At 49.6% G+C, this 70,817-nt stretch overlaps 1 protein-coding gene and 3 pseudogenes across 1 annotated transcript; 2 read left to right on the top strand and 2 right to left on the bottom strand.

Moving 5' to 3' along the window:
- Window positions 1-2,316: 2,316 nt before the first annotated feature.
- WTIP (WT1 interacting protein) lies at window positions 2,317-24,436 on the top strand. Its single transcript, XM_049786628.1, has 8 exons — window positions 2,317-2,845; window positions 11,141-11,242; window positions 20,762-20,829; window positions 20,953-21,015; window positions 21,160-21,290; window positions 21,932-21,983; window positions 22,284-22,352; window positions 24,228-24,436. The coding sequence occupies exons 1-8, from the start codon at window positions 2,317-2,319 to the stop codon at window positions 24,366-24,368; spliced, it is 1,155 nt and encodes a 384-aa protein (XP_049642585.1). The 3' UTR covers window positions 24,369-24,436.
- Window positions 24,437-31,014: 6,578 nt separating this feature from the next.
- LOC126028475 (intelectin-1a-like) lies at window positions 31,015-47,564 on the bottom strand (annotated as a pseudogene).
- Window positions 47,565-52,252: 4,688 nt separating this feature from the next.
- On the bottom strand, window positions 52,253-58,731 carry LOC126028476 (intelectin-1-like; annotated as a pseudogene).
- A 2,797-nt stretch (window positions 58,732-61,528) lies between these two features.
- Window positions 61,529-61,930, top strand: LOC126028477 (histone H3.3A-like; annotated as a pseudogene).
- Window positions 61,931-70,817: the final 8,887 nt, after the last annotated feature.

The raw sequence follows: 70,817 nt of genomic DNA on the forward strand, positions 1-70,817 counted from the left end.
CTGTTCCCTTTATATGAAGTGTGACTGCATGTCTACCCGCTCCACTTCCTTTGTAATCCAAGCTCTCCAGCCACACATGCTTGACATCTGAGAGTGTCCTAAGCTTAAAGTAATTCTCTAAATGTGTCCATAACTGGACAGTATAGACAACCACAGACAGTTCAGGAGGTCTCAGTCCCACTCAGTTATTTTATTTTATCATTATTATTAATTTTTTGTTTTTGTTTTTGGGGTCACACCCGGCGGCGCTCAGGGGTTACTCCTGGCTCAACGCTCAGAAAACGCTCCTCGCAGTCTTGGGGGACCATATGGGATGCTGGGATTCGAACCACTGTTCTTCTGCATGCAAGGCAAACGCCTTACCTTCATGTCATCTCTTCGGCCCCTATTTTATTATTTTTTAAATTTTATTTATTGATTGGTTGGTTGTTTTTTTGGCCACACCCAGCAGTGCTCAGGGGCTATTCCTGGCTTCTGCAATCAGAAATCACCCCTGACAGGCTGGGGGACTATCTACTCAGTTATTTTAGAACTGAGTTGACATGGCTCGGGACAGAGTGTTAAGGACTGAATCTATGCTTTCCCTGCTGAGGGCCTGGGTTCCATCCTGGCACTGCATGGTTTCCAAAGCACCCATCCAAGAGCAGCCCTGAGCACCACTGGATGTGGCCTTCATAAAAACCCCAAGAACTAGGTGGCTAGCCATCTATTTAGCTCAGAGGTTCTCAAATTTATTTGGCCTGCTTAGGCTTTCCTGATCCTTTCCCCATATCACCCAATTTTGGGGAACACCTAGGTACATAGTTCTTTACTCATAGGTAATTTGCACTCTGGATTACTTCCCCCTAATAGATTCTTAGAAAGATCATTGCTGTTATGCTGTGTTATCTTCCTCCTCCTGGATTAGAGAAATGGGGTTACTTTTCAGAGACTTGGAAAAAGCAGTGGAAAACAGAATTCAGCCACTTGTTCTGGATCCACCAGGATCCAGGGCCACCAACTGGTTGAAAAGTAGAAGGACTTTGAGACTTGAGCTCAAGGGGTTCAAATGGCCCGACTACTCCCCACTCTCCCACCCTCCGTGGTGGCAAGACTCTTGCTCTGCATCCCCGAAGCAGTGCTGGAAAAGGGGGTCCTATCCTCTCCTCTTGACTCCCAGTGGTGGTGGGGTCTTCCTAGCTCAGTGGTGGCCCAGCCGCAGGCCTGCTTTGGGCGTAGCCCCAACTTGGGAGACCAGCTCCCCAAACCCTAGTCCTAAGCCTCAGTGCTGGGTTCAGATGTGGGTCCCCGAAATTAGAACCCCAAATACCCCTCGGACTCAGGAGAGTCTTGGGAGTCACAGGGTGGGTGTGGGACAAAATAGGGGGGCGCCTCTGGCCGCCCCTTGGGGGTGTCTCTCAGGGTCCTGAGAGCCTTCTGCTTGCCACTGCCTGGGCCCAGAGCCCCAAAACTACAGAGATGAGCAGGAGGAGGAGAAAGTAGAGGAGGTGGGAAGCGCCTCTCAGCTGCTCCCACATCCCAGGCCGGTTGGATTGGGCCAGTGCTTGTCAAATAGTTGAGGCGCGAGGCTCTGTAGTAAAGGGAGGCGCATTCGACCCGGGCAAACACCGTCCTAATAAGCTACACCCCGTGTTGAGGTCTCTGTAGGACTCTGGAGCTGAGAGTCGCTGTGTCCTGCTTCCAACCCCGCTTTGAAAAGCTACGCATTGCAAAACGTGCTTATGGTAGCTATTCATCCGGACATCACCTCTGATTTAAAAAAAATCAGCTCCAATTATTTTATATATTTTTGTTTTGTTAACTTTTTTTTTTTAAGTAAAGATACTATTTGAAGTCGCGCTGGGAGACTCGAAAAATGTTTCCTGCTTCCTAAGGGGGCGAGAGAGAAAATGAGTGAGAAGCGCAGGCTTGGGCGAAGAGACCCGGATGGAAGACTCGCTCGGGCCTCCTGAGGCGCCGCCCCCGCCACCCCTCCCTCGCCGCATTCCAAAGCCGCGCAGCACCGCATATCCTTCCTCGCATTCCTCCCCGCAAAAAAGTCCCTCGGAGGCGGCGGCGGCGGCGCGCGACCCCAACCACCACCCGCGCGCAGATCCCTCCGCCGCGCACGCGCCCCGCGCCGCGGCCCCAGTCCGCCCGCCCGCCCGCCCGCCCGTGGCCGGCGCGCGGCGCCCCGCCCCGCCCCGTCGCGTCCCGTCCCGTCGCGTCGCGTCCCGCGCGCCCAAAGGGGTCCCGGGCGGCCGGCCGGACGATGCGACGGCGGCGGCGGCGGCGGCGGAAGCGGAGGCTGAGGTGAACGCGCCGCGCCGCCGGGCCATGCAGCGCTCGCGGGCGGCGGACGAGGCGGCGCTGCTGCTGGCCGGGCTGGGCCTGCGGGAGCCGGAGCCGCAGCCGGAGCCGGAGCCGGGCGGCGGCGCGCGGCGGGGCCCGAGCCTGCGCAGCGAGCGGGGAGGCCCGCGCCGCGCCGTCGCCTCGGAGCTCGCGGCCGGCAGCCCCCGCGCCAGCCTGGCGGGCTCGGACGGCGGCAGCGCGCGCTCCAGCGGCATCAGCCTGGGCTACGACCAGCGCCACGGCAGCCCGCGCGCCGCCCGCCCCGTTCCCAACCCCGTCGCCGTTCCCGGGGGCAGCGCGCGCTCCAGCCTGTCCAGCCTGGGCTCCCGCGGCTCGGCCGGCGCCTACGCCGACCTGCTGCCGCCCGCCCGCTCCCCCGACCCGCCGCCCCCCGCCTTCGCGCTGCCCGGCCCCGGCCCCGGCCCCGGCCCCGGCTCGGCCGAGCGCAGGCTCGACGCGCTCACCCGCGAGCTGGAGCGGGCGCTGGAGGCGCGCTCGGCGCGGGATTACTTCGGTGAGCGCCGTCGGGGGCCGCATGCACGCACCCCTTCCCCGGCCGCACGCACGGCGATCCTCGGCCCCGCAACCCCGCCACGCCGAGTTCGCTCCTCGGCAGAGCCGCTCACTTGGGACTCTGGGCTTTTGCACACTTGATCGACGACGGGTGGAGAGGTTCTTGGGGCCACGCCTGGCTTCCGCACGAAGAAAGCGCTCCTGGGCCCGGGAAGATTGCACAGCGGCGTTTGCCTTGCAAGCAGCCGATCCAGGACCAAAGGTGGTTGGTTCGAATCCCGGTGTCTCATAGGATCCCCCGTGCCTGTCAGGAGCTATTTCTGAGCAGACAGCCAGGAGTAAGCCCTGAGCACCGCCGGGTGTGGCCCCAAAACCAAAAAGAAAAAAAAAAAAAAAAGAAAAAGAAAGCTCTCCTGCCGGGATTCGAACCGCCGTTCTTCTGCCAGCAAGGCAAACGGCCTACCTCCACGCTGTCTATCTGTTGTACGGTGCGGTGCAGAGGGGAGGTGTTTGGGCCTCGCTCAGTCCAGGCTCCGTGTCTCAGGGTTGCAAACTCCCCCCCCCCCTTGTGCTCTCTAAGTGCATTGAGCTGTCAAGAGTCCTGATCTCTTTTTTCTGGGGGGGGGGCACACCCGGCGTTGCTCAGGGGTTCCTCCTGGCTGTCTGCTCAGAAATAGCTCCTGGCAGGCACGGGGGACCCTATGGGACACCGGGATTCGAACCAACCACTTTAGGTCCTGCGTCGGCTGCTTCCAAGGCAAACGCCGCTGTGCTATCTCTCCCTGATTTCTTTAACCCTCGGTGCTGGGCTTTTCTGCCTCTCCTACTAGATCTGCAGAAGCGGTGGCGTCTCTCTGTTGTTCCCCTTCCTCAGCCCTTTGTGGATCCCCCTCCCTTCACCCCCCAAGTCGGGAGGCTTTGAGGATGGTGGTGGCCCGAGGAGAGAGGGAGGGCTGGGTCGGGTGGCAGCTGGTTGCACGAGTCTCCCTGGGCTGACCTTTCTGAGCCGGCTTTGCATGGGGGATGATTCTGCGGGGACTCGCATTTCCCAGCATTTCCTAGGCTGACCTTTGCCCCCTCAGCCTGGTCTTTTGAGCGGACTCTGGTTGAAGATTTTGGTGAAGACCAGGAGAAGAGGGGCCGGAGTCAGTCATAGTACTCCCCGCATGCAGCAGACCGTGGTTGGACCCCTGGCACCACGGGTGATCCCCATCTCTGCCAGGAGTAAACCCTTAGCACCGCAGGGTGTAACTCCCTGCCTCCTCAAAAAAAGACCTGAGGAGAGGGGCTCCATTTCTTCCCTGCATTTGCTGAGCAGAACTGAGCAGTTTGTCTACCTGGGGGAGACTCCGTGGGGGCTTTTCCTTCCTGTCAGCAGCTCAGGCTGCCCTCCCCCCCAAGTAGTATCTTGCAAGAGGAGGCGGCGGGATGGGGGCGTTCAGGGTTGGGGGAAAATGTGGGATAGAGGAGGAAGCCCAGCTGCAAGGTCTCACTAGCTCTCAGGGGTCGCAGACCCCCCCCCCAAATGGGGGACACACACCCCATAGGGTTTCAGCCTGCTGGGTGTTTCAGTGTGCCGGGGCCTTTGTGCTGGACTGGGCTGGTGGCCTCTGCTCGCTGTTTGGAAGCAGGGAGCTGGAATTGGGCAATTTGTATCTTCTGCCCGAGAAAGAAATCAGGCTACCTTCTCTTTTTCCGGCGTGAGCTCTTTCTTCCAAGTGCTGCGAAGAAAGCCTAGTGCCCACTTCAGTTCTGGTCCTGCGGGTTAATGCCAGGGCCTGAGGATGTGGTGCCACGGGGTTCCCCAGACTGCTCTGGTGGTGCTTCTCCAGGGTTGTACTCGGTGATGCTCAGGAGCCCATGTGATGCAGCTGTTGGAACCTGGGCTGAGTGCATGCCTGGCTTGCTGTACTATCTCTGGCCCATGCTGTCTTTTTTTCTTTTTTTTTTTTTTTTTTTTTGGGGGGGGGGTCATACCTGGCAGTGCTCAGGGGTTACTTCTGGTTCTGCGCTCAGAAATCGCTCCTGGCAGGCTCCGGGGACCATATGGGATGTTGGGGATCGAAATGGGGCCTGTCCTGGGTTGACTGTGTGCAAGGCAAATTCCCTACCCCTGTTCTATCGCTCAGGCCCCCCACGCTGTCTTCTGAAGGGAACTTCCAGTGCTCTGAGGGACGCGCATTTTCACACCCCATCCCCCAATAGGGCGGGCTGTGGAGCTGAGGATGTGTGTACCTGTGTGGGAAACAAGGGGAAAGATCCAAAGTGTGTGTGTGGGAACCTTGAAGGATGGGGGGGGGGGAATGTTGGGCCATACCCAGCATTGGTCATGGGCTATTCCTGGCTCTGCTTAGGGGTGACCTCTAGTGGCACAGGGGGCACCATCTTTGGTGCTGGGGATTGGAGTGTGGGGGAGCCAAGTAAGGCCTTAATTCCTGTACTCTCTGGCCCTGGCTGGTGTGTTTTAAGAGAACTTAGATTTGGGTAACATTACCCAGATTTTAAAAAATAAGGACAGCTGTTGGCTTTAGCTGTATAAAATGACATACTGCATCTTTTTATTTTTATGGAATTAAGGGTAAAAGCCAGAGCCTCCCCTCCCCTTTTTGTAGCTATTGTTATGAAATCTGTACTTAATAGTTTTTGAGGTCTGTATTAGGGCCATACCCAGCAGTTTTCAGAGGGCTCTGCAGGACTGTGTATTGAATGCAGGGCCAAGCCCAGGCAAGGCACGTACCCTCTCACTTGAGACACATGACCTGTTCCCAGACTCAGGACTTGGTACGTGCATAACTTCTACTTCCTGGCCCAGAGCTACATCCCTGCCTCTGACTGCTCTTCCTGCCCCTCTGCCTGGTTCTTCCTGCTGCTGCCTGGCCTGCCCTAGGGGCCTTGCTCTTCTCATGTTGGACCTAGTGGTAGGGCTGTTTTGACTTTTTCTTTGTGTTCTCTCTCTTTTTTTTTTTTTTTTGTTTTTGGGTCACACCCGGCAGCGCTCAGGGGTTACTCCTGGCTCTACGCTCAGAAATCACTCCTGGTTGGCTCGGGGGACCCTATGGGATGCTGGCATTCGAATCACCGTCCTTCTGCATGCAAGGCAAATGCCTTGCCTCATGCTATCTCTCCGGCCCCGGCTTTTTTCTTTGTTTTTGGTTTTGGGGCCATACCTGACTGTGCTCAGCACTTATTTCTGGCTATGCCAGGAATTACTCCTAGTGGTACTGAGGGACCATATGGGATGTCAGGGATCTAACCCAGATCAGCCATGTGTAAGGTAAGCACCCTACCTATTATCTCTCCAGCCCCCTATACAACAAATAAGTAAATAAATAATACTGGGGCTAGAGAGATAGCACAGCGGCATTTGCCTTGCAAGCAGCTGATCCAGGACCTAAGGTGGTTGGTTTGAATCCCATGTTATCTCCTGTGCCTGCCAGGAGCTATTTCTGAGCAGATAGCCAGGAGTAACCCCTGAGCGCTGATGGGTGTGGCCCAAAAAACAAAACAAACAAACAAACAAAAAATAATACTGGCTGGGGAATAGCACACCTATAGGTGTGAGGCTCTAGGTTTGATTTCTGGACCTCAAAAAGAACTAAATGTGCCAGAGGAATAGCTCCACAGATCAAGCACTTGCTATGCATGCTAGATGCCTGGGTTGATCCCTGGCATCTTATGATCTTCTGAGACTGCCTGCTGTGGCCCCCAAAATAAAAATCTGTTACTGGGAGAGGTCTTAACCAATAGACACATGTCTAGTAGCATGTATGAGACTCAGAGTTGGCTCCCTGGTGTGTAACGCTCTTTCCCAAGTGCCAGTGGATATAGCTTTCATAAAGCAGAAAGCCTTAATACCCTGCAAGGCCATCAAGTCTGGTCTGGTGTGTCTTTTTACCTCTTGGCCCAAAGTCCTGGTGGGTGTGTACATGTGCTACACCAGCTGTGCCTCTGCTGATGCTGGGCATCTGCCCTGGATCTCGCCCTTGCCGGGCCTGTGTCTGTGGATCAATGCAGTCTGTACATGTTGGCTGTTCTAGCCCTGAATTTATTTTCTTTTTTCAATTTTCTTTTGCTACACCCGACAGCACTCAGGGTTAGTCTCTATGCTCAGAAATGCTCCTGGCAGGCTTGGGGGACCATTTGGGATGCCAGGGGTCAAACCTGGGTCTGTCCTGGGTTGGCAATATGCAAGGCAAACACCCTATAGCTTTGCTATCATCCCAGCATGCTAGCCCTGAATTTCTCTTTTTTGGATTTTTTTGTCACACCCGATGGTGCTTAGGGGTTACTCCTGGCTCTGCTCTCAGAAATAGCTCCTGGAGGCTTGGGGGACCATAAGGGATACCTGGTATTGAACCTGGGTCTGTCCTGGGTCGGCAACATGCAAGGCAAATGCCCTACCACTGTGCTTTATTCCAGCCTGCTAGCTCTGAATTTCTGAGGGGCTTTTCTGCTCCTTCTCAATCTCTTATGTTTGTTCAAGTGACACAAACATGTGGTTAGAGACCAAAAAAAAAAAAAAAAAAAATCAAACAACCAAAATATAGTAGGAGGCTAGAGCCTTCCCTCTGGCCACCTCCTGTCCTAGTCCTTCTGGCAGGCAGGTGTCCTCACCACCATCTGTGGTGAGTCACTGAGGGAGTGACCAAGTGCATAGACGAATGCAAAGGGGCACTGCCCCCTCTTTGGCTCTTCCCGGCAGAGCAAAGTCTGGCTGCAGTTTATGGCTGCTGCTGGGAGCTCAGCCTGTGCCTGGAGGAGGCGTTGAGAACCCTTCAGGCCAGAGTAATCTCAGTGAGTGGGATCCAGAATAGGAAACGGAAACCATGGTTCAGGACAGAGGCTCCCCAGAGCCTGCCTGTCCTCAGTGAACATTGTCCTGAGTAGGAACATGACAACCTGGGCAGAGTTGTGGAGAGCCTGGTGGCCTGTTTTGGATGGATGCAGAAGAGTGATCAGGAGCTGGGCCTGGGTAGGACACTCACCTAGAGCAGGAGGGAGCAGGTGAGGACTGATAGCCCACAGGACAGAGCCACAGGTGGGCCACACAGACAAGGCCAGCTGGGACCTGCATGTTCAGATGAGTCAGTCATTTCAGTGCAAGAAGGTCGTACCCATGGGTTGAAGTTTCTAGCTTTTCTTTTTTTTTTAGCTTTTTTTTTTTTTGAGTCATAGGTGGGGTGCTCAGGGGTAATTCCTGGCTCTGCGCTCAGAAATCGCTCCTGCCAGGCTCGGGGAACCATATGGGATGCTGGGATTCGAACCAGCGTCTGTCCTGGACTGGCTGCATGCAAGGCAAATGCCCTACTGCTGTGCTACTTTTCTGGCCCCTTTTCTAGCTTTTCTTGCAAAGAGGCCTTCCCCATGTTGGCCCTGCCCTCACCCAGTAGCTGTCGTGGAGCCCAGAGATACAGGCTGCTCTGGGGAGCTATCAGGATCCCCTCCTGGCCCCCCCCCCCCCTTTTTGTTTTTGGGTCACACCTGGCAGTGCTCCTGGCTCTATGCTCAGAAATTGCTCCTGGCAGACTCAAGGGACCATATGGGATGCCGGGATTCAAAACACCATTCTTCTGCATGCAAGGCAACCATCCTATATCCATGCTATCTCTCTGGCTCCCCTCTAGCCATTTTCATGTTCTCAAGATGTTGGCTGGCCCTGGGAGATAGGCAGGAAGCAGGTGTGCAGGTGGTGGCCTGGAGGCGACAGGCAAGGGGCCTGTGCTGTCCTCGATCCCCAGAGCAAGTTAGGAGGTGGCGAGGTGGACTCTGCCAGCTGCAGGGAGGGGACACGCTGGAGTGGGGTAGCATCTTCAGGCAGTTGCTTCTGGGCATGGTTAAGGCACAAAGGGGTGTGGCTGGAAGTTGGGAAGCATCGGGTGGCCCGTATGCCCTCGAGCCCCACTCCCACTTCCGTGTGGGATTTTGTCATGGAATAATTGGGCACCAGTAAAGGTGTCTGAAATGGCATTGCCATACATTTACTGGGAATCAACCATGGAATGATTGAGGTGGGGCTGGCAGTGCCTGCCTGTGCTGTTTTTCTGGGGTGGAAAAAAATGTCGCAAGTGGGAAGGGTTTAAGATGCTCTGACTTAGTGGTGTTGGAATGATGTTTTTGGTAAACCATCATTAATATATTGTAAATCACAGAACCTCAGATTAAAAAATGTTAAAAAAAATGAAACTCTTGCCAGGCGGTGGCGCTAAAGGTAAGGTGCCTGCCTTGCCTGCGCTAGCCTTGGACGGACCTCGGTTTGATCCCCCGGTGTCCCATATGGTCCCCCAAGCCAGGAGCAACTTCTGAGCACATAGCCAGGAGTAACCCCTGAGCGTCACCGGGTGTGGCCCAAAAACCAAAAAAAAAAAAAAAAAAAAAAATGAAACTCTTAACTTGGGGTGGAAAGAGTACAGTGGGTAGGGCATTTGCCTTGTTTGTTTCCCAGGAGTACATATGATCCCCTGAGCCTGCCCGTAGTCAGTCCTGAGCACCAATGGATATGAAACACCCTCCCCCCCCAAAAAAAAAAAAAAAAAAAACAGACAAAAATATCTGACCCAGAGAGCTGGCAGAGTGGCTGGAGGGCTCAGCACATGCTTTGTGGGAGACCTGGTTCAATCTGACTCTGGGTGGCCCTCAGCACACTGAGCATTTCTCACAGCAAAGCGCAGGTACAGAACTGCCAGGTGTGCCTCCCAAACTGAACCAGACCAGTTGAACCCTGACCCAGAGAGGCCAACCAGTTCAGAACCTCTAGTGCAGCAGAGACCCCGGGCACCGTGAGGGCCATGCCCTTTGGGCAAGATCTGGTCTTCACCCAGCTGCTGCCCTCCTGGTCTTACCTTCTGGCCGAGGTTCCACATGGACCACCAGTGGTGGCCCCAGTTCCATCTCCCGTATCCCAGATATCTGCTTGGCAGCTCTGTTTCCTCGTGTCCTTTAGCCTTTGCTCAGTCCCACCCAAGGCACTTGTCTCCTGACAGATCTTATTTGGCAGCATGAGGGACTGAACCCAGGACTTCATTCACCGCTGCTGAGCCACATTCGAACCCTATGCATGTTTCTTTTTGTCATTTATTCTTTTATGTAAGATATTTTCAGGGGCTGCTCAATGCTCAGGGAGCACTCCTAATTTTGCCGGGATCCTTATGTGGGGCCAGGGATGAAACCTAGGCCTTCCCCACCGAAGCATGTCTTAAGTCATTGAGTCATTTGATCACAGTCATTTAGTTTAGTCTCTGTGCTGCTCACAAGTTTCTCTTTCACTGTTTGTTTGTTTGTTCATTTATTTATTGGTTTTTGGATCACACCCAGCAGCGTTCAGGGGTTACTCCTGGCTCTATGCTCAGAAATTGCCCCTGGCAGGCTCGGGTGACCATATGGGATGCCAGGATTTGAACCACTGTCCTTCTGCATGCAAGGCAAATGCCCTACCTCCATGCTATCTCTTCGGCCCTGGGATATGGTCTATGTAAATCCGTCAGGAGTGATTCCTGAGCACATAGGAATAAGCCCTAAAGACCATCAGGTTTGGGGCTGGAATGATAGCACAGCGGTTAGGCATTTGCCTTGCACGTGGCTGACCTGGGATGGACCCTGGTTTGATCTCCAGCATCCTATATGGTCGTCTGAGCCTGCCAGGAGTGAATTGAGTGCAGAGCCAGACGTAACCCCTGAGCGCTGCTGGGTGTGGTCCCAAAACAAAACAAAAAAAAGACCCAAGTATGACACCAAAACAAAATAACAATAATAGGGGCTGGAATAGGGGTTAATAATAATAGTAGTAGGGTTGTAGTACCATGCTACAACAGGTGGGGTGCTTGCTTTGCATGTAGCTGACCCAGCTTATCCCCAGCATCTCATATGGTCCCTGGGCCTGCCAGGAGTGACTCCTGAGTGCAGAACTAATCTCAGGGCACTGCTGGGTGTGTCTCAAATACCAAACGAATAATGAGGGGCCGGGCGGTGGCGCTGGAGGTAAGGTGCCTGCCTTGCCTGCGCTAGCCTAGGACGGACCGCGGTTCGATCCCCCGGCGTCCCATATGGTCCCCCAAGAAGCCAGGAGCAACTTCTGAGCGCATAGCCAGGAGTAACCCCTGAGCCTCACAGGGTGTGGCCCAAAAACCAAACGAATAATGATAATAATAAACTCTGAGTTCACAGATCCTGAGTGTGGGCGCACTGGTGGTTCTGTTGTGTTAGACTCCTGAAGCCAGGCTGATGAGCAGCAGTAGGCCTGGATGTGGGAACCTGTCCCCAGATTCGTGTTAACTGCTGGCTCTGCTCTCTCTACCTGCAGGCATTTGCATCAAGTGTGGATTGGGCATCTATGGAGCCAGGCAGGCCTGCCAGGCAATGGGCAGCTTGTATCATACTGACTGCTTCACCTGCGACTCTTGCGGTAGGTGATGCTTCCCTGGGCCATTGTGCACTGGCCCAGCATCATCCCATCCCATAGCTGTCGCTCTTTTCATTGGTGAGGGCTGAACCTCTGAGCACATATATGGGGGCCTATGGGTTGGAGGGGGCTCAGGGAAGAACCTTATCGAATGCTCTGACTCTAGGCTTTGGGTGTTTATGTCTCTTAGCTGCCTGCAGGCAGGGCAGCCAGTGAGGGAACATCTCCCACCTGCATTTGGGGTTAATGTCTCTTTCCCTGCAGTCAATATTTTTTCTTTTGTGGGGCACACCCGGGGGTGCTCAGGGGTTACTCCATACTATGCTCAGCAATTACTCCTGGCAGGCTCAGTAGAACCATATGGGATGCCGGGGATTGAACCCCTGTCGGCTACCTGCAAAGCAAATGCCTATCACTCCAGCCCCCCTGCAATTAATTTTATCTGAGTTATAAGCTGTATTGGAGGTGGTTCCGGGGTCAGGAACTTCTTGTTTTTTATGTAGGGGATCTGAGTTTGATCCCTGACACCAAATGATCCCCTGAGCACTGCCAGGCATGGACCCCTCCCAAGTATTAAAAACAAATCTAGTTAAACTATAAACGGTATTATTTTACCTGGAAAAAGTTACAGGAAAAAAATAATATAGCCATGACTCAGCCATCCTACACAAGTTGCCCTCTTTATTTTCCCACTCTGCACCTAAGATCTGCTCCCTACCCCGAATTCTCCAGTGAGTTTACACTAAACACCGGTATTTACTCCTCTAGAGTGTCATGTATGTACGTATTAACTTCAGAAGTCCTGGGACACTGTTTCTTTTTTTTTTTTTTTTTTTTTTTTTTTGGTTTTTGGGCCACACTCGGTAACGCTCAGGGGTTACTCCTGGCTATGCACTCAGAAGTTGCTCCTGGCTTGGGGGACCATATGGGACACTGGGGGATCGAACCTCGGTCCGTCCAAGGCTAGTGCAGGCAAGGCAGGCACCTTACCTTTAACGCTACCGCCCGGCCCCTGGGACACTGTTTCTACAGCAGCTGGCAATGGACCATGGAGGTTCCTGCCTTAGGGATGTCAAACTCCAGTTTGGTTCCTGCATGTCAGTGCCTCCTTGCCTTTTCCCATCCCTGCCATGTCCCCAGTGTGATCTCTCAGTGCATTGTGACTTAGTGTGTACTCAGAAGGCAAGCATTGCAGCTGAGGGTGTGGTTACCCTAGTCACTATACAGCAACAGCCAGCAAGAGGGAAGGGAGGAGGAGAGAGCTGGGCTTCCATGCCTGCTATGGTTCTGCACCTGACATAGGACATGGACACTTCTTGTTTGGCATCTGGGCCACACCCAGCTGTGCTGAGATGGGACTCACTTGCCCTTCCCTGCTCAATGCTTGGGGGGACCATGTGATTGACCCTTGTGCGTCACATGCAGAGCAGTGCCTCAACCCCTGTCCTCTCTGCCCAGGCCCACTGTTTCTCTCTTTTTGTGGGGAGGCACATACAGCTTTTGCTATTGGGTATAGGACCCAGGTCAGCCACGTGCAAGGCAAGTGCCCTGCTCATTGCATCATCACTGTGGACACTCTTTTTTGTTTGTTTTGTTTTGGGATCACACCTGGCAGGGCTCAAAGGTTACTCCTGGCTCTGTGCTCAGAAATTGCTCCTGGCAGGCTTGGAGGACCATATGAGATGCTGGAGATTGTACCTGGGTCTATCCCAGTTGGCCACATTTTGTGCTCTCTCTGCCCCCCCCCCCCCCTGTCTTATTTATTTTGTTTGTTTCTGAGTCACACCAGGCAGTGATCAGGGTTTCCTCTTACCTCTATGCTCAGAAATCGCTCCTGGCAGGCTCGGGGGACCATATGGGATGCTGGGATTCGAACCACTATCCTCTTGCATGCAAGGCAAACATCCTACCTCCATGCTATCTCTCTGGCACCCTCCTCTTCTTTTTATAAAACATCTACACGTCTTCCTTCCCTTTGTGCTGAGACCATCTGAGGTCATGTGACTGGTGCCTGCTGCTGTGGTCCTTCCACACCTGGCCCTGTACTTGCTGGGGGTCACACTCCTTCTTTTGTTGCTTCTGTATGTTCTGGTTATGGGGTGCTCTTTTTTTTTTTCGGCCACACCCATTTGATGCTCAGGTGTTACTCCTGACTAAGTGCTCAGAAATTGCCCCTGGCTTGGGGGTACCATATGGGACGCTGGGGGATCGAACCGCGATCCTTCCTTGGCTAGCACTTGCAAGGCAGACAACTTACCTCTAGCGCCACCTCGCCAGCCCCTGTGGGGTGCTCTTGGGGTCCACACACTTAAGTGGTGCTGAGCTCCCATACTCATCTGGGTGCCAAGGATGCCACAAAACAGAGCTGCTGGGACCACACTCAACTCAGCTCATGGCAAGGCAAGGGCTTTTCACCACTAGACCATCCTCTGGGCTCCTCATTACTCTCGTAACTATGTTTTCTCATTAGTTCCTAATGAAGGCCTATTTGATCTTCTTTGCTTATAGTTACTGCTTTTTTTTTGTTTGTTTGTTTTTTGTTTTTTGTTTTTTTTTGTTTTGTTTTTGGGCCACACCCGGCAGTGCTCAGGGGTTACTCCTGGCTGTCTGCTCAGAAATAGCTCCTGGCAGGCACGGGGGACCATATGGGACACCGGGAACCAACCACCTGTGGTCCTGTATCGCCTGCTTGTAAGGCAAACGCTGCTGTGCTATCTCTCCGGGCCCTAGTTACTGCTTTTAATGTCCATTCCAAGAAGTCTTCACAGGCTTCTGTTTCAGACATCTGGTTTTATTTTTGTAAGCCTTAATAGCACCTTCTCGGGTATCCTTCAACCAGTATTAGTGAAGCTGCTCATCTCTGCCACACCCGGCAGCGCCCAGGGGTTACTTCTGGCTCTGAGCTCAGAAATCGCTCTTGGAAGGCTCTCGGGACCATATGGAATGTTGGGGATTGAACCCAGGTCTGTCCTGGGTCAGGTGTGTGCAGGGCAAACACCCTACCGCTGGGCTACATGAAGCTTGAGTTTTTTTTTTTTTTTTGGGGGGGGGGCAGGTCAAACCTGGCAATGCTTAGGGTTTATTCCTGGCTTTGCTCAGAAGTCGCTCCTGGCAGGCTCGGGACCATATGGGATGCCGGGATTCAAACCAGGTGCTGTCCTGTGTTGGCTGAGTGCAAGACAGCCTTTGTGCTATTGTTCCAGCCCCTGAACCTTGGATCTTAACAGTGGCAGCTTTGGGGGACTCTGTGTTGAAGGGGGTCCCTCTGGGAATGTTTTTAAACTCCATTAAAGCAGGTCTCAAACTGTAGTAGGGAACTTCTTGTGGGTTTGCAAATGAGCTTTTTTGGCCCACACCCTGTGTTGCTCTGGGTTTCTCCTGCCTCATGCCTTGGGCTGAAGGAACTGAGTCCTGGGCTGAGTCTCAGAGCTTCCCATGCCCAGGCATGTGCTTCTGCCCTCTCAGATGTTTCTGTGGGCTTGTTCTCCATGTGTCTTCATGTCTGAGTATGCAGTTGATATGGGAGAGGGGTGAGGTGGTCAGGGCTGGGGCAAACCATTATTCCTAGTTTCATGCTCCAAAGTGGCCCTGTCAAACAAGGACAATTCTGTCTTTAATTCTGGACCATCTCTCTTATTCTTTGCTCAGTTTTTTTGTTTTGTTTTGTTTTTGGGCCACATCTGGTGATGCTCGGGTTACTCCTGGCTATGTGCTCAGAAATCGCTCCTGGCTTGGGGGACCTTATGGGACATTGGGGAATCAAATCACAGTTCGTCCTAGGCTAGCGTGAGCAAGGCAGACGCCTTACTCCTTGTGCCACCGCTCCAGCCCCAGTATTTTATTTTTGGGGGAGGGGGGAACCTGTCCAGCAATTCTCCATCAGCTAGGGGTCTCCTCCTGGTGATATTTGACCAGCTGGATCTGACTCTAGTGCACTGACCTACAGTAAGGTGCTACTCAGGCCTCAAGTGTTGAGGACCACTTAACCTACTGTAGCAGTGCTCAGGACCACCAGAGGTACAGCCAGCAATGCTCTGGGGTCACTGGTGCCCCCACCTCTGCTTGCCCCCTTGGGTGCATGTCTCGTCTCCCATCTGACCCGAGGAAGTTGACCCCATACCCTCTGCTGGAATCCCTGTAGTCTGAGGCACAAGCTGTACCCAGTTCACTTTGTTTCCTTTGATTTATTTTATTCTTTGGTTGCTGGGAATGGGATTGCTGCCCCTGACCCACATTTCCGCCTCTTTTTCTTGGTGCTGGTACTGGAGGGTTTGGGCTACATCCAGTGGGGCCCAGGGTTCACCCCTGACTCTGCTCAGAGATCACTACTGGCAGAGCCTGAGACCATTTGCAGTAACCGAGGATGTAAGTGGGGTTGGCTGTATTGCAAAGCAAGCCCCTTAACCCTGTGATTTCAGTCTCAGTCTCTGTTTACTTTTTGAACCATACTCGGTGGAACTCGAACTCGAGCTGCTTCTGGTTATGGTGCGTGAGATTTGCTCCTGCTGCTCTGGGGATCAGATTGTGCTGAGAATTGATTTTTGTTTTTGTTTTTGTTTTTGGGCCACACCTGGCGGTACTTGGGTTATTCCTTGTTCTACTCTCAGAAATCACTCCTGACAGGCACCAGGGACCATATGTGAGGCCAGGATTCAAACCACCATTGGTCCTGGGTTGGCTGTTTGCAAGGCAAATGCCCTCCCTACCTCTGTGCTATCTTTCTGGCCCCTGTGCGGAGAATTGAATCTGGTCCTCCTGTATACAAAGATAAGCTATCCTCTGGCCCTCTAAGCAATCTTCTCTGGCTCCTTTGTTTTTGTATGTTCATAAAACATCTTGGGACTCTGGAGGTCAGTTTTTAGGGTAATGTTATATTTATGGAGCTCACATGCCCTAGCAAAGACATAGAATATTTTATTTTTGTTGGGTTTTTGGTATGCATCTGGCAGTAGTTGGACCTACCCTTGGCTCTTATAGGGGGTTATTCCTGACAGAGCTTGGGAGACCATGTGTGGTACTAGGGATCCTGGCTCAGCTGCATGCAAGAAAAAAAACCTTTTAATTAAAAGTCTGTACTACCTCTCTCCTCCCAGACTTCTTTTTCCTTTTTTGGATGGTGAATTTGGCCCTACCCAGTAGTGCTCAGGAGCTACTCTCGGTTATGGTAGGGGGACAGTGTTGTGCTGGAGATTAAATTGGGCCAGCTGTATGTAAGGCAGGTGCCTTCTCTAGCCTGACCCCAAACATTTGACACTTGTCTTTCCCCCTTTCCTTTCTTATTGCTGTCTTGCAGACACGCATGAAATGGAAGTGTTTGTCGCATTCACATACATTGGCACGGTGCTTGCACACTGAGCCTGGTGAGTGCACACACTTCAGTTGTGGTGCTCACACACACTTGATCTTTGCAGCTGAGCACTTAGCCTGTGGGGGCTACTGGGCATGGAACACAGGCCCCCACTGTGCAAGGCAGTTCCCTTACCACCTAACTTTGTCTCATACTTTTATTTTATTTTGTTTTGTTTTGTTTTAGGGCCATTCTGGTGGTGTTTGGGGTGGGGGATCACTCTTGTGGGTCATAGGCCACTCTGGCTCTGAGCTCAAAGCACCTTCCTTCAGGGTCAGGGATCTTCCCAGCCCATCATGCATCTCTTGTCTTGTCCTTTGTTAGATGATCCTTGTATTTCCTTAAGACACACTTGCTCTACCATTATTATTATTATTATTTTGTTTTTTTGGGGCCACACCTGATGGCGGCGCTCAGGGGTTACTCCTGCTCTGCGCTCAGAAATCAATCCTGGCAGGCTTGGGAGACCATACGGGATGATGGGAATCGAATCCAGGTCCATTCTGGGTCGGCTGCGTGCAAGGGCTCTGGCCCCATCTACCATTAATTATTGCTCCTAATTTTCAGCCAGACCTCAAGCTCATGCTCCTGATGCCAGGCCACACCCACAGCTGTGCCACCAGTCTGTTTGTTTTTGTTTTGACTTGATTTTATTTTTGTTTTTGGACCATAGCCAGCAAGCAGTGCCCAGGACTTAACCATGATCCTCTGCTCAAGGGTCACTCTGTTGGAGTTTGGGGTCCCATAAATGGTGCTGGAAATCAAACCCAGGTTGACTGTGTCCAAAGGAAGTGCCCTACCCATCTGTGCTATCTCTCAGGCCTCAGCTTTTAGTTTTGTCTGTTCTAGAACTTTAGAATTAAGGAAGTCCCATGGTCTATAATTTTTTTTTGGGGGGGGGGGACTATTTTTGGTAAGCATGTCTTGCTTAATACCCTGTTATTGTGTGTAGGATTGATTCCACAGTGTTACTCTATCACAGTTTATTTACCCACTTAACTGTTGAGAGAGGTTACAGCGTTCCACAAATGTTCTCAACAGGTCATTTATGGGTAGAGGTGTTCATTTCTCTTGGGGAAATTCCAAGGAGTGGAATTTCTGGGTCATGGGCTAAGGCAGCCAAATTGTTTTTCGTTTCTAAAGGGATTGGGTCATTTCTTTATTCCTACTAGAAAATAAGAAAGGTTCTTCTGAGGCCGGAGAGATAGCATGGAGATAAGGTGTTTGCCTTTCATGCAGAAGGACAGTGGTTCGAATCCCGGCATCCCATGTGGTCCCCTGTGCCTGCCAGGGACGATTTCTGAGCATAGAGCCAGGAGTAAGCCCTGAAGCCCTGAGCGCTGCTGGGTGTGACCCAAAAACCAAAAAAGAAAAAGAAAAAGTAAAGAAAGGTTCTTCTACATGCCAGAGATGGGTTTATTGGTGGTTTTATCTATTTAAATGGATCTGAAGTAGTATTTCATTGTTGTTTAAATTTGGTTTTCTCTGATGACTCAGAGGTTTAATAATCTTTTTTTGTCTGCCTTTTGTTGGCCATTGCTCATCTTTTGTGAATTATGTTCAAATCTGCAGTCTTAAATTTTGAGATTGCTTTATTTTTATTACTTAGCTAGATATGTGTGTATGTTCATATTCTGCATATATGTTCTAGAGTATTTTTTTTTAATAGAATTCTAATTTTTGGTTGGGGGGGCATACCTGGTAGTGCTCAGGGATTACTCTTGCACTCAGAAATTGCTCCTGAGACCACCACCACCACCACCACCCATCATCAATAACAAAAAATTGCTCCTGACAGGCTTGGGAGGAGGGGACCATATGGGATACCGGGAATCAAATCCGGGTTTGTCCCAGGTAGGCTGCATACAAGGCAAACGTCCTACTGTTGTGCTATCATTCTGGCCCAGGATTCTAATATTTTTGGTCTTTACACCAGTGAAGTAACATTTTTGGTCTTTATGCTCAGGAGGGTCAGGATCACTTCTGGATGGCTTTGAGGGAACCTGTGCAGTGCCAGGGACTGAACCTTGCTATACGCAAGGCAAATGCACCACCCACTTTATCACTTTGACCTTTCTAGTGTGGTTTTGTTTTGGGGCCACACCCAGCAGTGCTCAGGTTTTACTCCTGACTGCTGTGCAGAGATCACTCCTGGAGGGGCTTTGGGTACCATATGGGATACACGGGATTGAATCCTGATTATCCGAGTACAAGGCATGTGCCCTGCCTGGGTCTACGCTCAGAAATCGCTCGTGACAAGCTCAGGAGACCATATGGGATGCTGGGATTCCAACCACCATCCTCTGCATGCAAGGCAAACGCTCTACCTCCACGCTCTCTCTCTGGCCCCTGGCCCCTTGTTTTTATTTTTATTATTTATTTATTTTTTGCTTTTTGGGCAACACCCTGTGATGCTCAGGGATTACTCCTGGCTATGCGCTCAGAAATCGCTCCTGGCTCGGGGGACCATATGAGATGCCAGAGTTTGAACCAAGGTCCGTCCTGGATCAGCTGCGTGCAAGACAAATGTCCTACCGCTGTGCTATCATTCTGGCCCCTGGCCCCTGGTTTTTAAAAATCGAAAAAGATTGGGCAGGAGCTAGCTGAGGGCACTAGAGTGCAGCAGAAGCCCAGTTAGTTGATGGTAGTACATTTTCCTTTAAGCACCTTTCTCTGACCTTTGCGTAGGAGTAGAGCCGGGTATGATGTGAAAAATCAAAACTTATTAAGGGACCGGAGAGATAGCACAGTGGTAGGGCATTTGCCTTGTACGTGACTGACCTGGGATGGACTTGGGTTCAATCATCAGCATCCTTTATGGTTCCTGAAGCCTGTCAGGACCGATGTCTGAGCACAGAACCAGGAGTAACCCCAAGTACTGCTGAGTGTGGCCCCCAAACAAACAAAAATGTTGTCTTAAAATTTTATATTGTGGGCCCAGAGAGATAGCACAGCGGCGTTTGCCTTGCAAGCAGGCGATCCAGGACCAAAGGTGGTTGGTTCGAATCCCGGTGTCCCATATGGTCCCCCGTGCCTGCCAGGAGCTATTTCTGAGCAGACAGCCAGGAGTAACCCCTGAGCACCGCCAGGTGTGGCCCAAAAACCAAACCAAACCAAAACAAAACAAAATTTTATATTGTATTTGGGGCTGGAGAGGTAATACAGCACGTGAGGTAATACAGAGGTGAGAAGACATGTTTGACTCGAGTACAATCCCTAACATGCCAGCCATATGGTTCCCAGAACACTTCCAGGGTTGATTCTTAGGGTAGATCCAGGAGTAAGTCATGAGTACAGTCAGGTGTGGTCCAAAATTCATATGTTGAGAGACTTCAAGTTCAATCCCTAGGGGCTGTAGTGACAGCACAGTGGTAGGGTGTTTTCCTTGCACATTGTCTACCCAGGACGGACCCAGGTTTGATCCCCGGTATTTCATATGGTCCCCTGAGCCTGCCAGGAGCGATTTCTGAGTGTAGAGCCAGGAGTAATTCCTGAGCACCGCCGGGTGTAACCCAAAAGTAAAAAGAAAAAAGAATAAAAGAAAAGAAAGGCCTATTAGGGGCTGGAGCGATAGCACAGTGGTAGGATATTTGCCTTGCATGCTGTTGACCCAGGACAGACCTTGGTTTGATCCCCAGCGTTCCATTTGGCCCCCCAAGCCAGGAGCGATTTCTGAGCGCATAGCCAGGAGTAACCCGAGTGTCACTGGGTGTGGTCCTCCCCCCAAAAAAAAAAACAAAAAGAAAAGAGTATTAGGTAACTTTTTAAAGGGGGGTTTGGGCCATGCTTGGTAGAACTTGGGTTACTCTTGGCTCTGCACTGAGAAATCGCTCCTGGGAGGCTCGGGAGACCATATGAGATGCTGGAGATCAAATCTGGGTTGGTCCCAAGTTGGCCCTGTGCAAGGCAAATGCCCTAAGAGCTATGCTATCACTTCGGTCCCAAGTATTAGATAACTTTAAAGTGAAAGTGAAAACATGGCTCATCATCTCAGAGAGGCTGGCAGAGATAGCTCAAAGGACTGGAGCATTTGCTCTGCCCGCCCGAGGTTCAGATCTGATCCTCAGCGCTGAGCTGAGAGAGGTTTCCAAGCAAACACAAACAGCCCAGCAAGGAAGGTGCAGAGACGGGATGCTGTTTCCGGAGGCCCAGGGATGCTCTCCTTCCCCTTGCAGGGAGACGGCTTCGCGGGAAGGCGTTCTACAACGTGGGCGAGAAGGTGTACTGCCAGGAGGACTTTCTGGTGAGTGCCTGGCCCTGCTCTGCCCTGTTGCCCTTATTGGCACCTGTGCCCAAGAGGCAGGGCTGCATGGGCCATGGGGCGCCTCTGCGCCATGACCTCCAGGTGCCTTTGTCCTCCCTGCAGTACTCTGGGTTCCAGCAGACGGCTGACAAGTGTAGCGTGTGTGGACACCTCATCATGGAGATGGTGAGACCCCGCCCGGCTCCTGGAGCCCCCTTGCCGTGCCCTCTCTCCTGTTGCAGATTTGCCAGGGGCTTTGGCCCAGAGCCTCTTCGGGGGCTGTGCTGAGCCTCCCACCTGCACTGACTGCTCAGTGCCTCCTGCCCCCAGATCCTGCAGGCCCTAGGCAAGTCCTACCACCCAGGCTGCTTCCGGTGTTCCGTGTGTAACGAGTGCCTGGACGGTGTGCCCTTCACTGTGGACGCTCACAACAATATCTACTGTGTCCGAGACTACCACGAGTAAGTGGGTGCCGCCCTCGCTTCGCCTTCCGCGCAGCTTGGGTAGTCTGTCTTGGTTTGGGTGTGGAAGGGTGGGATTTGGGGCCACGCTTGGTGGTGGCAGCGGTCAAACCAGGGTGGGCTGCATGCCAGGCAGGGAGAGGCTGGGCAAGAGAGTGTGAGTTCATGGTGGAGATTGGTCCCTCCCTGCATAGGAGGCAGGTATGGGACATGAGGCAAAATAAAAATAATAATTTTAGGGGTGCTGGAGGGATAGCAAGGTGGATGATGCCTAGGCTAGGCTTCCTCTGCCTGGAGCAGAGGGCCTTGGGGGTGTCTCTCTGGTGTCTTTGTTCGGTTATTCTGTGTGGGTGCAGCTGGCCTGGGGCTAGTTCTCTGCCACCTTTCTTGGGCTTGACTCCCAGTACTTGGCATGGCTAGGCTTCGTAGGGGCCTCTGCTCCGGCCAGAGACCTAGACCTAGACCTGGATGTTCCTGGAGAGTGAATTCACCAGAAGCCTGAAAGGGCTGCACAGGACAGGCTGGGGAAACTGGGTTCCTGCAGGGAGGTGGGGCCATGGCTGTTCCCACCCTGCACAGGAGGAGACCCTGGGATCTAGGCATCCTCCTTAGTGGTCACTGCTGCTCATTTTCTCCTTCAGGGTCTTTGCACCGAAGTGCGCTTCCTGTGCCCGCCCCATTCTCCCTGCCCAGGTAGGATCGTCTGGGCTGCCCTTGGGGGTCCTGCAGGCCTCCGTGGAAGGTTCTTCTAGTCCCCAAGCTCTGCTGATTTAGGGGTGGGGAGCAGCCCACAGGAATTCCCTGGGTTGTACAGTTCTTGCTCTCTTGTTGAGCATTGATATTTGCCTAAGGGTGCTGCTAGGCCTGGGGAAGAGGCACTTACTGGGTGGAAGGACCTGCTACAGACGTGCCCGTGGTGCTCACAGATGTGCTTAGCTGCCTGTGGGGGCTGAGCTGTGCCTTGCCAAGCCTCCATGCTGTCTCTCCCTGCAGGGCTGTGAGACGACCATCCGGGTGGTATCAATGGACAGGGACTATCACGTGGAGTGCTACCACTGCGAGGTGAGCCTACTCGTCCGGCTAGGTGTGGGGCTACCTTCGTGTCTGGACTCTTGGGCACATGTCACCCATATTTTCTCTTCTGCCTCTCTGCCCGCTTCTCATTCTCCCGGTATTTATTTGATCCTTGTACTGTGTGGGTCTTGGAGAGATTAAAGACATAACAACAGGGCCGGGCGGTGGCGCTAAAGGTAAGGTGCCTGCCTTGCCTGCGCTAACCTTGGACGGACCGCGGTTCGATCCCCCGGTGTCCCATATGGTCCCCCAAGCCAGGAGCAACTTCTGAGCACATAGCCAGGAGTAACCCCTGAGCGTTACTGTGTGTGGCCCAAAAACCAAAAAAAAAAAAAAAAAAAAGACATAACAACAAACCTTATTTTCCCGGGAGGTGGCGGGGATAAGGCCCACCAGGATCCTTGCAGGTGGTCTTGTCAGAACACAGGCCCCATAGCACATTGGTAGGGCGTCAGCCATACTGACCCCGGACAGACCTGGTTCAATTCCTAGCATTCCATATGGTCCCCTGAGCCTGCTAGGAGCAATTTCTGAATACAGAGTCAGAAGTAACCCCTGAGTGCTGCCTGGTCTGGCCCAGAAACCAAACCAATTAACCAAACAAATAAGCAAAAAACCAAAAAAGAACACAGGGTGGCCTTGGAAAATCAAGGGAGGCTTTTGAGAGGAGGTGGCACTAGAGTTAAAATTTGAGAAATGAAATAAAAGCTGGGGAGCTGAATGCCAGGGAATTCAGGTTCCCTGAATGCAGAGCCAGGAGTAAAACCTGAGCGCTGCTAGGTGTGGCTCAAATTGCCCCCTTCCCCACCCCGATGTTTTCCTTTTTGGAGAGGGGCAGCAAATGGCCGCTTGCAGGCAGGGAAGTAGATGTGTGGAGGTATAAAGTATCTTTGGGAGCTGGAGTACCAGAGCGACTCCCCAGCCCATGATGGGGCCGTCTGAGTTGGGAGTGAGGCTGGGGAACCCCAGGGCAGGGCAGGGCAGCTGGTGAGTGAGGTGAGTGTTGGTGAAGGGCGGTGTAGACCTGAGGGGCCAGACATCCAGGAGGGAGTGGGCAAAGGAAGCAGGCGAGGGGTCCTGTTCTTGTCTCCAGCTGGTCAGAAGGTGGCAGCTGTAGGAATGGCCCCAACACCTGGATGTGCCGAGACTCTACTTGGGCCCAGAGCCGCTCACTTTCCGCCATGAGTCAACAGCCACCTTCCCTGGGTTGCACGCCCCAAGGTCCTTGTTTCATGGATTCTCCCCCGGGTATAGTTTTTTTGGGGGCCATACCTGGCTGCACTCAGGGGTCACTGATTGGCAGGTGCTCAGGGGACCATGTGAGGTGCTTGGTATCAAGCAGGGTTGGTTGTGTGCAAGACTGTTACCTCCTGTTCTCTCCTGAGTTTAAGGGCAAAGGAGGTAGGGACTTTTGGAATGTTGAGGAGGCTCAGCAGGTAGGGCTCAGGGGCCTCTTTCTGTCTTCCTCTTGGTTCTCACAGCCTGCTCAGCCCTCCCTGCCTTCCCCCTGTCTCTTCCCGGCTTCCCCCTAGTCATCCCGCTCCCTGAGGTGCTGATTGTTTTGTGATTAAAACATCCTTTTTGAGGGACTGTGGAGTAGCTGCAAGCACAAAGCCTTGTGTGTACGAGCTCCTGAGTTTGATCTAGCACCATCCCAGCAATAAGACCCCTGTAAAGACCCCATTTAATGCCCTTCACTGTCACTGCTCTGTCACCCCTCCCAGACTCCAGCCCTGCACGTGTTCCACTGCTGCTGCCTCTGTGGCTTGTATCGGGGTCCTCTGCAGCTGTGTGAGGGTACCTCAGGGGTCCTCCACCATGTTCTGTGCCTGTCAGTAACCCTTGGCGCCTGTTCCTCACCAGGACTGCGGGATGCAGCTGAGTGGGGACGATGGACGCCGCTGCTACCCCCTGGAGGGCCACCTGCTGTGTCGCCGCTGCCACCTGCGACGCCTGCGGCCAGGCCCGCTCCCCTCACCTGCTGTGCAAGTCACGGAGCTCTGAGTGGGGGGCTGCCGACCTGGGCCTGTGTGTGTGTACATGTGTGTTGGGCTTTGTGTGTGTGTGTGTGTGTGTGTGTGTGTGTGTGTGTAGGATGTATGTGTGTGCATGTGTGAGTGTGAAAGTGGCCCGGGTCAGCTCTTCTGCCCTTCCATCCTCCCTGCTTGCCAACTAGCTGCTGTCCGCAGGGCCGGCCCTGCGGAGAAGCTATTTCTATTTATTCACCGTCTGTGCCTCCTCTGGCCCCTCCTTCCCTCTGGCCCCCACCGGCCCCCATTCCTTCCACCACTTTCTGTCGGGGATTTCCTCACCCAGCCCCTGGGGCAGGCCCCCAGACTGTGGGGTCAGTGCAGGCTGGTGCCAGCAGGTGTGGGATGGCCGGATGCAGGTGTGTGTTCGTCTTTCTGTCCTGACGTCCATGCCTGGACAGGAAGGGGCCTGTTAGTGTTAGGTTGGGTCATTGTGGGGTGAGGAGTGTGGCCCTTGGGTATAGGGCCCCACAGAGGAGCTACCTTTGACAGCTGTGTGCCCCGGGTTTGTGGGTACTTTCAGCCACAACCTGTCCCTGGCTCCCCATCCCCGGCTCTGGTCATCACACTCCTTTCCCCATTCACCCCACCCCGCAGCCTCAGCCTGGAGGGGTTGGCCGGGAGAACCTTTTGGGGCGAATCCCCAACCCCCTGTGGGGGGAGAACAGCGGCTGCGGGCAAGCACTGTGTATCAGGCTCCACGACCAAAGGATCTGATTTGACTTAAATTAAGTTTTTCCTTTGAGAATATTTTCATTTTCTTTAAAAGAATATAATTTTCTTCTAAAAAACTTTGGTTCATGGTTGTTATTTCTTAGCAAAGTTACAAGAAATTAAATGTCCGATCACATGAGTAGATCACACGAGAGCTAGTTTTTCAGGTGATGAAAATATTGAAGTTTAACTATTTTTGTATAAATTTTTCTAAGAGTCTCAAAGATACATAATGTTTGAGTGTCAAACTGAGATTGTTGTCTCGCAAATAGCATTTGGGGATAGGAGTGACTTGACTTCCAACCTGTCTGCTATCACCAACAAAGCGTCCTTCAAAACCTGTTTGAGGAGAGAGGGAGAGGGAGAAGAATAGAAAGGAGAGAAAGGAGAGCCCTATGAAATGAAATAAAATGTGGGTTAAATCTTCTTTCTGAGGGACACACTGTAACTCCTTTCTGCAGCATGAACTATCACAGTGATTTTCACTAATTTCACCCAATTTGAAAACCTGGCGGTGCTCTGTGGATCGAACTCAAGGCCTCACATATATTTCTGAGCCACATCTGGGCCCTGGCATATTTTGGCCAATAATCACGGGTCTGCTGTAGTCCTCATTGTTGGGGATGGGGTACAGGACAGAGCCTGCATCATGTTCTCAGGGCTCTAGGAGATGCGGAGGTGGGGGAAGCATGGGCGTCCTGCTTAGTGGAGCATGGGCCCTGCTGCGTCAAAGGAGCGCCCCCTGGTGGGCCAAGGGAGCAAGTGACGGCAGGTTCGGTGTGAGCTGGAGGGAATGACCCCAGTGCTGGACAAAGCGCAGGCATGCAAGGAGGCCTCTGTTCCTGCTTGCTTGCTGCTGGCTGCTTTGCTCTTGTCAGTATTGCAAAGTTGCTTCTTCGACCTCTTGCTGCCAGCTCAACCTGTTTTCTTGGCTCTGCTGTGGAGATGGCTCCCGATTCCCAGTGCAGGGAGTCGTCATGCCCTCCACGTGCACTCACTATCCTGGCCGTTGTTCCCATCCTGAAGCTACCCAGAAGCCAGAATCAAGGGAATGTGGAATCTCATGGGGCCTTGGCATCACAGTTGGCCTTTCTGGTCTTAAGGGTGCCATTTGTCTTCTTTTTTTTTTTTTTTTTGGTTTTTGGGCCACACCCAGCGGTGCTCAGGGGTTACTCCTGGCTGTCTGCTCAGAAATAGCTCCTGGCAGGCACGGGGGACCATATGGGACACCGGGATTCGAACCAACCACCTTTGGTCCTGGATCCGCTGCTTGCAAGGCAAACGCCGCTGTGCTATCTCTCCGGGCCCTCCATTTGTCTTCTTAAGTGGCCACCTAATCAATCTGACCACAGGACCCTCACACTTGCTGACCCCTTTGATTCACTACCTGTACTGCAGCCATGGAATTCAGGCTCAAATGCTTTACTCCCACCGCACAAACCAGCTAGGCTTGCGAATGGAAGAGATGGAACCGAGAGGGAGTGAAGTGGGATCTTTAGAGAGGAGGGGAGAGGGATTAGAGCAGAAGGGGGGGAAATGGGGGAAGGGAGAGGAGAGGATAAGAGAGGGGAGGGAGAGAGGTCTGGCAGGAGTAGGGGACATCCTGTGTACAGGAGAGTACGGGAGGGAACCCCAACCCTCCTGATGAAGGTCTGGGTATTGCCAGCAGAAAGTGAAGGCCACAGGAGACACCATCTTCTCTTGACCTGGGACTCTTGGCCAAAGCCCCTCCCAGCTGCCTGTCAGCCTCACTCTGTGCCCAGTGGCCTGTCCCCGTGGCTCACTCCTTCCTACCTGCCAGGCAGTGTTACAGGCCTTTGCCTTGCCCTCTGTCACGTGTCTGCCCCAGACCTGCAGACCCAGACCTGGACACCCCAGCCACCCCCTTCTACTGCAGCACTGGGTCACCAGTGCCCCCTAATGGGCACCGAGAGTGGCGCAGTGTCTGGGGCTGGTTGCTGCCTCCCAAATGGTCCTTGGGGCCAGAAGTAACCCAGTGTCTTGGAGCTGTAGTACAGCGGGCAGAGCGCTTGCCTTGCTCGAGGTCGACTCGGGGCGGCCCATATGGTTCCTGAGCACCTCCAGGAGTAATTCCTGAGTGCAGAGCCAGGAGTAACTAGTCCCTGAGCATAGCCAGGTGTGGGACCCCCACATCCCAAAAGTAAGGAGCCTTCTGCAGGACTCTGCTCTTCTCTGAAGCCATCAGGGGGCGCACGCAGATGGGTTCCAGAGGTTTTCAGCCTTTCTTTACGTTTATTAAATGCTGCACTTGGTTATGCTCAGGGGTTACTCTTGGTTCTTCATTCAGGGGTCACTCGTAGGGGGGTTTGGGGAAGCATATGGAGTGTTGGGGATGAGACTTGGTTCAGCTACGTGCAAGGCCAACCCCACTTCAACCTTCCTATAACTAGCAGGGCTGTGGACAGTAGTCGAAGACCGTTTTTCTAGGTGGCTCCTGGTCGGTATATGACCTGATAATGGTCTCTCCTGGCATAAGGTGCCCCCACCGATGCACTCTCAGAAGAAGAATCTTGCCTAAGGCTGTCAGGTACCAACCAGGGCATGTTGGGTCTGCCAAAGAGTTGGGTTCCTTGGGATCCCCATCCTGGGTTTCCAGAGAGTTTGTTCAGCATCCCTTGGGTCAGGGCAGTAGCCTTGCCCTCAAGCTCAAGCACCACCATGGCATTTTATTTTTGCTGAATTCAGGAAAGATTCTGTTTGTTTTGAGACTCTACCCAGCAGCACTCATACTCTTGGCTCTGAGCCTAGAAATTACTCCTGGCAGGCTCAGAGGACCAATGGGATGCTGGGGATTGAATCAGGGTTGGCCACATGGAAGGCAAATTGCCCTACCTGAAGTACTATCATTTCAGCTCCCATGGAAAGGTCTTATTTCAGGGAAGGAAAGGAAGGCAGGGAAGCTCCCAGTTATTCCAGTTATGTAAGTGGTCTCCTGAAATAGGAGCCCAGAGAAAGCAGGAAACTTTCTTTTTTCTGCCCTCCCTTTTTTAGGGGGGTCACACCCAGAGGCGCTCAGGGGTTACTCCTGGCTCTGCACTCAGAAATCGCTCCTGGCAGGTTTGGGGGAACCTTATGGGATGCCGGAATTTGAACCGGGGTTCGTCCTGTGTTGGCCACATGACAGGCAAAATGCTTTAGAGATATGCTATTGCTCCAGCCCCGACTTTCCACATTTTTTTGGGGGGGTCACACCCAGCATCACTCGGGTTACTCCTGGCTCTACGCTCAGAAATCACTCCTGGCAGGCTTGGGGGGCCATATGGGATGCTGGGATTCAAACCACCATCCTTCTGCACGCAAGGCAAATGCCCTACCTCCATGCTATCTCTCCGGCCCCCTTTTCCACATTTTTTTTTTTTGGTTTTTGAGCCACACCCAGCAGTACTCAGGGGTTACTCCTGGCTGTCTGCTCAGAAATAGCTCCTGGCAGGCACGGGGGACCATATGGGACACTGGGATTCGAACCAACCACCTTTGGTCCTGGATCGGCTGCTTGCAAGGCAAACGCCGCTGTGCTATCTCTCTGGGCCCCCCTTTCCACATTTTTTTTTTTTTGGTTTTTGGGCCACACCCGGCAGTGCTCAGGGGTTACTCCTGGTATCTGCTCAGAAATAGCTCCTGGTAGGCACAGGGGACCATATGGGACACCGGGATTCGAACCAACCACCTTTGGTCCTGGATCGGCAGCTTGCAAGGCAAACGCCGCTGTACTATCTCTCCGGGTCCCCCTTTCCACATTTTTAACAAAGGAGGGGATGAGCATTTTTCTTCGAGTTGAGAGCCAGTGGGCAGTGAAGCTGTTGGGATGCAGAGATGATGCTCTTCTGAGGTCCTGTCATCTGATGGTTCAGCCATCAGTCTTCCAGGCACCCCTTGGCCCACGCTGGTGAAATTTGTACCAAGAATTCTTTTTCCTATTCTCATTCTGCCTGTCTCCTTTTTCCCTATCATTGTGCCTGCTAAGGATCAGTGAGAGGGATAAAACTGCTGGTTCCTGCTAAAAGTGACTGAAGGGTCTGGCCTCAGGTGGATCCCTCTGAGGAAGTTAGACAGAATGTCCCGCCTAGACTATGTGACTATATCCTGTCTAGTGTGTATGACTTAGGGATTTTAAACAAAAACAAGCTTATTAAAGTGTTTGAGAGATATGATAAAATCTTTAATACGTGGATAAGAAATGGAAAGACTCTTGGGGCTAGAGCAGTGGTGTGGAGCGGTTAGGTGTCTGACTTGCCAGCGCTAGCCTAGGATGGACCGCAGTTCAATCCCCTAGATTCCAAATGGTGCTCCAAGCCAGGAGCGATTTCTGAGTGCATAGCCAGGAGTAACCCCTGAGCATCACTGGATGTGGCCCCCCAAAAACAAAAATGAAAACAAAAAGAAATGGAAAGAATCTTGATTTTGGGTCCCCGAAGGCCCCAAGAGCCCACTTATTGACAATGTCATTTAAAAAACCCACATATTGGGGCCAGAAAGATAGCACAGCGGTAGGGCATCTGCCTTGCATGTAGCCCATCCAGTGCAGAAGGTGGTTTGAATCCCGGGATCCCATATAGTCCCCGTACCTGCCAGGAGCAATTTCTGAGTGCAGAGACAGGAGTAACCCCTGAGCGCTGCCAAGTGTGACCCAACCTCCCCAATACCAAAAGAAAAAACTCATATCATTCTTTGTATTTATCCCATTCTTATTTTTTTGTTTCTATGTTTTGGGCTACAACCATTGATACTCAGGGGTAACACCTGGCTCTGCTCAGGAATTACAGAAAGGGTAGGCTCCGAGCTGCAGAAATCTATTTTTTGGGACCATATATAGGATGTCAGGGACCAAACCTGGGTCAGCTGAATGCAAGGCAAATGCCCTACCTATACTATCTCTTCTCCACCAGCCACAACTTTAAGTCTGAAGTCCATGTAAAGTGTTAGGATATCAGCATGGGCAGCATCGATCCTCATGTAAGTTTGGGCATATGTGGGGGTTCCCTCGGTTCTTGGTTCTATCTTTGCCCTGTCCTTAAGAGGTCACCATTGCAGTCCCCATGCTCAGGCCACCTCTAGCCAGCTAGGTTCTCTTTCCTAGGTTGCACCTCGTCTGGATTCAGTGCTTAGACTCTAGGGGGATTCCACCTCCTGATTGCTGCCTCCAATCTCTCCATTAGAGGTGGCCAAAATCATATGGCAGGTGAAGCTGATCTCATCATCTTGGCGAAGGATACTGAGGTGGAGGGGCGGATCTCAGCCCAGCTATACTGACTGGGCTCAGTAGCACTTCAAGGACAGACTTTGCTTTTCCATCCAGGGCTCTGTCCTCTTCCTCTGTCCAGTGCTGTGCTGTGACATGGCAAGAGGGGTGAATAAGAACAAAATCTTTCCCCCTCCCCTGAACTTTTTTTTTTTTTTTTAAATTGGGAAGTTTTTTTCTTTCTTGGGCCACATTTGGTAATGCTCAGGGGTTATTCCTGGCTATGTGCTCAGAAATCACTCCTGGCTTGGGAAACCATTTAGGATGTCAGTGGATCAAACTATGGTTCATGCTAGGTTAGCCACACGCAAGGCAAATGCCCTACCACAACTTGTGCCACCACTCCAGCCCCTCCCCCTTGAACTCTAACAAGAGGAGCCCATATTAGAGTGTTTTGGGATCCCAGAGATGTGATTCCAACTCAGAATGACAGAGAAAAAAATCACCAGAATGATGTCATTTAAATGTATCCCTTAAGGGTTTTGTTAAATGTAAGAAGGCAAAGAAATCCAGAAACACAAATTTGTGCAATATAGTTTTTGTTTTGTTTTGGGGCTCACTTGGCAATACTCAGGGCTGATTTTTGACTGCACTCAGGGATCACTCCTGGACTGGCCAAAGGGATCATATGGGGTGCTGAGTTGAACCTGGGTTGAACTGTCTCAGGATGTGGCTCAGGCACTGCTTCTCCAGCTCATCGGTAGAACAGAAGCACGGCTGCCTCTATGATCTCTCGGCTGCTGCTATACCCAGTGTGAGTCCCGTATCCATGCCAGTCAAAGCCAGAGAAGTCCCCACACTGCCAGGGGTCGCTTTCTGGGAAGTAGCCACCTCCTCCGATGCAGTGCTGGAAGCAGAAGGGCCCAGTGAGCTTTTGCTGCCAAATAGCGGTCCAGTGTGCTTGCACCTCCCAGCCACATTCTATAGTTGTTGTTGTTTTTTGGGGGGCACATCAGGCAGCACTCAGGGATTACTCCTGGCTCTGAGTTCAAAAATTACCCTAGTAGGCTCAGGGGACCGTATGGGATGCTGAAGATGGAAACCAGGTCTGTCACATTCTAAGTAAACACCTTACCAATTGTGCTACCATGTCCTAACATGTCCTACCATGTCCCTCCCTCCCCCCATTAAAACTCTCTTCCTCAAGGACCTCTGAAGTCAGGCTCTTCCAGACTTCTTCCTGCCTCCTTCACTTCCCCTCAGAGTCCTCTTTCACCTCTCCTCCCTTCCCAGGCCAGCCCCTAAATACTGCTCTCAAGGGCACTAGCTATATCTCCCCTGTTGAGACTCCCCTCCCAGATTTCAGGAGCTCTCAGCCTCCTCCTGTGACCACGGTGTCTGCATGCTTCGGGTTGAAGCCCCTGCAGGGACCTTTATCCCACACCCCCGGGTCCTGAGAACACACAGTTCTGGAATCCATCCTAGCAAAAGCAAGGGAGCCCTGTGTTCATGTCCCTGCCCTGCGCTTTCCTTAACATACCTTGTCACTTTCAGATAGCAGCTGGTCTTCCAGAACTATCTGATGTCCCCACCATTGCTCATGTCCTAGAGTGACCCATTTGTCACTTGGACCTGATCCACATCCCTTCTCACCACTTGCTGCATCCCCAACATATCCCTTTATGCACTGACATTTCTGTTCCTCATCTGAGCTTTCAGAGGACCATCCTGGTGCGGTGTGAGCTCTTGTTTTGTGTGTTTTGGGGAGTCTTGCATGGTGTGTGAAGGTCCCACTCATGAATAGTGGGACAAACAGGAGCCATTGAGGAAGCGTTTAGGAAAAAGAACCTCACACACATCTAAACACACGGGTATACACACAGACACAGGCACAGACACACAGTCTACCTGCACAGGCTTTTTTCCCCTCCTCCCAGACTCACAAATTCTGTGTTACACCCCGTGACTCTCATCCCGGCACACAGAGCATTGGCTGCTTTCTCGTTATTGAACACCCGGAACTGGATGAACCCGGCCTGAAACTCCTCTGGAAAGAAGAACAGGGAAAAATTAAGTTTCAAGTTTTCAGGGTAGGGCTCATTGTACAGTAGGGAGTGTTTGCCTTGTACGAGGCCAGTGCTTCTCAAGTAGTGGGGTGCGTTCCCCCCCCCCCCGGGGGGGCAAGGCTTTGTAAAGGGGGGGCATGTTTGACCTCAGCAAACACTGTCATAACAAGCTAAGCCCCGTGTTTATGTCTCTGGAGCTGAGAGTTGCTGTGTCCTGTTTCAAACCCTGCTTCGAAAAGCTATACATTGCTAAACGTGCTCATTGTAGCAATCCAGACATCACCTCTGATTTAAGAATCAGCTCAAATTATTTTATAGATTTTTGTTTTGCAGGTTAAAGTTTTTTTTCTAATAAAGACAATATTTACAGTCGCGTGGGGGTGCAAAAAATATTTTCTTCTTCCTAGGGGCATGACAGAAAAATAATTGAAAAAAATCCAGGCTAACCTGGATTTGATCCCCGGCATCCCATAAGGTCCCTCGGACCTGCCAGGGGTGATTTCTGAGCTCAAAGCCAGGAGTAACTCCTGAGCACTGCCGATTGTGGCCCAAGTCACCAAAACAAAAACATTTTTTAAGAATAAGTTTAATGGGCCCGGAGAGATAGCACAGCGGCGTTTGCCTTGCAAGCAGCCGATCCAGGACCAAAGGTGGTTGGTTCGAATCCCGGTGTCCCATATGGTCCCCTGTGCCTGCCAGGAGCTATTTCTGAACAGACAGCCAGGAGTAACCCCTGAGCACTGCCGGGTGTGGCCCAAAAACCAAAAAAAAAAAAAAAAAAAAAAAAAAAAAAAAAAAAAAGAATAAGTTTAAAAGGTTTTAAAATTGAAGCTAGAGTTATAGTACATGGGTTAGGCATTTGCCTGGATTTGAGCTGAAAGATGAGGTGTACAGATGCAGAACTACTCCATACTGCAGAAGAGATTGGAAAAGAACTTTAAAGCAAATGATCAGACAATGGAAAAAATACTCAAGGAATGTGAACAGATGAAAATAGAAGTCTTTGATAAATTCAACAGATACCCTAATTAGAAGTTAGGGTGTCCCTGTGCAGCTGCAGGCTTGTGAGGGTGTCCCCTGATGTGATATGGCTTACAGAGATCTCTCTATCTGGGACAGGGGACAATTGGGCCCATGGTGATACTTGTCTGCCTGAGTCTACAGAGACACTGGCCCTACAATGTGAGCATAATTTTTAGCTCCTCCTACCAAATAAGCCTGGATTCTCTTCTGCTATGAAGATCCTATTAACCTAATGTAATCCTTACCTCAACACCATTTTTTAAATTTTTTTTTGGTTTTTAGGTCACACCCAGCATCACTCAGGGGTTACTCCTGGCTCTATGCTCAGAAATCGCCCCTGGCAGGCATGGGGGACCATATGGGATGCCAGGATTCTGCATGAAAGGCAAATGCCTTACCTCCATTGCTATCTCTCTGGCCCCATTCTCAACACTATTTTACCTACGATTTCTTTTGAGATGTTAATCCCACCTGGATGATCAGAACTGCCCACACTGAGATGGGGCAGGCTATTTTAAATAAAGAATAAAAATGTCTGGCTGAGTCCCAACCCTTACTTCCCCCCATCTTCCCATGTAGGTGCAGCTAAAGACATGAAGCTCACCACATAGAGTGATAAGTGCAGTTAGAGAAATAACTACACTGAAAACTATCATAACAATGGGAATGAATGAGGGAAAAAGAAAGCCTGTCTCGAGTACAGGTGTGGGTGGGGTGGGGAGTAGGTAGATCTGGGAAATTGGTGGTGGGAATCCTGCACTGGTGAAGGGGGGTGTTCTTTACATGACTGTAATCATACAACTACAATTATATTTGTAATCACGGTGTTTAAATAAAAATAATTAAAAAAATATCTGGCTGGAGGGGAGGCAAAAGAAATAGCAGCAAAAGGCAGAGAGAGAGAGAGGGGCAGCAGAAAGCTTAGCAGAAAAAGTTTATGTGAGGAAAATCATATGGTGGACAGGGATATGGAATAGAGAGCTGCTGACTCCAGTGTATATCTTAACTACTTGTGAATTTTTTCTCCACCATTACCCTGCTTCTTCAGACCTGTCTGACAGTCAGGGGTCTCAAACTTGCTGCCCACAAGTTGTTGCAGCCCTCCGTACAACATTTTGTGGCCTACGGCCGGCCTTCAAGTATCGCAGTATTCGCAATTATTCGCTTGCCGAATAAAAATCACATATTTGAAGGCTGGCTGTGGGCAACAACTCTACTAGGGGATAGAGGGGCTATGCCGGGAGAGGACTCACTCAACATGTGGATCTTTATATAGTTTATATATTTATTTGGTTTTTGGGTCACACCCAGAGGCACTCAGGTGTTAATCCTGGCTCTGCACTCAGAAATCGCTCCTGGCAGGCTTGGGAGCCCATATGGGATGCCGGGATTCAAACCACTGTTAGACTGCATGCAAGGCAAATGCCCTACCACTGTGCTATCTCTCTCTATGTGTATATATATATATATATATATATATATGTATATATATATGTATATATTTTTTGATTTTGGGTCACACCTGGCAGCGCTCAGGGGTTACTCCTGGCTCTATGCTCAGAAATCGCTCCTGGCAAGTTCGGGGGACCATATGGGATGCTGGGATTCGAACCACTGACCTTCTGTACTCAAGGCAAACGCCTTACCTCTATGCTATCTCTCCGGCCCCTATTTTAAATTTTTATCAACAACCTAATTCCATAAAATACGCATGATAAAGAAGGGACAGAAGGCAGAGCAAACTCAGAGAAGAAATGACCACATTGGGGCCGGGCAGTGGCGCTAAAGGTAAGGTGCCTGCCTTGCCTGCGCTAGCCTTGGACGGACACGGTTCGATCCCCCGGTGTCCCATATGGTCCCCCAAGCCAGGAGCAACTTCTGAGCGCATAGCCAGGAGTAACCCCTGAGTGTTACTGGGTGTGGCCCAAAAACAAAAACAAAAACAAAAAAAGAAATGACCACATTGATGTTCTGCTCTGCTTGCCCCTGCGCAATGGGTCTATGCTTGAATTGGTTTGAAAATACTCACGTTGACCCCAGGGGGAGTAGTAAGCGGCAGTTTTTTTTGGCATCTCCATAGTCATAGTCCACAGGAATGACAGGACCGTTGTCATTCCAACAAGTGCCAAGGCCATACTGCACAGGGTATTTCTGCAAGAGCCAATGGAGGGTGCGTGAGTGCAGCATCCACCCTGAGTTCGGATCTGGAGAGGTGGGTCCTGAGGTGGGGCTCAGCCTTTTTCCTCCCCACTCCAAGGCTCCCTTGGCCTGGCTCAAATCTCCTGAGAGAGCTGCAGGGAGGTCACAGCGACCCAGGGTACAGACCCACGTCATGCCTGGAGTGGCCCAGACAGAGACCAGCTGCTTTTCACCCCATTGAGGACTCTTATGGCTCCGCAGGTGCCTCCACTCTGCAGCTTGAATACCTGGTAGAGGCCAAAGAGATTTTTCCCGAGTCTCCGGAAGAAGTGAGAGAAGGTGTAATACCGCAGCAGCGAGCTGTTTCTCCAGGAGTCCATCGGAGTCAGATTAGGTACATGCCAGATGCCAAGGTCCTCAGCCTGGATGTTGTAGTAGCCAGGGTTCTGCAAGACATCCCAGAGCTTGATAGCACCATGCCATGCCTGCTTCCATAGTCTCAAGGAACCAGAAAATCAAGCATGACCCAGGAGGAATGAGGGGAGGAGCACCTGAGGTCCTGCTGTTCACACTGCTCCACCCTGGGCCTACCTTGACTTCCAGGAGCTCAGCCAACCCACTGCGCCATGGCACAGATCAGGCCAGTGGTGCCCACCTTGTAGTCATCACTGGTAGCCGCCTCAGCAGACCCAAAGGTGTTGTAATTGGCCCAGTTATTGTCCCCAGACGGGTTATCAACTCGGTTTCCCTGCTGGCTGGACCAGCGGTCCCCCACTGTGCACTTTCCGGCCAGGTGATTTTCGTGCACACTGGCCACCAGGGTCCAGCCGCCGCCGTTCGTGGTCATGTCACAGAAGGTCTGGTAGATGACCCCATTCTCTGTGCGGAGCAGATATAGCCCATCTGCAAGGAACAAACCCAGATGCCCCAGCTCAGACCTCTGTCACTAGATCCAGAATATGCAAGCTGGGAAGACCCAGCATGGCTGGTGGCACCTTGTCTCTCTAATGAGCTCCTGGGGTCAACTCTGAGTGGACACAGGTCCCTCACCCCCATTCCCACTCCTGTTGCAAAGACCATGCAGAGCAGATGTCACTGGTGTCTCCTGGTTCAATGACCCTGAAAGTCATTGATTCCAGTGACTGAGTCCCCAAATGCATAGGGGTATGTTCGCTATCACTGGGGGTGCCCCAAAGTGTCATTTACCCATGAACCCCTCCCAGTTCGGCTGAGCAAGAGCAGATGGGCTGCCTGGCTCTCCCCACATCCATGGGGTCTCCTGGCCCAGAGAGTCACAGGACTGGGTTGGGCTCATACATACCCGCTGAGCTTGGGTGATCTTTTTGGATTTCTCTGCAGCTCCGAGGCAGGTTGCTGAGGAATGAGGCACAGCCCTGGCTGATCTCAGGCATCTCCAGAGACGGGGCTCCTGCTGTGAAAACAGAGTTATTCTCCTCCAAGGGTGAGACACTCTGTCCTCCACAGCTCCCAGTCCTGTCTGTCACCTGCACTTGCTCTGAGACTGGGTTTCCGTTCTCTTGGGCTGTGTGACCCCATCTATAGCAGGCACCACTGACTGAACAGTTTGTCCCCTAAATCTTGAGGATTTCACTCTGTGAGGATGGTGTCAAGGGGTCTCCCTGGACCTGTCCTGACCCCAAGATGCCCTGGCTCTGAACTGAGGCTCCAGGAGTAGCAGTGATGGGAAGTGATCTGGTCCCCCCACATCCCTCATTGCTGAACTCTCAGCCCCTCAGAAACACACAATCGGGAAGGACCCCATACTCCCTGACCATTCTGAATCCTCGAAACCAGAGTGACCCCCAAGCCAGGCTCATGTTCTTGTCACTTTTCTATGCATCAGGTTGGTTCCCCTTGCAGGATTGGAACCTAAGCTAACCTGCCCAGACTCACCTGCGCCCCCGGTGGCCAGGGAGCGGAAAAGCAGGCAGGAGCAGAGGAACAAGGTCAGCTAAGGGGACAGGACACACAGGGTCACCAGCAGGTCTGTTCTCTCCTTCCTCCCTCACACCTTCCTCCATACATCAAAAGGATGCAGTTTTCTGGGGCTTTTGAAACTTCGGGGGCTCCCGTCCCTTCACACCTATACATAACCCTCCTTCCTCTGACCCACACCACACCTGAGATGCCATGTTTGGCACTGCACCCGGATCATGTTGAACCTGATGCACAGATACCCTCCTCTCTCCCACTGATATTGGAGCTCAGAGTCCCTGCTGAAGAACCCCAGACTCCCTTCTCCTGCTGAGGTGCTTCTGCAGGGCTGTGCTTGCCTTTATGGGTGCAGCTCCCACCCCTGCAGTTTGTGCCCCTCCCTGTAATGGGCTTTACTTGGATCAGGTGGGGTGCAGAGCTCCTGGGATGGGAGGAGTCACTTGTCTGCTGGAGGCAGGCTCTGTGGGTTGGGAAGGCAGGATGGGGGCAGTGTCCTTTGGAATCGTCCCCCTCGAAGGCTTTCTCTGATTTCCATCTGTCAGCTGTCACCCTCTGCCCCACCCTCAGCTCTGCAAGTCCTGTTTTGTGCTCTTGCCAACCAGAACCAGCACTTGCAGCCACCATGGTTTATTTATTCACGTTAGATTAGTCCTAAGTCAATATTGACAGTCTAAGCAAGATAGCAAAGTGATAGGGGCTCATGTCTTTCTGGCATGGCTTCACCTAGTATGCTATTACCCCTGTGTTTTATGACTCTCTCTCCTCCTCTGCACACACTCTGGCCTTTCATCTGATTCCATCTCTGATCAATTTCACACACAGTGACACCTACATGATGTGTGTTTTCCATCACAGGACTGTCCTTCCTCACCTCTGCACTTTCTCCAGCTTCCCACATGGCCTCTTCTGATGCCACATTCTGGGTGACAAGGATCCAGGGTGGCACTGGGCAGCTTCCAGGTTCTGGATAGTCTGAGTTCTGTGTCTTCCCTTCCTCTCTTAGAAGTCTCCCTCTCTTAGGAGTCCTTGGTTCCTGGGGCTGCTCTATGTGTGAACACCAGGGCTTCTCCATGCCCACTGACTCCCTTCAGTTGAGGTCCTATGACTTTATGATTTGGGGTCCCTACATCTCTTCTGCTGATTATGTGTTGGACTGGGATGAAGTGTTCTGGGTCTGAAGGCCCCACCCAAGACAGTCAAAAGCCTACCTAAATAGTGTGCATTGCTGGAAGCTGTATCGGCCAAGCCTGAACCCCATTTCCATACACTGTACCCAGAGATGGCTTTATACCACATGGCATCAGCCCACAGGAGACTTCTCACATAATGCCCACAGCCCTGAGCTCCTGGTACCTGACCCCAGGTTGTTGTTCAGGGTCCCTGAACAACTGGCTTTCCACCCCCTATTTTTGCTTCAGGTTGTGGGACACATGTGGTAGTGTTCTAAGTTTACTCCTGGCTCTGTGCTCAGAGATCACTCCTGGAAGGGCTCAGGGAACCATATGGGATGTTTTTTGTTTGTTTTGGCAAGGTTGAAGGCACACTGTTGGCTCTGCACTCAGGAATCACACCTGGTGTTGCTTGGGGAACTATATGAGATGCTAAGGCAGGGGTCTCAAACTCAATTTACCTGGGGGCCACAGGAGGCAAAGTCGGGGTGAGGAAGGGCCACATAAGGGATTTCACAAAAAAAAGTCCTCAAACGTCATTATTAACAGTTTTAATTATTTTTTCTGAACATGAATAGACCATTGAGTGAAGATCATGAACAGTTCTTCTGAACATGGCATCTTTTGCCTATTCCTTGCTGCCAGAGACTTGACAGAGCTTCTTCTCACAAATCTGAACCACATTTGGCTTTAGAGAGAAAGCAGTTGAGACCCTCAATAGGGCTTGAAGATGATCATCATTAAGTCTAGACCTGTACTTTGACTTATTGAAGTTCAAAGTGGAGAATAACTTTTCAGACAAATATGTGCTTCCAAAAAGGCACATGGTGCGCTTGAACATTCGGGAAAGCTCAGGGAAGCTGGGGGGCAATTCTCTCAAAAATTGCCCATGCATGTCTGCTTTTCCACTAATCTCCCTGAACTTGGCTTTGAGATCAGAGTTGCACTGCAGGTCAATGAGGTCCATTTGAAGCACAGGAGGAACATCTTGTACATCAAAGGAAAAGGAGTCCACAAAAATTTGGAAAGTGGCTTTGTGCTTTTTGAAGTCTGCAAATCTGTGATCAAATTCCTTCTCTAGCTTAAAAATAGCATCAACATATTTCTCACCACTGAATGGTATGCCTGCATCCACAAGTTCCTTGCATGCTGGGAAATGGCAAAGGTTTGTCTGAGAGAGCTGGGATTTCTATAACACAAGTTTTGTGGAGAATGCTCTCACGTTGTCATAGGCAGCACTGATAAGCTGCCCCAAGCCTTGTAACATCTTGTTTAATACATTCAGCTTATGTGTGATGTCAACAAGAAAAGCTAAGTCCATGAGCCATTTGTGATCACTCAACTCAGAAACAGCATTCCCATTTTTCTCCATGAAGGCTTTCACTTCTCTCAACTCAAAAAATCTTTTCTGGAGCCAATGTACCTCAGTGAAATAGAGTACATCTCCATATTGTGACTCTATTTCCTCTAAAAAAGCACAGAACCTCCTGTGCTTTAAGCCTCTGGATCTAATTTGGTTGATGCATTTCACAACAACAGACATCACATTGTCACACAGCAGGCATTTACTGCAAAGGGCCTGCTGATGGATAATGCAGTGAAGAGCAATGGCCTTCTCTACACCCTCCTTTTCAAGTTTTTTTTTGAACAAGTGCCACTCAGTCCATTTTTCCTCCCTGTTATCGATGGCACTCCATCGGTTATTATTCCAACAAACCTCTTCCATGGCAAACTTGCATTCTCAATGGCATCACACAGATGCTGAAATATCTCATTAGCAGTGGTCTGGCCATGCATTGGAATTATTTTGAGCATCTCCTCTGTCAATTAAAAATTGCAATCAACACCACGGACATAAATTCTGAGCTGTGCAGTGTCTGTTATATCTGTGCCCTTGTCAAGAGCAACTGAGTATGCATCAAAACATTTGGCTTTTTCACACAGTTGATGATAAATGTCACTTGACATGTCAGAAATGCACTCTGCCACAGTGTTGGCAGAAAGGCTGATTTTGCTAAACTGACCTTTCTTTTCCAGACAGATAATACTTGCAGCCTGTAACATGCATTTTTTTTAACAAACTCTCCTTCTGTGAATGGTTTCCCTGCCTTAGCAATCATCTCACTAACCATGTAACTAGCTTCGACTGATGCAACATTCTCTTTGGTTGCTTTCTTGAAGAAATCTTGTTGCCTCATTAGACATGCTTTAAGACTGGCAACCCGCTTGGCTCTCTCATTTACTTGATATTTTGCACATTCCTCAGCATGTTTAGTTGAATAATGGCGTTTCAAGTTGTATTCTTTGTGCACTGCGACTTTCTCTGAGCAAATAAGACATGTGGGGATGCCCCTGTGCTCAACAAAGAAATACTGCGTCTCCCACTTTTCCTGAAATTGTCTGTGCTCGTCATCAATCTTTCTCTTCACTGCAGGCTTTGATGAAGTCATGATGAAGGTATGACAAAATCTAATTCTGTAATAAACTTCTCTCCTCTCCCTTAGGCCTCCGATAATGCAAGGGACAGCGGGGAGGAGCAGCAGAAATGACGTCTGCGCTAGGCGCAAAGTATTTGCGATTATTCGCTTACTGAATATTTGCAATAAAAAATCGCATTAGTAAGAAAAAACATCGCAAAAAATCGCATTAAACATTTGCATACCCCGAACGGAACTGCTTGGGGTATGCGAATGTTTAATGCGATTTTTTTCTTACTAATGCGATTTTTTCTTTTTTTTTTTGTTATTTTTGGGCCACACCTGGCATTGCTCAGGGGTTACTCCTGGCTGTCTGCTCAGAAATAGCTCCTGGCAGACATGGAGGACCATATGGGACACCGGGATTCGAACCAACCACCTTTGGTTCTGGATAGGCTGCTTGCAAGGCAAACACCGCTGTGTTATCTCTCCGGGCCCACTAATGCGATTTTTATTGCGATTATTCGGTAAGCAAATAATCGCGAATAATGATATTTGAAGGCCGGCTGTGGGCCACAAAATGTTGTATGGAGGGCCGCAAATGGCCCGCGGGCTGCGAATTTGAGACCCCTGTGCTAAGGAGTGAAGCCAGGTTGTCTGCATGCAAGGCAAGTGTCCTCCCCACTGTGCAGTCTTTCTGGCCCTTCTTCATTGACTTCCTTATTTATTTAACAGAATAACTGTGGGCCCCAGTGTCTGATGGAACATCAAGATGCTCAGGGATTCATCACCACCACCTCGGGGAGACAGTTGTGGGGTTCCCAAGCAAAGGAGCTGGGTGCACAGGCCCTTGTCATGTGTCCCTTCCTGGACAGTGTTTAGTCCTGCACTTCCCAGAGTCACCATGGTGTGGCGCCACCATGGACTTGGGCTATCCAGCCACCATCTCCTTTCTCCTTCCTATGTTAGGCAGCTTCAGGAGGGCAGCCACAGTCAGCTAGTCCTCCCTGTGACCTCCAGCCCATATCAAGGTATTAGAAAGCAACCCCTCATACACATTCCAGGGGATTCCTCCCTCTCTGAGATGGAGCTGTGATCAGGGGTTTGGGCAACAACTTATCTGTAGGAGAGATTCATGCTATGCACCAGAATAGGCACATGTAGCATCAACCTGAACCAGTGGCCTCCAGGGACATACATAGTACAGCGCCTCATCCTTCAGCCTCCTGGCTCCACTCTTAGACCACACTGGAGTCCTCAGCGTCAGTGATAATATCCAGGCAGGACTTGGCTCTCCCTAACCTTCCGGAACCCTAGTTATTGTAGAGGGACAGTGTGCTGCTTCTACTTCATTTTTCATTTACTTTGGGGGGGGGGTTCCCAGGCTAAGCTCAGGGGCCCACTTCCAGCAACAATTAGCCAACTAAGTCCGATGATTTATGCTCAGGCCAGAGGATGGGGAATACTGGGGTCTAGTAGTGTTGGGGACTCAGAGACACCTGCTCAACAGTCTCTAGGGTTCCCTGCAATTCTCAGGGGGTACACATAGTCCAGGGACTGAACCTGGGTTCCATGCATGCAAAACCAAAGCCCTGCCTTGTGCTCTGGGCCTCCTCAGGCATTTCTGTAGGGATTTGCTCACTTGCTGCCTCCTCCCAGGAGGGCTGGTCCCAGACACCAGGCAGGGTTCTGCAGGAAGACCAGCTGAGCAGGCTGCAAAGTCTTGATCTTCTAGAGTTGCTCTGGAAGCCCCTTGGGAGCCTCATTTCCTTGGGTGTCAAGTCGATGACTGATAGCTTCCCCATCCCAGGACAATCCTGGGGAAAAACTCTGGTGCTCTGTAAACTTTGAACACGGCATAAACACGGATGAGATAAAGCTGGTTTCTACAGACCACCTGTTTCTCCAGGCTTGATCTGGGCACCACCCTGTTCAGTTCAATTTACTGAGCGAAATTTTGTGTTTGGGAGAAAGAGACAGAGAGGGAGAGCATGGGTGTGGGGGGCTGGAGTTGGGGAGAACCTCTACACCTCTATAAGTTTGCATGAATGCCTCTCCCCGGGGGGCTGTATTCACCCTCTTGCTTGGTGACTCTGAGCAGCAGTTTCAAGGCTAGGGTATGATGCCCAACAGTTTAGTGTCATTTGGGAAGAGAACTTTCCAACTGAACTTCAGAAATTGTTTCAAAAGACATCCCTAGGATCTAGAGTAAAAGTACAGTGAGGATGTGATAGACCCGGGTTCAAATCTCAGCATCTCATATGTTGCCCTGAGCACTTCCAGGAGTGATCTTTGAACGCAGAACCCGGGAGCAACCTCTGATCATCTCTGGTTTGGCCTAAAAACAACATTCAAAACTATGTTCCTAAATTAATCCCCCCCCTGAAAAATATTTGGCAGCTGGAGCAAAGGCACAGTGGCTAGGTCATTTACCTTGCATGTGGCTGACCCAGGTTTGATTCCCAGCATCTCATATGGTCTCCTGTGCCAGCCAGGAGTGATTCCTGAGTGTTGAGCCAGGAATAACTCCTGAGTACTGCTAGGTGTGGATAAACATTAAAAAAAAAAAAAAGCACAATGGTGACTAGGCATATCTCAAACTGTGGTCATGAAGTTTCTAGAAAGATGCTGAATGTAAAAAAAAAAAAAAGATGCTGAATGTAGGGGCTGGAGCGATAGCACAGCAGTAGAGCATTTGCCTTGCACATGGTTGACCCAGGATTGACCTGGGCTTGATCTCTGGTGTCCCATATGATCCCCCAAGCCAGGAGCGATTTCTGAGTGCAAAGCCAGGAGTAACCCCTGAGTTGACCCCTGAGTTGGGTCTGGCCCAAAACACAAAAAACAAACAAACAAAAAGATGCTGGATGCCCTAATATCCCGTGCACTAGGGATGTAGCTCAGAACCTGAGTAAGTTTTCACATGTGCTAGGATGGGTCTATAGCACTGGGATCACGTCAGGCATGACTGAAAATGAGGACCCTGCTCTGTTTGAAGGGCATGAAGGGTGCCTGTAGATTGTGCTCCAAGCAGTAGGGTGATTTCTCAAAGCGAAACCTAGAGTAACCCTCATCCAGCAATACTACCTGAGGGTGGGGCCAGAGCGATAGCATAGCGGTAAGGTGTTTGCCTGGCACACAACCAACACAGGACGGATTTGAATCTCAGCATGCCATATGGTCCCCTGTACCTGCCAAGAGTGATTTCTGAGCAAAGAGCCAGGAGTAATCCCTAAGCACTGTCCGCTGTGACCCAAAACCCATACTCCCCCAAAACAACAACAACAACAACAAAACTACCTGAGGGTATAAACAGCACACCCAGGGCTGGAGTGATAGCACAGCAGTAGGGCTTTTGTTTTACATGCAACCAACCCTGGACAGACCCCGGTTCGATTCCTGGCATCCCGTATGGTCCCCTGAGTCTACCAGGAACGAGTTTTGAGTGCAGAGCCATGAATAAACCTGGTTGTGACCTAAAACAAAAACAAGAAAATGGGGTCCTTGGGTGTGATTTCTTACTTCAGGTCATGTCAGGGGAGTTCACATTAGCTCAAATACGAAAAGTCTGTGCATGAATAGATGCTATATAAAAAAATTTCAGGGCAGGAGCCAGAGTGGTGGCGCTAGAGGTAAAGCGTTTGCTTTGCAAGTGTTAGCCTAGGACGGACTGTGGTTCGATCCCCAGGCATCCCATATGGTTCCCTGAAGCCAGGAGCAATTTCTGAGCGCATAGCCAGGAGTAAACCCTGAGCATCAAATGGGTATGGCCCAAAAAAACAAACAAAAAAATTTTTTTTGATGTACATGGGTACATCAAGCTAAGTGAAAGAAGCTATATTGAGTATATTTTTGAAAGCTTAGCGGTGTCTGGGGGTGAGTGAGGAGTGAGAAACTGAGTGACTGCTTCTTGGGAGCAGGAGGAGACTAGAGTGGTGTGGACAGCAGCAATATGCCTGTACTTCATGTCTCTGGTTGGGAGGAAGAGAGATGGTGGACTCTGCCTGGAGACTCCATCAGAACTTCATAGCCAGTCAGCACTAGGCTCAGGGGATCAGATTTCTTTAGGCTAAATGCAGCTAGAACACTGACACACGTGTGTGTGTGTGTGTGTGTGTGTGTATGTGTGTGTGTGTGTGTGTGTGTGTGTGAGATGCTTGGGGCTTACTCCTGGCTCTGTACTCAGATCACTCCTAGCAGGCTCAGGGGACCATATGAGATGCCGGGACTTGAACCACAGTCTTTCTGCATGCAAGGCAAATGCCTTACGTCCATGCTATCTCTCCGGCTCCCTTAATTTATATTTAAAAAAATATAAAAATCTTTTTAAAAAGCGTTTTAATTTATATATTTTTTAAAATAAAATCTTAGTGAGATACAGTTACAGAGTTGTTCATGATTGAATTTCAGTCATAAAATTTCTAACATCCGGGGCTGGAGAGATAGCATGGAGGTAAGGCGTTTGCCTTTCATGCAGGAGGTCATCGGTTCGAATCCCGGCGTCCCATATGATCCCCCGTGACTGCCAGGAGCAATTTCTGAGCCTGGAGCCAGGAATAACCCTTGAGCACTTCCGGGTGTGACCCAAAAACCACACACACACACACACACACACACACACACACACACACACACAAATTTCCAACATCCATCCCTCAATCAGTGCACATTTCCACCACCAATGTCCTCAGTTTCTCTCTAGACCTCACCCCACCTACTCTATGGCAAACATCCCTCCCTTTTTCTTTTAGACATGACCACAAGTCTTATTTATTTTATTTTAGTTTGTATTTTTTTTTTTGGGTCACACCCGGCAGCGCTCAGGGGTTACTCCTGGCTCTACACTCAGAAATTGCTCCTGGCAGGCTCGGGGGACCATGTGGGATGCCGGGATTCAAACCAATGACCTTCTGCATGAAAGGCAAATGCCTTACCTCCATGCTATCTCTCCGGCCCCAACCACAAGTCTTTTTACCCTCAATCATTCACTGACAAAAATTTAGTAATCCGATGAACAATCATCATTTTTGTTTTTTTGTGTTTAGGCCACTTTTGGAGGTGTTTAGGATTTACTTCTGGCCCTGCTCCCAAGGCTGCTCCTGGTTGTGCTTGGGGGAATCCTATGGGAGGCCAGGGAACAAACCTAGGTTGGCCATGTGCAGGAAAAGACCCTACCCACGGCAGAAGATGTGAAGCCTGTCAAGGGCTGGACAGTGACAGAAATGTGTGAGAGCCACCTAAACTCCTTCCTACTATCTCTCTTTTTGCCCAGCAGTTTCTGTATAGGGTTTTTCTCAGTCTCCGGATCGCCCAGGTCTTTCAGAAAACAGAGGGGCTCATAGAACCAGGTTCTACATTCCTAACTCCACAAGAAGAAAAACTGAGGTCTCAGCGCAAACTGCAACATGGGTCCCACTGTAACTCCCAAATATTGTCCACTGGAGCAGATTTTCCTGCTAGATGCTGATAGATGAACCATAGTTCTCCCACACCCCCTCCCAAGTTTTCCTTCTCTCCTTCTCTGTGGCTTAAATCACCTCTGTGCCCTCTCTTCCAAGGTTCTCTCCCCAGATCTCACATACAGGGTGGCCCATTTTGTGGCCCTGCTTGTGTCTGTTCCTCTCTTTGGAGCTGCCTCTGACGTCTCCCTGGGATGCTCTAAGTCCCAGCAGGACTGGAGGATGTGCTGGCGGGTACCAGGGAAGAGTGACCTGGCACATGTGTTCAAAATCCCCTTCCTTTCATGCCCCCTGCCCCCTATCTTCTCTCTTTTCCCTCTGGAACTGTTTGTGGCCTGACTGAGAGCTGCTTTATAAGCCTCAAAAAAAAAATTTTTTTTTTTTGGTTTTTGGGCCACACCCGTTTGACGCTCAGGGGTTACTCCTGGCTATGCGCTCAGAAATCGCCCCTGGCCTGGGGGGACCATATGGGACACCGGGGGATTGAACCGAGGTCCGTCCTATGCTAGCGCTTGCAAGGCAGACACCTTACCTCTAGCGCCACCTTCCCGGCCCCATAAGCCTCAAATTTAATGTGCCCCTTCTTCTTGGATAAGTCATGGCAAATGCACACAGGGAAGGGAGGGGGATGAACCACAAAGGAGGCTTCTGCGGTGCAGCTACGTGCCCATTTTATTCCTGTTTGGGTGTGACAACATTGTTGGAGAAGCACTGAGGTAAAAGACAACACACATGTCAGGGATGGAGTCAAGGGCTGGCCAGTGGTCCTGGGGCCCAGGAGGATTCATAAAGACCATCCCATCCTCCATCTTCCATCTTTGCATGTGTCACCGTGGCAAAACTGGCAAATTAATCCAGGAAGGCGGAGAGGCATTCGGGTCCAGCCTGCAGCCCCAAAAGCCCCAGTGGCAGAACAACCCACAGACGTGAGTCTAGGGCGGTGACGATGGGGCTGTTGGGGTAATTGTGAGTTCGCAGAGAAAAACAAGAGAAGGACTGGACGTTTCTGCTCCTTGAAGATGTCCATGTCTGCGCTGCTGAGAATCAGACACGGTCAGGTCCCTCCTGGAAGCCCGATGCAACCCAGTTGCATGGGGCGCTTGCAGGCCAAGCAACGGATCTGTGGAGTCCCTGATGTCCAGGCCGGGCTTTGTTTTCCTTGCAAGGCTGAGTCTGGCCTGGCCGGGGAGTCTTGAGTCGTCTGTGCACCAGGGGCACTGCTCCAGCGCCTGTAGATGAGGAGCCTGGCGCCAGGAGAGCAGGCGATGCACAAGGTAGGGGCTGCCAACCTGGGGGCTGCAAGGAGCAGATCTGTCCGGAGTTCCCGAGAGTCGTTAGGGAGCAGGCGTCTCCTGCAGGGCTTCCAGGTTGTAGACTGTGGGATCCGCCAGGATGCTCTCTCCAGGCTCCCACACTCCCTGGAACCAGCTCCTTTGGCAAGTGGGGTCACAGGATGAATCGGTCACAGCCTCATAGCAGCCTGCTGGCCTGGATACGCAAGCCCTTACGAGATAATCCTGGAGTGGGCACAGCTGGGCTCTGGCAGGGGTGGGAAGTGCGGGGTCCAAGGTCCAAGTTAGCTCTCCTGGGAGGTAGATAGCTGGGCAGGAATAGCGGGGCCAGGGCCTGCGATCTCGGCGATCCGTGGCAACAGGAAGAATGGCAGTGAGCAGGCACTGGGAAAGTTTGCCCAAGTCCATGCTCTCCGTGTCCAATCGGAGGTATCGGGGATGGTTGTGGAAGTGGGGTTCCCGGAGCACACAGGGGAGGCAGGAGCACAGTTCCCGATGCACATTGTAATGTAAGGGATGTAGGACCGAGTACAGGGGCCTAAAACTTCGTCTGGGCCCCGGACACAGCTGCAAGGCCACTGGTTCTGGGTGCTGAGCGTCAGGCACCCACCAAGGTGGCGTTGACTCCACTCTGGGCCTTCTTCCCACGACGACATCTTGTCCACTGGTCCTGGAACCACACCTGTGCGGAGAGCAGGCACAAAATGGACGCTGAGGCAGTAAGCTGGAGCCCTTTGGTATCTTCAGGGCCCTGCAGGGCCCCTTCCTATCCCTGTGGCCAATACATCAGCCAGGGCCCAGGGCCCTGTCTGGAAGCTACAGAGCAGAAGAAAGATGTCGTGACACCATTCTCCTGCCTCATTGGTCTCTCTGGCTGTGTGTAGGGAGGTCCCTAAAGGTCAAAGAAGCCTGTGGGGGAGTATCTGCCTTAGAGGATACAGACTCTAGGGGAGGTTGGAATTGAGAGAATTTGGGGATAGGGGATTCTGTGGAACTAGGTTTGCAGAGCCCAGGGAAAGTTGGAAATCAAGTAAGTTGTGGCCTGCTGGGCTCCGAGTCCACGTGTAGCCCTGCCCAACCACCAGGCCAGTGGACCTGGATGGCCACAGCGGTTGAGCTGGCCCATCTCAGACTTGAGCCTGCTGCAGCACTGGAGCAGTCCAGATAGGAGCACAGCCAAGAGCAGGCTTTGTTTCCATCCTCCTGCTGTGAGGGAGCCTGGTCCAGAGCGTGAGATGTGGGGTGAGGGAGGGGCTTGGTGCAAACCACAGACATTTTGATGTACTTTGTCCCTGAGCAGTTGAGCCCAGAAAGTGGCCTCGCAAGCACTACAGATAAGACCAGCGGCAGCAGTTCTTGGCATCCTTGGAGGAGAATCGCTATCCAGGCAGTGCCAGGAGCTGGCCAGCAGGCTCCAGCTCAGAGGGTGCGGGTGCAGGCAGTATCATTCGCCCTCCCCACAGACCCTGAATGGGCACTCTAAGCCTGAGGTCTCTCTCCCAGGTCTCCCTAGCCCCAGTGCACCCCCGTGAATTTGGCGGCAGAGGGGAGGAAAGAGGGATCGTAAGGGGCCCTGCAGGGACTATCTGAGGACACAAAAGGGCTCCAGTGTGCCTCCATCTGAGGACACAAAAGGGCTCCAGTGTGCCTCCTCAGAGTTCATTTCATTCCTGGTGTGTAGTCTGCTGTCCATTTTGTGCTATTGTGGTTTCAGAACCAGCAGACCAGACATCATCAAGGGAGGAAGGCCCAGAGTGGAGTCCATGCCATGTTGGTGGGTGCCCAGCGCTCAGCTTCCAGAGCCAGTGGTCCTACAGCTGTGTCCAAGGCGTGGATGAGGTTTCACTGCTGCTGTGCTGTCAGGAAGTGGAGGCTTCCATGCTCGTTCCTACATCCCTTACCATGTGCACCAGGAACCTAACTCTTGCCTCCCATCGTGTACTCAGGAACCCTGCTCCCACGACCATCCCCACCACATGGCCACTGCAAGTGAGGACTTGGGCAAACCCCTGCGTGCCCAGTGCTTGCTCAGTGCCATTCTTCAGGCTACCACAAATCTCTGAGGTCACTGGCCCAGGCCCTGCTATCCCTGCCCACTTTGGGCCCAGTTTTCTACCCTCCCCCCCCAGGAGAGCTAACTTGAACCCTGGGCCCCATGCTTCCCACTGGTTAGAGCCCAGTTGAACCCAATCCAGGACTATGAGGTGGGGGCCAGCAACGGTGGCCCCTACATATCCATACCAGTAGGCTGGTATGACACTGTGCCCCCTTGTTAACTAGCCTATTCAAGATTCCCAAGATCTTTGTTCACAACTCCAGCACTGCCCCTCGCTCACCGAGCTCCAGCCGAAGGAGAAGAGGGTAAGGGATGTCTACCATGGCTCGAAAGAGCAGATTGCCCACAGTTGACTAGTGATAAGCCCTGCGGAAGCAGCTGGCTACAAAAGCCCTCGTAAGAGTGTACCCTCTACCGGAGGGGTGAGGAAGCTTCATCCTTACAGGCCTGGTTCTGTGGCACTCTTAGGCCTTATCACAAGTCCACTGAACTTCGGATTCACAAACTTCCCATCCACTCTTGTGCGAGAACTTGCTCAGGACTTTGAAACAAATCTGAGCTTCTAGAGAGCAGCTACTGGTGTTCTGCAGGAGGCAAGTGAGGCCTGTCTGGTTAGCCTTTTGGAAGATACCAACCTGCGTGTTATTCATGCCAAAAGTGTAACAATTATACCAAAGACATTCAGCTAGCACGCCACATACGTGGAGAATGTGCATAAGAACCCATTATGCGGGGCCGGGCGGTGGCGCTAAAGGTAAGGTGCCTGCCTTGCCTGCGCTAGCCTTGGACGGACCACGGTTCGATCCCCCGGTGTCCCATATGGTCCCCTAAGCCAGGAGCAACTTCTGAGCACATAGCCAGGAGTAACCCCTGAGCGTTACCGGGTGTGGCCCAAAAACAAACAAAAAAAACAAACAAACAAGAACCCATTATGGGCGCCAGCGAGGTGGCGCTAGAGGTAAGGTGTCTGCCTTGCAAGCGCTAGCCAAGGAAGGACCGAGGTTTGATTCCCTGGCATCCCATATGGTCCCCCCAAGTCAGGGGCAATTTATGAGCACTTAGACAGGAGTAACCTCTGAGCATCAAATGGGTATGGCCCGAAAAAAACAAAAAGAAAAGAAAATTGAAAAAAAAAAAAGAATCCATTATTATGGAAAACATTTCATTCTTCAAAATAAGAGAAAAACAAAAAAACAAAACACTTCCCTCTTCCTGTCATTGGTAGTTCTGAAAGTTAGATTTTTTTCTCCCCAGAGGGTCAAAATTACCTAAATATATGATTACAAATAAAAAAAATAGGGGACAGAATCAGGTATTGGTGGTTTTTCCATTTTTATTTGTGTGTGAATTTTTAATATAAATGCAGGGCATAAAGCATTAATGGGAAGTCAAAATGTTCCAGTGGACAAGTTTCAGCAGTTCAACTTTATAACAATTATAAATAAACCTGTTATTTTATTCTGGACAATGCCAGCATTTGGATTTTTTTTAACCAGTAAATTTCTTATTAATTGCAAAAAATAAAAAAGATGATTAAATCAGACCAAATTAAGCCTTTGTCAGGGCATCTCCCATGAGCACCTGGCATCTGACTGCATCTAACAGGAAAATCTGCTCCAGTGACGATATTTGGGGGGTGCAGTGGGACACATGTTGCAGTGAGACTTCGGTTGTTCTTGTGGAGTTAGAAATGTAAGACCTGGTTCCATGAAACTCTCATGGGATCCAGTGCTGCCCTGAGAGGAGTCTGGCTGGTAGCAGAGTGATTTGGCATGTGGAAACCCAAACAACAGGCTGGAATTGGCCCAGAATCCATTCAGGAAAATACTCCCCTTGTGTGATCAGAGACCATACCCACAACAGCTGCCTCTATTTCTCTTTGGGTTTTGGGATGCTTAGGGTTTACTTCTGGCAGGACTTAGGGAACTCTGGGGTTTTAGGGATGGCTGGGTGCAAGGTCAGCACCCTCCTTGCTCTACCACCATTCTAATCCTTTTTTTTTTATTTTCCACAATGTGTCACTTAACTCTTCTGTGTGGGTTATATTGAGAGAAGCCACAACCAGGCTTCGCTTTTCCATCCGGGCTCTGTCCTCTTCTGTCCAGTGCTGTGCCATGACATGGCAAGGCAGGCGAACAAGAACAAAATCTTTGCCTCTCTCATCCCATAAACTCTAACAAGAGGGGCCCATAGTAGAGTGTTTTGGGATCCCAGAGATGTGATTCCAACTCAGAATGCCAGAGAAAAGTTCACCAGAACAATGTCATTTAAATATATCCTTTAAAGGTTTTGCTAAATGTAACAAGACAAAAAAATCCAGAAACACAAATTCATGCGATTTATTTTTGTGTTGTTTTGGGACCACACTTGACAATACTCAGGGCTGACTCCTGACTGCACTCAGGGATCACTCCTGGATTGGCCAAAGGGATCATATGGGGTGCTGAGTTGAACCTGGGTTGAACTCTCTCAGGACGTGTCTCAGGCACTGCGTCTCCAGCTCAGCGGTAGAACAGAAGCACGGCTGCCTCTGTGATCTCTCGGCTGCTGCTATACCCGGTGTGAGTCCCATATCCATGCCAGTCAAAGCCAGAGAAGTCCCCACACTGCCAGGGGTCGCTTTCTGGGAAGTAGCCGCCTCCCCCGATGCAGTGCTGGAAGCAGAAGGGCCCAGTGAGCTTTTTGCTGCCAAAGGGTCCAGTGTGCTTGCACCTTCCAGCCACATTCTATAGTTGTTGTTTTTTTGGGGGCATATCAGGTAACACTCAGGGATTACTCCTGGCTCTGAGTTCAAAAATTACCCTGGTAGGCTCAGGCTCTTCTTCAGGAACCTCTGAAGTCAGGCTTTTCCATGCTTCTTCTGCCTCCTTCACTGCCCCTCTGAGCTCTCTCCCACCTCTCTTCCCTTCCCAGGCCAGCCCCTAAATACTGCTCTGAAGGGCTCTAGCTGCATCTCCCCTCTTGAATCTCCCCTCCGAGATTTCATGTGCTCTCAGCCTCCTCCTGTGACCACAGCGCCTGCATGCTGCGGGTCTGTGCCCTGAAGCCCTGCAGGGACCTTCATCCCACACCCCTGGGTCCTGAGAACACACAGTTCTGGAATCCACCCCAGCAAAAGCAAAGGAGCCCTGTCCTCATGTCCCTGACCTGTGCTTTCCTTAATCTGGTCACTTTCAGATTGCAGCTGGTCTTCCAGAACTATCTGGTGCCATTTTACCCTCTGTCCCTACCATTGGTCATATCATAGAGTGACCCATCAGTCACCTGGACCTGATTCACATCCCTTCTCACCACTTGCTGCATCCCCAACATATCCTTTATGCACTGACATTTCTGTCTCTCATCTGAGCTTTCAGAGGACCATCCTGGTGCGGTGTGAGCTCTTGTTTTGTGTGTTTTGGGAAGTCTTGCATGGTGTGTGAAGGTCCCACTCATGAACAGTGGGACAAATAGGAGCCATGGAGAAAGTGTTTAGGAAAAAGAACCTCACACACATCTAAACACATGGGTATAGACACAGACACAGGCATAGACACACAGTCTACCTGCACAGGTAGACTGTTTCCCTTCCTCCCAGACTCACAAATTCCGTGTTACACCCTGTGACTCTCATCCCTGCACATAGAGCATTGACTGCTTTCTCGTTATTGAACACTCGAAACTGGATGAACCCGGCCTCAAACTCCTCTGGAAAAAAGAACAGGGAAAGATTAAGTTTAAAGTTTTCAGGGTAGGGGGCCGGAGAGATAGCATGGAGGTAAGGTGTTTGCCTTCATGCAGAAGGTCACTGGTTCGAATCCTGGCGTCCCATATGGTCCCCCGAACCTGCCAGGAGCGATTTCTGAGCATGGAGCCAGGAGGAACCCCTGAGCACTGCTGGATGTGACCCCCCCCCCCCAAAAAAAAAACTTTCAGGGTAGGGTTGGAGCCATCATACACTAGGGAGAGCATGTGACTTGCATGAGGCTAACCTGGATTTGATCTCTGGCATCCCATAAGGTCCCCTGGGCCTGCCAGGAGTGATTCCTGAGCACAGAGCCAGGAGTAACTCCTGAGCACTGTCAGTTGTGGTCCAAAAAACCAAAATAAAAGAAACATTTTTGGGGCCACACCCATTTGACGCTCAGGGGTTATTTCTGGCTATGTGCTCAGAAATCACACCTGGTTGGAGGGACCATATAGGACACTGGGGGATCGAACAGAGGCCTGTCCTAGGCTAGTGCTTGCAAGGCAGGTGCCTTACCTCTAACACCACCTCTCCATCCTCCAAATAAAAAATTTTTTTTTTGGGTCACACCCGGCTGTGCTCAGGGGTTACTCCTGGCTGTCTGCTCAGAAATAGCTCCTGGCAGGCACGGGGGACCATATGGGACACCGGGATTCGAACCAACCACCTTTGGTCCTGGATCAGCTGCTTGCAAGGCAAACACCACTGTGCTATCTCTCCGGGCCCCAAATAAAATTTTTTAAGAGTTGAGAAAATAAAAAAAATTTTTTTAAGAGTAAGTTTAAAAGGTTTTAAAATTGAAGCTAGAGTTATAGTACATGGGTTAGGCATTTGCCTGGATTTGAGCTGAAAGATGAGGTACAGATGCAGAACTACTCCATACAGCAGAAGAGATTGGAAAAGAACCTTAAAGCAAATGATCAGACAATGGAAAAAATACTCAAGGAATGCGAACACATGAAAAAAGAAGTCTTTGATAAATTCAACAGATACCCTAATCAGAAGTTAGGGTATCCCTGTGCAGCTGCAGTCTTGTGAGGGTGATATGGCTTACAGAGACCTCTCTATCTGGGAGAGGAGCAATTGGGCCCATGGGGATGCTTGTCTGTCTGAGTCTACAGAGACACTGGCCCTACAATGTGAGCATAATCTTCAGTTCCCCTACCAAAAATCCTGAACCTCTCCTACTATAAGGATTCTGTTAACCTAATGTAACCCTTCCCCCAACACCCTTTTACCCAAACTTTCTTTTGAGATATTAAATCCACCTGGATGATCAGAACCGCCCACATCTGAGATGGGGCAGGCTGTTTTAAATAAAGAATAAACATGTCTGGCTGGGAGAGGCGAAAGGAGTAGCAGCAAAAGGCAGAGAGGGGGCAGCAGAAAGCTTAGAAGAAAACGCTTATGTGAAAAAAGCATATGGTGGACAGGGCCATGGAATAGAGATCTGACTTCAGTGAATATCTTTTTTTTTTTTTTTGGTTTTTGGGCCACACCCGTTTGACGCTCAGGGGTTACTCCTGGCTATGTGCTCAGAAATCGCCCCTGGCTTGGGGGGACCATATGGGACGCCGGGGGATCGAACCTCGGTCCTTCCTTGGCTAGCGCTTGCAAGGCAGACACCTTACCTCCAGCGCCACCTACCCGGCCCCTCAGTGAATATCTTAAAGGACTACTTGTGAATTATTTCTCTGCCATTACCCACCTTCTTCAGAACTGTCAGTCTAAGGGAATAGAGGACCTGTGCAGGGGGAGGACTCACCCAACATGTGGTTTCTCTATCTCTATCTCTATCTGTTTTTGTTTTTGGGTCAATCTGGCTGCGCTCAGGAGTTAATCGTGGCTCTACACTTAGAAATGGCTACTGTTAGGCTCCGGGGACCATATGTCAGGATTCAGGGATGCTGGGATTCAAATTGCTGTTCAGCTGCATGCAAGGCAAATGAATGCCCTATCACTATGCTATCTCTCCAGTCCTATATTTGATATTTTTAATCAACAATCTAATTCCATAAAATATGCGTGATAAAGAAGGGACAGAAGGCAGAGCAGACTCGGAGAAGTGACCACATTGCTGTTCTGTGTTGCTTGCCCCTGCGCAATGGGTCTATGCTCGAATTGGTTTGAAAATACTCACGTTGACCCCAGGGGGAGTAGTAAGCGACTGCTTTTTTGGCATCTCCATAATCATAGTCCACTGGAATGGTAGGACCGTTGTCAGTCAGACAATTGCCAAGGCCATACTGCACAGGGTATCTCTGCAAGAGCCAAAAGAGGGTGCGTGAGTGCAGTGTCCACCCTGGGCTCGGATCTGGAGAGGTGGGTCCCGAGGTGGGGCTCAGACTTTCTCCTTCCCATTCCAAGGCTCCCTTGGCCTGGCTCAAAGCTCCTGAGAGAGCAGAGAGGTCACAGCGACCCAGGGTGCAGACCCACGACATGCTTGGAGTGCCCCAAACAGAGCTCAGCTGCTCTTCACCCCTGCAGGAGCCTCCACCCCACAGCTTGGGTACCTGGTAGAGGCCAAATAGATTGTTTCCGCGTTCCTGGAAGAAGTGTGAGGAGGTGCGATACCGCAGCAGAGAGCTGTTTCTCCAGGAGCCCAGAGGAGTCTGGTTAGGGACATGCCAGATGCCAAGGTCCGAAGCCTGGATATTGTAGTAGCCAGGGTTCTGCAAGACACACCAGAGATTGATGGCACCATGCCATGTCTGCTCCCCATAGTCTCAAGGAGCCAGAAAACCAAGCATGACCCAGGAGGAATGAGGGGAGGAGCACCAGAGGCCCTGTTGTCCACACTGCTCCACCCTTGACCCAACATGACTTCAAGGCATAGACCAGGCCAGTGGTGCCCACCTTGTAGTCATCACTGGTGGCTGCCTCAGCAGATCCAAAGATGTTGTAATTGGCCCAGTTATTGTCCCCAGACGGGTTATCAACTCGGTTTCCCTGCTGGCTGGACCAGCGGTCCCCCACCGTGCACTTCCCGGCCAGGTGGTTCTCGTGTATGCTGGCCACCAGGGTCCAGCCTCCCCGTGGTCATGTCACAGAAGGTCTGGTAGATGAGTCTGTTCTTTGTTCGGAGCCGATATAGTCCATCTGCAAGGAACACCCAGATGCCCCAGTTCAGATCTCTGCCGCCAGACCCAGAATATAGGAAGACCAGGATGATTGGTGGCACCTTATCTCTCTTAGGAGCTCCTGGGGTCAACTCTGAATGGACACAGGTCCCTCAACCCCATTCCCACTCCTGTTGCAAAGACCATGTAGTGCAGATGTCGCTGTGTCTCCTGGTTCAATGTCCCCTGAATGACCCTGACAGTCACTGATCCCAGTGACTGAGTCCCCAATTGCATAGAGGTATGTTTGCTACCACTGGGGGGTGCCCAAAGTCTCATTTACCCATGAACCCCTCCCAGTTTGGCTAAGCATGAGCAGATGGGCTGCCTGCCTCCCCCCACACCATGGAGTCTCCTGGCCTAGAGAGTCACAGGATTGGGTTGGGCTCATACATACCCTCTGAGCTTGGATGTTTTTTTTTTGATTTCTTTGCAGCTCTGAGGCAGGGAACTGAGGAACGGGGAATGAGAAACAACACCCTTGCTGGTCTTGGGCTTCTCAGGAGATGGGGTTGCTGCTATGGAGACAAAGTTATTCTCTTCTCCAGGGGCGAGACACACTGTCCTCCACAGCTCCCAGTCCTGTCTGTCACCTGCACTTGCTCTGAGACAGAGTTCCCGTTCTCTTGGGCTGTGTGACCCCGTCCATAGCAGGCAGCATGGACTCACCAGACCCCTAACTCTTGAGGACCCCACCTTGAGAGGATAGCACTAAGGGGGTGGGGACTCCTTGAATCCACCCTAACCCCCAGCTGCCTTGCGTTTGAGTTGAGGTTCCAGGAGCAGTCGTGCTGGGAGGGAAATGGTTCCCCCACATCCCTCACTGCTGAGCTCTCAGCTCCGCAAGGACACACAGTTGGGAAAGACCCCATACTCCCTGACCATTCTGGATCCTCGAAATCAGAGTGACCCCTAAGCCAGGCTCATGTTCTTGTCACTTTTTCTGAGCATCTTACGTTGGTTCCCCTTGCAGGATTGGAACCTAAGCTAAACTGCCCAGACTCACCTGCGCCCCCGGTGGCCAGGGAGTGGAAAAGCAGGCAGGAGCAGAGGAACAAGGTCAGCTAAGGGGACAGGACACACAGGGTCACCAGTAGGTCTGTTCTCTCCTTCCTCCCTCACACCTTCCTCCATACATCAAAAAGGATGCAGTTTTCTGGGGCGTTTGGAACTTCGGGGACTCCCGTCCCTTCACACCTATACATAACCCTCCTTCCTCTGACCCACACCACACCTGAGATGCCATGTTTGGCACTGCACCCGGATCACGTTGGACCTGATGCACACAGGTACTTTCTTCTCTCCCACTGATGCTGGAGCTCAGAGTCCCTGCTGAAGAGCCCCAGCCTCCCTTCTTCTGCTGAGGTGCTTCTGCAGGGCTGTGCTTACCTTTATGGGTGCAGCCCCCCCCCCCCCGCAGTTTGTGCCCCTCCCTGTAATGAGCTTTACTAGGAGCAGGTGGGGTGCAGAGCCCCTGGGATGGGAGGAGTCACTTGTCTGCTGGAGGCAGGCTCTGTGGGTTGGGAAGGCAGGATGGGGCAGTGTCCTTTGGAATCGTCCCCCTCGAAGGCTTTCTCTGATTTCCATCTGTCAGCTGTCACCCTCTGCCCCACCCTCAGTTCTGCAAGTCCTGTTTTGTGCTCTTGCCAACTGGAACCAGCACTTGCAGCCACCATGGTTTATTTATTCACGTTAGATTAGTCCTAAGTCAATATTGACAGTCTAAGCAAGATAGCAAAGTGATTGGTGCTCTCACCTCCCTGGCATGGCTTCACCCAGGGTGCGGTGTGATCCATGTGCTTTACAACCTTCCCTCCTCCTCTGCACATGCTCTGGCCTTTAATCTGATTCCATCTTCGATCAATTGCACTTACAGTGACACCTATGTGATGTGTGTTTTCCATCACAGGACTGTCCTCCCTCACCTCTGCACTCTCTCCAGCTTCCCACATGGCCTCTCTTGATGCCACGTTCTGGGTGACTAGGATCCAGGGTGGCATGGAGCAGCCTCCAGGACCTGAACAGTCTGAGTTCTGTGTCTTCTCTCCCTCTCTTAGGAATCTCCTGTCCCTTAATGTCTTTCGTTCCTGGGGCTGCTCCATGTGTGAACATTAGGGTTTCTCCATGCCCACTGCTGACTCCCTTCAGCTGAGGTCCTTATGATTTGGGGTCCCTACATCTCTTCTGCTGGTTGTGTGTTGGACTGGAATGAAGTGTTCATGGTCTAATGGCCCCACCCAAGACATGCACAAGCCTCCCTAAGCAGTGTGCATTGCTTGAAGCAGTGTTGGCCAAGTCTGAACTCCGGTTTTGCACACTGTACCCAGAGATGGCTTTACACCACATGGCATCAGCCCACAGGCGACTTCTCACATGGTGTCTGCAGCACTGAGCTACTGTTACCTGCTTGTTACCTAAGTAACAACACAGGTTGTTGTTAGGGGTTCCAGGAACCCCTTACTGGCTTTCTTTTTTTTGTTTTTCTCTTTTTGCTTCAGGGTGAGGGATACTCGGGTGGTATCAAAGTTTACTCCTGGCTCAGTGCTTAGGGATCACTTCTGAAAAAGCTCAGGAAAATATATGGGATAGGTTTTTTTTTGCGGGGGAGGGGAGGTCCTACCTGATGTTCAAGGCACACTGTTGGCTCTGCTCTCAGGAATCACACCTGGTAGTGCTCCGGGAACCATATGAGATGCTAAGGAGTGAAGCCAGTTTGTCTGGTGCAAGGCAAGTGTCCTCCCCACTGTGCAGTCTTTCTGGCCTTTCTTCATTGACTTTCTTATTTTTTTAGTGCGGTGTGATTGTGGCTTGTGAGTCCCAGTGTCTGATGTATCATCCAGATCTCAGGGATTCATCACTACCACCTTGGGGAGATAGCTGGGGGTTCCCAAACAAAGGAGCTGGGCACACAGGCCCTTGTCATGTGTCCCTGCCTGGACAGGGGGTTTAGTCTTGCACTTCCCTTGATCTTCTGGGATTGCTCTGGCAGCCCCTTAGGAGACTCAATTCCTTGGGCATCAAGTAAGTGACTGATACCTTCCCTGTCTCCAGGACAATCCTGGGAAAAAAAAACACTGATGCTCTATAAACTCTGAACCCTGTGCAAATATGGATGAAGAAAAACTGGTTTCTGCAGACCACCTGTTTTTCCAGGCTTGATCCGGGTACCACCCTGTTCAGTTCAACTTACTAAATGAAATTTTAGGCTTGGAAGAAAGAGACAGAGAGGAAGAGCATGGATGTAGGGGGCTAAAGTTGGGGAGAACCTCTACACCTCTATATTTTGCAGGAGTGCCTTTTCCCAGGGGACTGCATTCACCTTCTTGCTTGGTGACACTGAGCAGGCTCAAGGTTAGGATGGGATGCCCAACAGTTTCGTGTTATTTGGGAAGAGAAATTTTCAACTGAACTTCAGAAATTGTTTCAAAAGACATTCCTGGATCTAGAGTGAAAGTACAGTGGGGATACGATAGCCTCAGGTTCAAACCTCAGTATCTCATATGTTGCCCTGAGAACTTCCAGGGATGATCCTTGAACACAGAACCAGGGAGTGTACCTCTAATTATCACTGGTTTGGTCTAAAGACAACAACCAAAACTATGTCCCTAAATTTAATTTCTCTCCTGTGAAAAAATATTGGTGGATGGTTGGAGCAATAGTGTGGTGTACCCCAAGACCCACCCATATCTGGGAGGAGTTTTGGGAACCGGATAATAGGTGTAACTACCTGCAAGACCTCCCATTTCTGGGAGGGGTCTGGAAAAGGATAGATAAACCTCTGAGCCAGGGGATTCGGCCCTTTTGCGCTTTTGCCGTTTCTCTCTTGGCCCGGCTTGGCTTCCTGGCTTTTGGATCTTTGGGCCGCATGGAGCCCAAAGGGAAGATGGCTAACAGGAGATAAGATGCAGGGCTAGCAAAATATAGCTGAATGCTTAAAAGGTTGACATAGGCCACACACCTGTGGTGGCTAGGGCATAAATAAAGATGATTCTTCCTGAAGGCTGCGTGTGAGTGAGTGATTTCACCTGGGCCTGGAACTCGCCGGCTGCATGGAGGTTGCAGAGCCATGTGGGCTGGATGGCATCATCCACCATCCAGCCCCATCGTTAATTATTTAATTCTACACAATAGCATAGTGGATAGGGTATTTACCTTGCATATAGCTGACCCAAGTTCAATTCCCAGCATTTCATATGGTCTTCCATGCCTGCCAGAAGTAATTCCTGAGTATTGAGCCGGGAATAACCCATAAGCACTGCCAGGTGTGGGTAAACATTAAAAAAGCAAGCAAACAAAACCCCCCCACAATGGTGTCTAGGCATGTCTCAAATTGTGGTCATGAAGTTTCTAGAAAGATGCTGGATGTCGGGGTTGGAGTGATAGCACAGCTTTAGGGCGTTTACATTGCACATGGTTGACCCAGGATCTACCTGGGTTTGGCCTTGTCTTCCCATATTGTTCCCCCATCTCCCCAAAATGCTGGATGCTTTAGTGTCCTGTACACTAGGGATGTAGGTCAGAACCTGAATAAATTTTCACATGTGCTAGCATGGGTCTAAAGCACTGGGATCAAGTCAGGCATGACTGAGAAATGAGGACCCTGCTCTGTTGAAGGGCATGAATGGTGCCTGCAGATTGTGCTCCAAGCAGTATGGTGATTCCTCAAAAGCAAAACCTAGAGTTACTCTCATCCAGTAATACTACCTGAGGGTGGGGCCAGAGCTTTAGTACAGCGGTAAGTGCTGTCTCTCGCTCGGTGAGCTCCAGCCGAAGGAGAAGTGGGGTTAGGACCCTACTATGGCTCGAAAAAGCAGACTGCCTGCAAAGTCTACCGGTGGTAAAGCACCCAGGAAGCAGTTGGCTACAAAAGCCCCTCGCAAGAGTGCGCCCTCTACCGGAGGGGTGAGGAAGTCTCATCGATACAGGCCTGGTCCTGTGGCACTCTGTGCTATTAGGCCTGATCATAAGTCCTCTGAACTTAGGATTCGCAGACTTCCCTTCCACTCTTGTGCGAGAAATTGCTCAGGACTTCAAAACAGATCTGTGCCTCTAGAGCGCAGCCATTGGTGCTTTGCAGGAGCAAAGCAGGAGGCCTAATCTGATTGGCATTTATGAAGATACCAACCTGTGTGCTATCCATGACAAATTATACTAAAAGACATCCAGCTAGAACGCCGCATACTTGGAGAACCTGCATAAGAATGCACTATGATGGGAAACATTTTATTCTTCAAATAATTTTTTCCTTCTTCCTTTTATTGGGAGTTCTAAAAGTTAGATTTTTCCCCCACATGGGATCAAAATTACCTAAATATATGATTACAAATGGAAAAATAGGGGACACAAATCAGGTATTGGTAGTTTTTCTATTTTAATTTGTGTGTAGATTTTTAATATAATGCAGAACATAAAGCATTAATGGGAAGTCAAAATGTTCCAGTGAACAAGTTTCAGCAGTTCAACTTTATAACAATTATAAATAAATCTGTTAAAAATCTTCTTGACAATGCCAGCATTTGGATTTATTTATTTAATTTTGGGTGAAAAATTTTTATTGAAACTCAACTCAAAAAGTATGAGATACTGTAGTGTAAAATATATTAGACAAGGGGCAGCGCAGTGGCGCAAGAGGTAAGGTACCTGCCTTGCCTGCGCTAGCCTTGGACGGACCACAGTTCGATCCCTCGGCGTCCCATATGGTCCCCCAAGCCAGGAGCAACTTCTGAGTGCATAGCCAGGAGTAACCCCTGAGTGTTACCGGGTGTGGCCCAAAAACCAAAAACCACACACACAAAAAATATATATATATATTAGACAAAGCACCCTCAGGTGCCCATTCAAGTCAAGTATCAACTCCATATCCCTTTCCCTAGCCCTCCCACCCTGGGATCATAGCATTTTTTTAATATAAAATCTTTATTTAAGCAACATGATTATAAGCATGATTGTAGTTGGTTTCAGTCATAAACAGAATACCTCCTTCACCAGTGCAACATTCCCACCACCAATCTCCCCTCCTGCCTGATGATTTCAAAAGAGGCATTCTATTTCTCTCATTTTTTTTAACATTGTCATGCTAGTTGTTAGTGTAGTTATTTCCCTAACACCATTCACCACTCTTTGTGGTGAGCTTCAAATCGTGAGCCAGTCCCTCTGGCCCATTCAGCCCTTAATTCTATTGTCTCTGGGCCTTATTACAATAATGTCTTTAATTTTTCTTAAAACCCATAGATGAATGAGACTATTTTGTGTCTATCTCCCTCTGACTTATTTTGCTTAGCATAATAGATTCCACATACATCCATGTATAGAAAATTTTTATGACTTCATCTCTCCTGATGGCTGCATAATATTCCATTGTGTATATGTACCATAGTTTCATTAGCCATTCATCTGTTCAAGGGCATCTTGGTTGTTTCCAGAGTCTGGCTATTGTAAATAGCGCTGCAATAAATATAGGTGTGAGGAAGGGATTTTTGAATTGTATTTTTGTATTCCTAGGGTATATTCCTAGGAGTGGTATAACTGGATCATAAGGAGCTCAATTTCCAGGTTTTTGAGGAATATCCATATTGCTTTCCATAAAGGCTGGACTAGATGGCATTCTCACCAGCAGTGAATAAGATTTCCTTTCTCTCCACATCCCTGCCAGCACTGATTGTTCTTGTTCTTTGTGATGTGTGCCAGTCTCTGTGCTGTGAGATATGTGACTTGTTTTGTTGTTTTGATTTGCATCTCCCTGATGATTAGTGATGTGGAGCATTTTTTCATGTGCCTTTTGGCTATTTGTGTTTCTTCTTTGAGGAAGTATTTGTTAATTTCTTCTCCCCATTTTTTGATGGGGCTATATGTTTTTTCTTATTAAGTGCTGTCAGTACCTTGTATATTTTCAATATTAGCCCCTTGCTGATGAGTATTGAGTGAATAGTTTCTTCCATTCTGTGGGTGGTTTTTGTATCCTAGGCACTAGTTCCTTTGAGGTGCAGAAGATTCTCAGCTTAATATAGTCCCATCTGTTTATCTTTGCTTTCACTTGTTTAGAGTGTTGTTTCCTCTTTGAAGATGCCTTTAGTCTCAGTGTCATAGAGTGTTTTACCTACATGTTCTTCTATATACCTTATGGTTTCAGGCCTGATATCAAGGTCTTTAATCCATTTGGATTTGATCTTTGTGCATGGTGTAAGATGGGGATCTGAGTTCGCTTTTTTGTAAGTGGTTAACCAGTTGTCCCAACACTATTTGTTGAAGAGGATTTCCTTGCTTCATTTTGAACTTCTTGCCCCTTTATCAAAGATTAGTTGATTGTATATCTGGGGAACATTCTCTGAATACTCAAGTCTATTCCACTGATCTGAGGATTTGTCTTTATTCCAATACCATGCTGTTTTGATAACTATTGCTTTGTAATACAGTTTAAAATTGGGGAAAGTATTGCCTCCCATATACCTTTTCCCAAGGATTGGGCATGCCATAAAACGTATTAGCAAATTTTTGGAGTATATGGTATGTATTGGTAAGAACCAAGACAGCTAAAAAGAAGTGATGGGGAGTGTTTTTCTGTGGCAGCAACACAAAAAAGCATTAAACTGGAATACCTGATTAAAAACAGAATGCCACTTGAGACCTGCAGGAAACACATTGAGCATACACCCTGTTTAAACATGCAGAACACACACCCTGCTTTCCTTAATCTTTCAAACCCTGTTTTCCCTAGAGTACAACTCTCTTTTTATCCCCTAAACACAGAGCTCACACCAGATTCCACCCTATCCTGATGGGCTGATATAAAGTTCACACACTACTTCACTCTAACCTGATTGGCTGAAATGGAGTTCACACCTGTAAAATAAAATCCACGAGGTGTAATATCAACCCAAGCACCACATATCTCTAACCCCCATAAGGACAGATTTGAAGAAGCAAGATAGCAGAAAAGCCTAATAAACCAAGTCACCATTCTCAGACTGTGTGACCCCTTCCAGAGCAGGTAACACTGACAGATGAGTTCCCTAACTCTTGAAGACCCCACTATGAATGGTGCCAGTGATGCTCCCTGGATCTGCACTGGCCCCCCAGTTGCCCTGGGTCTGAGCTCTGGTCCCAAGAATTGCCATGCTGGGTTGGAATCTTGTTCACGCATATCCCTCAGAGCCGAGCTCTCAGCCTCTCAGGGACACAGACTTGGGAATGGCCTCACACTCCATGTACGTTCCAAGTCCTCGGAGACCAGAGTGACCCCCAAGCCAGGCTCACATACTTGCCACTTTTCTGAGCATCTCGGGTTCCCCATTCAGGATGGGTGGGAACCAGTCCCTGGGCCCTGCTAAACTGCCACGACTCAACTGCGCCCCCGGTGGCCACAGTGAGGGACAGCCCGTTTTTTTTTTCAACTCTGGTGAATATATTTATTGTATGGCTAAAACCCAACTATGAAAGGCTTTGTAAATCAAAATGTTTTCAATAAAATTTAAAAAAATTTTTTTGCTTTCTGCTTTAGACAATCAGAATTCAAAACTGTTTTCTCCATTGCTAAGCTTAGATGGTCAAATTAAAGTTCTAACATTATCCAAAATCACATGTGGAACATTCAACTACTTACAGTCTTGTAGTTATAAATAGAAATATCAATGGGAATTTATGAATGGTAGTTTGAGTATGTCAAGTCAACCATAATAGTTAGTTAATCATAATATGCCAATTTATGATTACTCCAGAAAATTTAAGTTATAATATCTAGAATATTATGTCTTTACAGAATACTTTTTAAATTTTTTTTGTTTCAAAAGTAGTCTTATACGCCAGAAAATACGGTAAAAGAAAAGGACAGGGTTTTGAGTGATACTGCAGTGGGTATGACACTTGCCTTCCACATGGTTTACTTGGGTTTGATCCCCAGCACCCCATATATTCTCCTGAGCCCTTCTAGGAGTGATTCATGAGTTCAGAGCTAGGAGTAATACCTGAGTACTGCCATCCATATGTGGCCTCCAATTATAAAAATTTTTTGTTTTGTTTTTTAATTTTTAATTTTTAATTATGAGAACAATGATGCAAAGAGGACAAGGTAAAGTTATAGTGAAAGGACAATCGCCCATAAACAGAGTTCTCAGAAGAAATCCCCTTGCTGACGCCTAAATATTGAACTTACAGTCAAAGAACATTAAGAAAAATAAGGTAGAACCCATGTACAATTACTTTGTCCACAAGTCCCCAGATTGTAGTACATTATAACATTTCTTAGCAGTACACGAAGCAACCTAAAGCCATGAGACTTATGTAACTCCTTAAACATTAAAGGCATAGTATTTTTAAAATATTTTCATGCACATACATATTAGTTTAAGTTAACATCAAAAGTTTAAGAGGTTTTTTTTCAGGGTTAGTCAAAAGGGCACAGTAAAAACGATGTTAGAGTGGCAAATATTGTTTGCATAGGCCCACCAAAATATGGGGGGCATGGAAAGGAAAAGCCTTGGCCTAAATACAAGGAGACCCTACCCCTGAAGTTTCCTGGCATAAGACCAACTCTAGGTTCCAGGCAAACTAGTTTGTTCAATCCAAGTCATTGTCTGTAGTGTCAATACAATTTTATTTTTCATGCAATCTCTATTGTTGGCATCAGGTTTCTGTATTAAAGATCCTGGAATCTGCATATCCTACATTAAAGTCAGGCTGATGTGAAGCATCCTCTCGTTTCACCTCACAATTAAAGGGCAATGCAGAGAACCCTGTCCAGTAAGCAGGTCGTTGTTGTTGTTAAGTCTTTCAGTGTTAAGGGAAGTCTCTTTTGAGTAGGTAGATGTCAGAGCAGCAGTAGGGTCTTTCCTGGTAGAGTATTGCTTCCAGGTGATGTTATAGACAACCTTGGATGTTTCGTAGATGGCTTCCCTAGATCAGGGGTGAATGGAGAATGTCCGTTCTTCTGAGGCCTGTGCCAGGTCATTATGTCAATGTTCAGGGCAAGTGCAGCATTTAAAAACATAAAGAAAGGGTTGGAGTTGTGGATTGTGCTGGTTTCCTTTGCTTGGCAGACACTTGGGGGCCTCCCCAGGCATCCCCTGACGGCTTGCCTCGGCTGAGGCGTGTCTCGCTGAGGCTGTGTTTTCTGTTGGAGTTGTGGATTGTGCTGGTTTCCTTTGCTTGGCAGACACTTGGGGGCCTCCCCAGGCATCCCCTGACGGCTTGCCTCGGCTGAGGTGAGTGTTTGGGGGCCGGAGTTGCGGATCAGGCTGACTGCTGGACCCTAGGCCCGGCAGACATTTTGGGACCTCCCCCAGCCTGCATCAACCTGGGAACTTTGACCTCATTCAGCATTAATCTCTTCAAGGCGTGTCTCGCTGAGGCTGTGTTTTCTGTTGGAGTTGTGGATTGTGCTGGTTTCCTTTGCTTGGCAGACACTTGGGGGCCTCCCCAGGCATCCCCTGATGGCTTGCCTCGGCTGAGGTGAGTGTGTGGGGGCCGGAGCGCGGCCGCTCCGCTGCGCTTCGCGGCTGCGCACTCCACCTCGCCAATGAGTACCACCACAACACGTAGAAAAACCCACAGCATAAGCGAGACAATGGGGAGACTACGCAGACCAACTTCAACCATAGAGAATGAAGATGGAAACTCTGATGACCCAACAACGACCAACTACCTAAGCAGTCTTTCAGAAATGGAGTTTAGAGACGAAATATGGAGGTTGCTAACAGATATCAAAGAAAGTATCAATCAGAGCACTAATAAAAATCAAGAGAATATGAAGATAGAAATCAGAAAACTCCAAACTGAAATATCAGATCAGATAACAGGTCTGAAAAACTCAATAGACGAATTGAAGAACATAATGGATGAGTTTTCCAACAGGTTAACAGCAGCTGAGGATAGAATTAGTGCTTTAGAAGACGAGATGCATAACAACTTTACACAGCAGAAGAGATTAGAAAAAAGCCTCAAATCAAATGATCAGACAATGGAAAATTTACTCAAAGAATATGAGAAGATGAAAATAGAAGTCTTTGATAAGCTCAACAGAAACAACTTCAGAATCATTGGAGTTCCAGAGACCCAAGAAGAAAATCTTCAGGAAGAATCAATGGTTAAGAACATCATCACAGAGAAACTACCAGAGCTAAAGAAAACATGTGACCAAATCCTGCATGCCCGAAGAGTACCAGCTAAAAAAGACCCCAGTAGAAACACCCCAAGACACATCCTAGTCACCATGATGAAACCCACCGATAGAGATAGAATACTGCAAGCAGCAAGATCGAAAAGGGAAATTACATTCCACGGAGCATCCTTGAAATTTACAGCAGACCTGTCACCAGAAACACTCAAGGCCAGAAGGCAGTGGTGGGACGTAGTGGCAAAACTCAATGAAATAAATGCTTCGCCAAGAATATTGCACCCAGCAAAACTAAGTTTCAGGTTTGACGGATGTATACACGGCTTCACAGATAAACAACAGCTCAAAATCTTTGCAGACTCAAAACCAGCCTTAAAAGAAAAACTGAAAGATCTACTCTAAAAACAAGACAGAACAAAAAACACACCAAACTTCTACACAAAGATGGCAATAAATCCCATGACAATTATTTCTCTCAATGTCAATGGACTAAATGCACCAGTTAAGAGGCACAGAGTGGCGAAATGGATCAAAAAACTGAAGCCAACCTTCTGCTGTCTACAAGAAACTCACCTGAATAGTCAGAATAAACATAGACTCAAAATCAAAGGCTGGAGGAAAATCATTCAAGCAAACAACACCCTTAAAAAAGCGGGGGTGGCCATACTAATATCAGATGACACAAACTTTATACTCAGAAAAGTTGTAAGGGACAAAGATGGATATTATGTACTAATCAAGGGATTTGTACAGCAAGAAGAAATCACTCTCCTAAACATATACGCACCGAATGAGGGTCCAGCAAAGTATTTAATACAATTGTTGACAAATCTGAAGAAGGATATCAATAATAACACAATAATTGTGGGAGACCTCAACACAGGCTTGTCAACACTTGATAGGTCAACCAAATGGAAACCCAACAAAAATATACTAGACCTGCAAAGAGAAATGGATGAAAGAGGCCTAGTAGATATATATAGGGCACTCTATCCTCAGAAACCTGGATACACATTCTTTTCCAATGTACATGGATCATTCTCCAGGATAGATCATGTGCTGGCACATAAAACATATCTCCATAAAATAAAAAAGATAGACATTTTGCAGGCTGCCTTTGCTGACCACAAGGCTCTGAAGTTAGATGTGAACTGCAAAGGGACACAGAAGAAAAAATTTAACACCTGGAAGTTAAACAGCCTCATACTCAATAACCAGTGGGTCCGAGATGAAATCAAGGAGGAAATCAAAAGGTTCCTGGAAACAAATGACAATAAAGACACAAACTATCAGAACTTATGGGACACAGCAAAAGCAGTACTGAGAGGAAAATTTATAGCTTTGCAAGCACACATCAGGAAGGAAGAAGGAGCTTACCTGAGTAGCTTAATGACACAGCTAATAGAACTAGAAAGTGCTCAACAAAAGGACCCAAAAATAGGGAGACAGAAGGAAATAGCAAAGCTGAGAGCAGAAATCAACGAAGTGGAAACCCAAAAAACAATCCGAAAGATCAACGAAAGCAGAAGTTGGTTCTTTGAAAAAATAAACAAGATCGATAGACCATTGGCAAAACTCACAAAGCAAAAGAAAGAGAGAAACTTGATAACGCGTATTAGAAATGAAAAGGGGGAGATCACTACAGATACTGCAGAGATTCAAAGGGTATTCAGAGAATACTTTGAGAAACTCTATGCCAATATGAGAACCTGGAAGAAATGGATAAATTTCTGAATTCATATAACCTTCCACGGTTGAATAAAGAAGAGGTAGCATATCTAAACACCCCCATCACTATTGAGGAAATTAAAACTGTAATCAAAAATTTACCCAAAAACAAAAGCCCAGGCCCTGATGGATTCACGAATGAATTCTTTCAAACCTTTCAAGAGGAACTACTACCAATACTGGCCAGGCTCTTTTATGAAATCGAAAAAACAGGAATACTTCCAAATAGCTTTTATGAAGCCAACATCACCTTAATACCAAAACCTGATAGAGATGCTGCCAAAAAAGAAAATTACAGACCAATATCCCTGATGAACACAGATGCAAAGATCCTCAACAAAATCCTGGCGAACAGGATCCAGTGCCTCATCAAGAAGATCATTCACTTTGATCAAGTAGGTTTCATCCCAGGAATGCAAGGATGGTTTAACATCCGTAAATCTATCAATATAATACACAACATAAACAACAACAAAAATAAAAATCACATGGTCATATCAATAGATGCAGAAAAAGCATTTGATAAGGTACAACACCCATTCTTGATGAAAACTCTCAGCAAGATAGGAATAAAAGGAACCTTTCTCAATATAGTCAAAGCCATCTACCAGAAGCCAGTGGCAAATATTATCCTCAATGGAGAAAAACTAAAATCCTTTCCTCTAAATCCTGGTACAAGACAAGGCTGTCCTCTCTCACCACTCCTATTCAACATAGCACTGGAAGCACTTGCTATAGCGATTAGGCAAGAAAAAGATATCAAGGGAATCCAGATAGGAAAGGAAGAAGTCAAGCTCTCACTGTTTGCAGATGACATGATACTCTACTTAGAAAACCCTAAAGACTCTACCAAAAAGCTTCTAGAAATAATAGATTTGTATAGCAAAGTGGCAGGATACAAAATTAACACACAAAAATCAATGGCCTTTCTATACACTAATAATGATAGGGAAGAAATGGACATTAAGAGAACAATCCCATTCACATTAGTTCCACACAAACTCAAATATCTTGGAGTCAACCTGACTAAAGATGTGAAGGATCTATACAAAGAAAACTACAAAACACTGCTCCAAGAAATAAGAGAGGACACGCGGAAATGGAAACACATACCATGCTCATGGATTGGCAGGATCAACATCATTAAAATGGCAATACTTCCAAAAGCATTGTACAGATTTAACGCGATTCCTCTAAAGATACCCATGACATTTTTCAAAGAAGTGGATCAAATACTTCTGAAATTCATCT

The sequence above is a fragment of the Suncus etruscus genome, chromosome 14, assembly GCF_024139225.1.
Source record: "Suncus etruscus isolate mSunEtr1 chromosome 14, mSunEtr1.pri.cur, whole genome shotgun sequence".
NCBI classification, from domain to species: Eukaryota; Metazoa; Chordata; class Mammalia; order Eulipotyphla; family Soricidae; genus Suncus; species Suncus etruscus.

What these genes read in the sequence shown, in the direction of transcription:
- WTIP (XM_049786628.1), top strand. Translation starts at nt 2,317, where the DNA reads ATGCAGCGCTCGCGGGCGGCGGACGAGGCGGCGCTGCTGCTGGCCGGG. An exon ending in CTCGGCGCGGGATTACTTCG is followed by an intron (nt 2,846 to 11,140) that starts GTGAGCGCCGTC and finishes CTCTACCTGCAG; the next exon opens with GCATTTGCATCAAGTGTGGA. An exon ending in CTTCACCTGCGACTCTTGCG is followed by an intron (nt 11,243 to 20,761) that starts GTAGGTGATGCT and finishes TTCCCCTTGCAG; the next exon opens with GGAGACGGCTTCGCGGGAAG.